The sequence below is a fragment of the Cryptomeria japonica genome, chromosome 1 (assembly GCF_030272615.1).
Source record: "Cryptomeria japonica chromosome 1, Sugi_1.0, whole genome shotgun sequence".
Classification (NCBI taxonomy): domain Eukaryota; kingdom Viridiplantae; phylum Streptophyta; class Pinopsida; order Cupressales; family Cupressaceae; genus Cryptomeria; species Cryptomeria japonica.
Window position 1 is genome coordinate 510,693,956 of NC_081405.1, and position 72,089 is coordinate 510,766,044.

The 72,089-nt window shown below is 36.0% G+C and overlaps 2 protein-coding genes across 13 annotated transcripts; one reads left to right on the top strand and one right to left on the bottom strand.

The window, feature by feature from the left end:
* Positions 1 to 19,072: 19,072 nt before the first annotated feature.
* LOC131045017 (importin subunit alpha-1b) lies at positions 19,073 to 21,558 on the top strand. Of its 12 annotated transcripts, none has more exons than XM_057978522.2 (3): positions 19,073 to 19,348; positions 19,516 to 19,579; positions 19,758 to 21,558. In XM_057978522.2, the coding sequence occupies exon 3, from the start codon at positions 19,915 to 19,917 to the stop codon at positions 21,361 to 21,363; it is 1,449 nt and encodes a 482-aa protein (XP_057834505.2). In that variant the 5' UTR covers positions 19,073 to 19,348; positions 19,516 to 19,579; positions 19,758 to 19,914; the 3' UTR covers positions 21,364 to 21,558. The 12 variants fall into 12 exon arrangements, with proteins under 12 accessions (XP_057834505.2, XP_057834506.2, XP_057834507.2 ...); XM_057978523.2 differs by having other exon boundaries at positions 19,871 to 21,558; XM_057978524.2 differs by having other exon boundaries at positions 19,875 to 21,558.
* A 13,595-nt stretch (positions 21,559 to 35,153) lies between these two features.
* On the bottom strand, positions 35,154 to 55,022 carry LOC131044986 (uncharacterized). Its single transcript, XM_057978487.2, has 6 exons — positions 54,623 to 55,022; positions 36,113 to 36,230; positions 35,926 to 36,001; positions 35,548 to 35,616; positions 35,335 to 35,438; positions 35,154 to 35,241 (listed from the first exon to the last, which is right to left on the bottom strand). Exons 1-6 carry the CDS (start codon positions 55,020 to 55,022, stop codon positions 35,154 to 35,156), a joined length of 855 nt encoding a protein of 284 aa, XP_057834470.2.
* Between the last annotated feature and the right edge of the window lie 17,067 nt (positions 55,023 to 72,089).

A 72,089-nucleotide genomic window follows, 5' to 3' on the forward strand; every position in this document is an offset into this window, starting at 1 on the left:
GACTGAAGCCCTAACCTATCCTCGTGTGTTCAAGCCCCAATGGGTCAAGTTTATTTTGAGCAGAGTTTACGATGATTTCATGTGGCTAGAAGAGCAACCATTTAAAATCACCAAGGAAATCATTCATGTGATCACCGGTTACCCTATCTATGATCATGCACGAGCTCAAAAGATGATATCATAGAAGGAATTGATTAGTTTGACTGGAGTAGAATCTGATTACAGAGGACTAAAATTGAACAATGTCACTGATGCAAAACTTAAGTTTGCCATTAGAGTAATTGGTTACTGTTTCTTCCAATCAGCAAGGGAAAACAGTGTACCCTATGCAACAGTTGACGTAGCTTGTAAAATTGTGAAAAAGGGAACGAAAGTTGACTTATGTGAAGTATTACTGAAGAACTTGTTTGAGAATCTGAGCACAATAAGGAAGCCGAAGAAGAACAACTCGGACAATACTCTAAAATTTGGTTCACTTCTTGTATGCATGTTTTTCTACTTTAAAAAATTCTTTCCATCAATCGGTAAAGTAGTTTGGGAGCTACACCGACCAATCACCCACTAGATTAATGACTTTATCAAGAAGCTAGGTAATAATTTCAATGACATAATGGATGATTATTTTAGTAAATTTCAAGAGAAGATGCACAATAGGTACCGAATTCCACCCCAGCTAGTGGAGAAATATAAAGATGATATATGCTTTGAGGTAGACACTGACTACTATTATGTGAATGCTGTGGAACCAAGAACTCAATCTTTGCCACCTATGGGTTACGAGATTGAATTTGACATCACACAACAACAAATTGATGTATTTCTTACATTACCAAGGCATGCTACCAAGATGAGGTATGGAACCTATGAAGAAGTGAAGGGAAAAGTAAAAATGAGCATTATAGTACCCAAAGCTACAAGGAAAGCAACAAAGATGATAAAGGTTTTAATGGAGAAATTCGGAAAAGATTCTTCCTCTACACCTGTCAAAGGCACTCTTGCCATCACCGAAGAGGAATCAGAAGCTCAAGAGGCAGCTATAACACTAGCACCGAATTGCCTAAGGGTAAAGTGTTAAAAAGAAAGAAACAAGACACTTCAAAGGCCCTACTGACTCCTCCAACAAAGAGACCTAACAATAGAGCATCACCTGCATCACCGAGTAAGAAATAAAAGAGTGTTACTGCTCCCAAGGTAACCAAGACCTACAAGAAATCTACTCGGAGACTCATTTTGGCAAAAGAGTCTAGTGATATAGAATCCGGAGATGCAAACAAATTCCAGATTGTCAAGAGCAAGAAGGTAAATATACATAGTGTTGACAACTTTTGTGCTAATCTGAAAAAATATGGCGGATTTGGTTCATTTAGATATGTCAAGTATGAAACTAGAAATAATGATGAGAAGAGACAAATTGAAGAAGCTGTCATCTGCACACTTCTAAAGTTCTGGTTAGCTCCATTGGAACTAGTAAAGTCACTTCCAAATGAACTTTACTTGCATATTGATAATAGGTGGAAGTATGCAATGGACGCAGAGAAAAAAATTAGAGAAAGAAGTCTAGTCCATCTATTTCCTGATATGTCAATAGCAGAAATAAAGGAACATTTGACAACCTACAATTCAAAATTTCTTGTCAAACAGAGAGCCTTAAAACTGATGAATGGGCTATATATTGACGTATACAATGAGACAAAAGCAAAATGGCAGGAAATCTTCAAAATCAAGGATGCTGGTGAACAATCTACAGTTGAAATCGTTGATGTCACCGAGCACAATCCTGATGTCACCGAGCACGGTCCTGATGTTACCGAACAAGACCCGGCTGACACTATTCAAATAGATGAAGATGTCATGGATATAGAGGAACAAGAGTAGGAAATGATAGAAGGCACTACATATGCAAAACTTGTATCTAGTGAATCTATTTTAGAACAAGTTCAGCCTTATCCACCGATCACTCAACCTATCTCTACCGAAGCTCCTCAAGATACAACACAAGGCACCGAAGGTCACAAGTCTACAACAAGAGAAGATACTACTCTAGAACATACCTCTCAAGCACCTTTGAGCATTGAAAATGTAGCAACTGAGACACCTAGTACCGAGACACCAAAAGAAACCATAGTGGCTACAAGAACCGACCAAAGTGTTGTCTCTACCAAGCAACCTACCGAGGGTCAGCAAGCCTCTCAAGCTATTGTCTTGGTCCAACCGACCAAAGGTAAAGTGAAGAAGGTGAAAAATCATAGTTTCAAAGTTGATTTATCTAAACAAATAGTGTTGCCCAATGTGGATATATCAAAATTAAAGGGGCAAGCACTCATTGATTTTGGTTAACTATGTAAAGCAAAGGCCGAACAAGAAAAATAGTTGGCAATACAAAAGAAGAATAAAGTACTTCAGAAGGTGAAGACACTGCTATCAGATATGCTACCTACAACTATAGTGTCAACCGATGCAGCCATCCACATTCAACTAGATGAACTCCTTAATCAAATAGAAACATCCGGAGTTGATGCATCTGAGTATTTGAGCAAGCTAAAAGACAAGGAGCTTACTGCAAAAATGATAGAAGAGGTACAGAAAGCTCTAGCTATTGGCAAAGTCAAACTTGTCAAATTCATTGCTGAGTTGTCCCCTCAACTCAAGCACAATCTTTATTTATTTCAGACACTTTATACATTTTCTATATTCATTAAAGACATTAAGAATAAAACTGATGCAATTGAGAAAGAGATCAACGATCTCTCAAATAAGTTGACCCCAGAGCCCAATTCAGTTCAGAATTTTTATACCAAGCTTCAACAACTCATGGCTCAACAATTGGAACTAAGAAATGAAGAACATAAGATTAGGATGGATATAATGACACTCCAAACATTATTCCTTCCTCATCTTTCATTAGTTCAAGAATAGATTAACTGAGCCACACGCCTATCTACTACACAAGAGGGAAGCACTCTTGATGGCTTATATCACTATTGGCTGATATTCAAGCACAAAATTCTTTAATGGAAAGTGTAAAGGATGCACTCTCTGTTGCTCTCACTGACACCCGAAAAAAGTACAAATCCATTTTTGACCAGTTACCACCCTCAGATAGAAATTAAAGTTTTTGATGTTTGTCAAAAAGGGGGAGTGATACTATATATTTGGAGTAATACAATTTTGGTGATACAGTTTTGATATAGTATTCAGAGTATTGTATACAAGGGGAGTATACTGAGCAAAGTATGCAAAGTATCCAAGGATAGTAAGCAGAGCACATAAGCACAGAACCGAGCATGCAAAATCAGAGTTATGTACAGTATAATGATAAGGGGAGTATATCTGAATATACTATTTCATTGACTATTGTATATACTGTCAAGTATAGTCATTTTACAAAGTATATAGATTTTTGAGTTATGACTTTGAAATTAGTTTTTGTCAAACATCTCAACTAATGTTAAAAGGGGAGATTGTTACTACTTATCAAGTTGCCATTAGTTTTATATTCAAAGTCATACTATATACTCTAGTCGGTTAACACTACCAAATCATGCAGTCGGTATACACAGGGAAGTTGATATGCATAGTCTAGTCGGTTACAGAAGAAAGCAGTCACAAAACACAGTATACACTGAGCTGTTTACCGAGTATCTTTTTATGTCTACCGAGCAACAAAGATGACACACTGAGTTGATATACACTGAGGGAAACGTGTTACCAGATTTATTGAACCTGGACATGCATATGAAAATGTGTTACAAGATCGAGGCACATCTAACCGTTATCACATTGGAAATTACACTAGAAGATTGTGTATGATTTCGAGATCAATCTAACCAATGAAATATTTTGTATAGTTATTCATTTGATAAATCATGTTTGTAAGATCGAAGCAATGAATTGGATCACCATCTTAAGATATCTATTTATACAACATGAGTTAAGGGTGTGTGCATGAGTGTAAGAAGACTGTTACAGAGACACAAAGGTCACCGAGAAGGTTTTTAGAGAACAGTCAAAGAACAGAGTAAACAGAAGGGTTTACCGAGTTACTATATGGGTTATTGAGGTATGCTATAAGCAAGGAAATCTATTCTGAGCAAATAGAATCTACTATAACATTTCAGATGTAAAGTTGCAGATATTTGTAATGATTTTATTGTAATATTGTGAAGTTGTAAGAGAAACCTTTAACAGGGTAAAAGACTCTAATCAAGTCTATAAATTGTAAAGCCTCTAACCAGGTGCATCATTTAGAATAAGTGTTGTAAAATCCTTTAGCAAGGTAGATCTAACAGATCTTGTTACTCCTAATAGGGTAAGCTATCAAAAATAGCTAATATGTAGCTCTAACTGAGCACTCTTTATTATTGCAGTAGTGAAGTTGTGGGTGCCATCTCCACCATAGTTTTTATCTCTAACCAAGAGTTTCTGCGTAACCAAAATATATATGTTATGGAGTGAATCATGTATGATTGTTATCTATTTGTTTTAACTTTATTTTATGTTAATGCACTATTCTGTTTATGCATAAAAGTAAAGTTATTATTCAAGAAAAGTTTTGGAGTACTGATTCACCCCTCCCCTCTTAGTACATTATCTTTCCATATTGGGCCTAACATTCTATAGGTTTATCAATCTGACCAACATCACCATATACTTTTGTTGCAACTTATTATGATCCTACTATAATTTATTCACTATTGCTTGACTAAACATGGCTATATCCATAGCTGAAGCTATTGCATCAAGAGCTAGAGTGTTTTCTACTCTCCTAAGAACAAGATTAACCCTCAATTTCTCAACACTCTCTACTATATATACCTTATTTGTGCTTGGTGCCAGGGTCCAATTTGCTAGTGTCTCAAATGTTGGGGTAAAACCAAACCCAAAAACTTCTTCAACCTATCCTTCAGTGGAGTAATCCTCTTTATTCTATGTCCTTATTGTTTCAAATGCTAAGGTACGTACTAAATCCCAATCGGACAACAATAACATGTCATTTATCACTATCTATCTTCCTTCTTCTAAAGTTATATTATCAAATTTGAAATCAAATTTAGACACTATTATTTTTGCCAACTCTTGCCATTGTGAGGGATTTACTTTCTTCTCCTCCTCGTCAAGCTTATTTTGATAAGCAACTAGTTTTATTGTTACTACAAAATCCCATAACTCTTGTTTCTTTACAAATTTATCATCCGACAAGAATTTTTGATAGGCTAGGGCCCTTAAAAATTGGTCATTTGATAAGAAGTTTTTATAGGATAGGACCCTTATGTCACCTATATCATGATTAGAAATCTTAAGAAAATTAATGTTCCTATTGTAGGGAATTGAAGGCACAATCATCCCAGTTAGTTTAGATTAAACTTGGGCAACTATAGACTCTTCTTGCACATCCTTTATGTCAATAATATCCATTAGAGCTTTTCCTTTGTCCTTTGAGGTCTTTTTCCTCTTAATTTTCTACACTCTAGGATGGAGAAAGTTTTTCTGAATCTTCACTCCTAGGCTTGACATAAGGCCTCATAAAGTACAATAAATATTTCTCTAAATGGTAAGCCTCTCATCTTTAGGAGCCATTATTTTCTCTGTATTTTTCAACATCTTGATTATGAGGACCTAGTTTTGTTCTTCTACAAATAAGATAGGAAAGTTAAAATATTTCCTCATCTTTTCCTTATTTGCTTTCACAATTTTTAGCCACTTATTCTTCCTATCTCTCACTTCCTCAAATGGTAAGGAATTCCTTATCACATCCTCTTCAAAATACATTTCATGTACGAAAATAGACATCTAGACATTGATCCTAACTGTATTTATAAAGAGTTCAAGATAAAAAATATCCTTATCAACAAAAAAATCCTATAATTATTCAACAAATAATAAATATGATCCAAACCTTCTTTGTTAACCACTTGGAAGTCATGTACCAATTTAGAACAATGGGCAAGAAGGATCCTTTCTTTTGACCCCTCAAATAGATCTTGTCATATTCATTTAATTGCGAAATGATCTCGAAGTAAGCAATCCTTCTAGGAACATAGATTTGTAGCAAATGAGGTCTTCTGTGAAACCCATATATTCTTAAAATAGGTAGATTATTGGTTGAAGAACCAATCTCCCCAATTATACCCAACTCATAACTTTGGGGTTCTCTCATGTGGCCTGTTGAAATCCATTATTTCTTTGGAAATCCTTTCCACATGTTCCCCAAGATATGTTATCAATTTTCTAATGAAAATCTCCTCAAAGATAATAAAATTGGAATTTTCACAATCCCTATCTCATAGATAAGTTCAACACTGCATTGAGAGAGGCCTTTTGTTATTATCAAATCTCTTTAATCTCAATGTTTGATTCTACACCTCTCTACCAACATATTAAAACATGTGGCACATCAAAGAGTACTAGTTAAATTCAAACTCTGTAGTATTAGCCTTAATGGCTATCATTTGCTTGTGCATTTGATTTGCTAGAAATTAAGAAAAATCAAATTCCACATTCATTGTATCATCCTGTATATCCATTCCCATATACATTAAGGGAATCAATATTCTTTTTTTTTCATCTTCATCAACCTTTGACATAATGAATAATGTCTTTATGAAGTAGTCTTCAAAAGTTTCAATGTTAAAGGGCTCTTTCTCAAAAACTCTGACTCCTTTTCTATTAGGACCCTTAACTTTGTGCTTTGGAATTTGTATTGGCCTATACACAATTCTATGAATTTCATATATTATTTTTAAAACTTGAAGGTCTATGGACTTGTTTGCAACTCCACTAAGATCAAATTCCTCAACAACATATGATTTGGCGAATGCAATGATTGGGGCTCCATTTGCTACTAAAACCCTCTTTGGTTGGACATCACATCTCTTTTCCATTGCTCTGACAAATTCTACATCCACGAACACATTAAGAATCACAAACTCTCTCATGTTCAGATACCATCCATTTATTAAGGGGAGCCTTTTTCTATATCACTTCTCAAATAAAGACCAACCAGGAGTTGGTATAATTGCATCCCTAACCCCTTGTGGGGCATTTGAAAACTTCTCATTAGTTTTCTTCTTTTCATTGTTGGGAAAATGGTATCTCAACCTTGCATTTACATGAGGTTACTATTTATAGTAGGTTTTGGTTTGAGCACGAATTGGTGTGAAATTCTCCCAAAAGCTTCAAATTGGCTAGATAAGCATGTTGGTATATTTTTCGTCGCAAGATCACAACTAGTTTTGAAGATATTAAAGTTTCTATTTTCAAAGGGTGTGATGAAAGGTTTAAATTTAATTTTGAGGACTTTAGACCCTTTGAAATACCCTAAAAAGTGGGCATAACCAGCATAGTTGGTTACAAGGTGATAGAGCACTTTTGTGAGCTTTCTGGTGCATCAGATGGTTCGTCAATTAGACACCCAGTTCATAAGTTATGGCCTCTAGAAGTTTGGATTTCTGTAATAGGAAATACAAAATTGCATCGGACACATAAACAAGCTGTAAAAGGGAGGAACACGTGGTCATGTGTGTTTTGATACGTAATAGGGTATCTAGAATGGAGATCAGGTCGACTCTACTTTATTGGGTGGTTTTAGCCCATGGTTTTGTAATACCATTTGACAGTTTCTTATATTGTATCTCTTATATATGAGGTGCGTGAGATAGAGGTTGTGTGTAAGAGTCTTATGGCTATTGAGTTGCCTCTGAGCCTCTGATTAGTGGTACTCCTGTGAAGAGATTTCTCTACAAGTATATTGTAAATGGTTATTGTTTGCTGAATAATATATTGAGCTGATTTTGGAGTGTGGGGTTTTTCTTCCGAAAGGGTTTTCCCCACGTAAATCACTGTGTTGCTGTGTTGTGGTATGCATGATAATATGTTTATTTTTGTTAAGTTTTTGTATCTGTTGTAACGATTTCTTAAAGTTTTGCATTACCCTCCTCTCAAGGTTAGTCTAGGAAGTTGTTTCGCTACTTAACTTCCTTACATTCATTACCCTTTTTCAAGTCAAACAAGATTTTTGACTTCTTTATTGAGCCAAGACATTGAACAAATAAATCTTTCTCAAAACCCCTCTTAGTCTTAGATGTTTCAACCATTTTTGAGTACTCAGGGTTTCATTATATGCTATGGTTTCTTAGAGATCACACAGATTAGCAATTCTTCTTCAAATTATATGTCAATTATGATTCTATAAGAAATTTCAAGACATTTGACCCAGATTTAGAGAAAAATGATTAGAGAATTGGTCACTTTCGCACTTATAGATTCTTCACAATTGAAAAAACCCCAGCTCTTCAAATTCTATTGTAGAGATCTCAATTGACATGAAATTTTCAATTGCAATGGATTATGATTTCCAAAATAGTCCTATTCATGTATTTATTGTGAGAAAAAGGGTAAATAAGTGACCTAACTCCATCAAATCACCATTACTGTGTATAGGCTTGACCAATGCACCAAAACCTAGTTGTTTTAAAGTTTAAATGTCAATTGTTGATGTAGTCAGATCACAACAAGATCTATGGGTGAGACTCAAAAGATCAAATTTAAAAATAAGATTACACACTTTGAAATGGAACAAACCAATCAAATCGCTCCATCTCAGAATGCACTTTTCCAATTGGGGTTGCATGCTATAATAAGACAACAATGCAAGCCAAAATAGGGCCCACACCACAAACCATGCACTCTTGCGCTAAGCCAACTCTTGGCTTACATAAATTGGGACTGCCTTCCACATGTTGTTTGAGTGTAATAGCATGAGGAATATCTTCATGGTCACTCTTGCATTGTGCCTTTGCAATACAATGAGGAATGGGCAAAATTTGCCTTGTTTGATGGATAAGACCTAGTCCCATTGCTTGAAGATCAATAGCTAGTGCATTGATGTGACTTTGATAGATCTAGAGTCTGTGATGACATGACAACCATAGATTTAACTTTAGAAACATAATGCCTACACTTAGGGAATATTAAACGTACTCGACAAGGCAATCACTAGGGGTAAGGGGTCAGTTTCAAACTGGACTAAGGACATAAGGTTATAAATTGAAAGGGGATGACTGACTATAGCAAGTCAATGCAAAATTATAATGTAGGATTGAATAAAGGGCTAAGGGTGTAGGGGTTTAAGCAATACAAGCTTAGACTCAACCTTTTGTAAGGTTTTAGGACTTGAGATTGCCAATTTTTTTTGCATGGCTCCACCACTTGCAAAGAAAAACTGGAACAAACTCAATAACACTATCAACACAACCCAATTTATAGAAACTCCTAGGAGTGTAAAACCACTATGATATCACAAAATAACTGGAAGCAAAACCACTTGAGAATCCCCACGCCAACTTCCTTGGAGTCCTCAATTCCACTCAAAATAGCCTATTATAGATGCTCTTATAGTTGTCATGACATCTCTCCTACATGGGTGTCGAGGGAAGGAACCTGTCATATCTACTATCATAAATGTTGTCATAATAGCTTATAATAGTTGTCATAACTATCATAGTGACTCTCACAACTTATGACAAATGTCATAAACCTAAAAAATGATTGATTCTCACTGCGAGTGCCAAAAGTAACTTCACCATTTTACTATTATTATGATGCCTGCCTAGTTAAAAGTAACCTGGTAACTCCCTGCCAATAAAATAGACAATTATTGAGGCCATTAAAAGCATATTTCATGTACTAGTGAAATATTAATTACCACTGTCAGTGAAACCCTCCATCCCTTATGGGTGAATCACAAACAATATTAGGAACAATTAATTACATGGATTTGCAAGGTTGATGGCACCTTAAAAACCCAACATAATTAATTAATTTTTTTAAATTGACATGTTGTCTAAAGTTGAGCTCAAATTTCAAACATCCATTATTTATATGTATAATTTATAAGAATTTAATAATCAATAAACCCTAAACCTTAATTTAAACATGATAATATATTTACATCATATATGTGATGTTCAATTAATTGTATGGATGTGGAAAGTATGACTTAAGCTCATTGAAAGAAACTTAAGGTTAGATTTAATTAGGCCATTAAGTTTAAGACATGTATTCAATTAGATCTTGGAGAATATTTCCCTCTCATTATTGTTAACTGTAATAATTAACTTGATAGAAACCTATGCCAAATTTAAATTAACCTTAGGTTTCATACTTTTATGTTACCAAGACTTAAGACTTCATTTTAAATCAAATTTGATTCTAATATAGGTTTGCATCCTTTCTTGGATCCTAATTATCCTTTTTAGTTTTATTGGCACTCAAGTGCGGATAGAATTATAAAGCATTAAGGTATTTGTATTAGCACTATACCATGTTATGTTAGGGCATATATCATGATTAACATTGTAGGCAAGAAATCAAATACATTTCCTAACATTGAGAGCGATGGGAGTGGAGAGAAAAGGATTGGGAATTCCAAATTTCAAATTGGGCAATGGCGGATTTCCTGGAAATTGCTGTTCCTCTAGGATCGGATCTAGCAAGCAGATAGGAGGTCAGACATCTCAAGGGTCAGAAGAGGACAAGGAAAAAGAAAAACTGGGAGAAGAAAAAGATTCGATCCTCGGGGACCCACACGATAGAGGAAAAAGGAAAAAATGGTCTTTGCTCTTTGGAGTGAAGCCGCTGGTTAAATCGAGGCTTCCAGAAGTAACAAACATTTCAGACCCTGCCTCTGGTCTGGTCGCTATTTTCGTTCCGGACAAAGTGGTCGATATGACTGTAGCTGGCCTATCTATGACATTAGTGGGACGATTCTCTAGCTTTAGGCCTAACATCGATGATGTTAGGAATTTCATAAGAAGAAAATGGATTGTAAAAGGACAAGTGGAAGTGGCGGCGTTGCCTAGAGGGTTTTTTACCTTCGCTTTCAACTCTGAAGAAGACATGAACAAAGCTCTCTGCAAAGGCCCTTGGATGTTTGGCAAGTCTTCCCCGGCTCTCTAGAAATGGGTTCCGAATCTCGTCTTGGATGAATCCTTCTTCGTTTCTACGCCAGTCTGGACACTCCTCCTGGGTCTTCCGCTGGAATACTGGAACGAGGAAGTTTTCAAGGGCATTGCAAAATCCTTTGGAGAACTCTTGTCGATCGACTCGATGACAGCGGCTAAATCAAGGTTAGTCTTTACTCGCATCTGCATAAATGTTAACCAAATGACAGATATGCCTCAATCAATAGATATCATATCTAAACTAGGAAAACGGTCCCAAGCTATTGAATTTGAATCTCTATCGTTTGCCTATTTCCACTGCAAAAAATCGGGGCATTGGGCAAAATCATGTCCGCTCAAGAAAGGCAAGGAATTCAAGACTAATAGTGTAAAGCGGAAAAATCGAACCCTAGTTGTTCTCCCCTCCCCAACTCCGAGGAGAGAGAAGGGAGAGTCACTAGGGTTGATGGTTTTCACTTAGGAGAGATTTTACATTCAAAAGAGGGGTTGAAACCCACAAGATCCAATCCCACGCAATGCAAGATTGGATTCTAAATGAGTTTCAAGGGTTAAGACATCAAGGATACCCTCTTTTGTAAAGAAATGTGGAAAGGATGATTGAACTAGGAATGCATGTAAAGCAAGAAAGATTCACTTATAAATAGATATAGCGATATGGGATGAAGCTGCGGACCTGGAATTAGCAGTAAAATGTCGAGACGGTGCTGTTCTGTAAATTTGAGCAAAAGTTGACGGGACGATGGCGCCCGGCGTGCACACGGTCCTCCGAAAAATCCGCGAAACGAAGGGGGATCTATTCGTCTCTGCACAAGGATTTCAGATCTTCAATTACAGCTGCGTACCTGCAACCTACACACAGAAAAGAGAGGACGATTGGGGGGTTAGGGATGAGGGGTTTGCCTTTAGGTCAAACCCCGGTTTTGGAATTAACCAAGAAATGAGAATGCTGCAAATGTAAATGTTTGTAATGTAAACAAGTACTGATACCTTGTTGTAAGAATGTTTGTATTCTTACATGCGAAGGTGTAATGTATGTAGTATGTTGTATGTTGTATGTGATCTCCTCTTCAATAGTTGAATCCTTGTCTTGAATGCAACACTTAGCCTTGAATGGAGACTTAGAATGATTAATTGCTTGAAGGAATGCTTGAATGCTTGAATGCTTGAATGTTTGAATATCGCTTCCGCCTTTTTTCCATCTTTTTCAAAATGAGAGAGGAAATGTAGTTTATATACTTGTCAATTAGGGTTGAAAGACTAATTTTCCCGACCTTAGGCCGACCAGGAAATATTATTTTCCAACTTGCAAACTTAAAGACCCGAAGCCCCAAAAGAGACCGGGCCCAAAATAGGGCTAGGGACTAGGGCGCTGGGCGCCATGGTCCCACCTCCAGGGACAGCAGGGTGCAAGGAGGATCAGGCCAGGGTGCTGAAAAATGCAGTTTTTGGTGTCATAAGCAAGTTTCGAGGTCTCCATTTAGGTTTCGTGTTGCATCGCCATCGTGAAGACCCAAATGCGGTCGAAATTGCAAGTGTTGCAATTTTAGGATGCTACAAATAGTAACACTAAGAACAAAAAGATCTGGCAAATGACAAACAAAAAAGCAGATTCATCAACATCCGAGTGTAACCAAAAAAAGGATGCAACGAAACTTATGAATGAAGTCAAGAGGACTAGGAGTAGCAACAATGATAAATAGGATTGTGTTTGCTCCAATGACCCACCAGAGAGCTCTAAAGAAGCAGAGCTAGGAAGTGAGTTGATCAATAAAAAAAACCCAGAAGCTCAGGAGAATAAATCTGTTAGTCAGGGAAAGGAAGAAACCATTCTGGATCAGGAGGATGGATCAGCTAGCTAGGAGAAGGAAGAATCCTATCCAACCTCCTCACTCTCTAAATCAGCCAAGGTAAACTTTAATGAAGCCCAAGACCCTTCTGATACTAAGCCCTTACTGCTTTTAACTAATAGAAGCCCAAGGCCTCTCCTCTGTTAAACCCCTACCCAAAGTGTGCATATGCTGGATGAGACTCTCCAGATACCCAGGTCGAGAGAAGGAAAATCAAACAAGGAGGAACTCAATGGAGGAATCTCAACTAGAAGCAAGATTAAGAAAAAGGCAGATGTTGGAAGTCAGAATAAAAAGCAGGGAAGGCCATCCCTAAAACATTAAAGGGAATAGGAAAGCTGGAAGAACCGTGCTGATGGAACACAGTGTTCCATTGAGTCAGCCCTATCCCCAATTAAAGTATGAAGATTATATCCTGGAACATCATAGGGCTAAACACCCCCCATAAGCAGGATGTGTTACGTAACATCATCAGAGATCATAAACTGGATGTGGTCCTTGTCCAGGAAACCAAGATGTCTAAAGAAAAAGTTGAAAGGATCAAAGTTGAAAATGATCTCTTATCTAAATACCACTCCATCATTTCTAATGAAGAAACTTTCTGGAGACAAAGATCCAGAGCCTTGTTCCTGAAGGAAGGAGATAAAAACACCCCCTTCTTTCACTTAACCGCTCTTAAGCACAGGGCTGCCAACAAAATATCCAGACTAACCTGCAATAAAGGCATCCTAACAGAGGATTGCGACATCAGGAAGGAAGCTCTCGAGCATTTCAGTACCTTGTTGGGGGAAGTGGATAACCTAGATTACAACAAGCAAAATACCCTTTTACAAGCTATCCCTTCTATCTTATCAGAAGCTGACAATCGCCTCTTATCCCGTATTCCTTCTAATCCTGAAATCAGAAAGGTGGTGTTCTCCTTTCAGGGTGATAAATCCCCTGGTCTGGACGGCTTCCCCATGTTTTTCTTCTAGAACTTCTGGCACATTGTGGAGGCTGACATATGCAATGGTGTTAAGGAATTCTTTGGCTCCAGAAGACTTCTTAAGGAACTGAACGCCACCTTCATTGTCCTAATCCCAAAGAACCCCGGAGCTGATTCTCTTAACAAGTTTAGACCCATCAGTTTGTGTAACTTTGTCTACAAGATCCTTTCCAAGGTTTTGACTTCTAGATTGCTGGATGTTCTCCCAAGGATTATCTCTATCCAACAGAATGGCTTTATCCCCAGAAGATAGATTTTGGACTCTATTATCTCTGTTCATGAAAATATCCACTCCCTGAAAGTGGCAAATAACCAGGGTTTCTTCCTTAAGTTAGACATGGCTAAAGCTTTTGATAGAGTGAACTGACAGTTTCTCCTTAGGATCATGAAATCTTTTGGTTTTGGTGACAAAGTTATCCAACTCTGTTCTCAACTCATGGAAACTTCCTCCTTTGCTGTTATTGTTAATGGCTCCCCGTCTAGTTTCTTCAAAAGCTCTAGAGGTCTCAAATAGGGAGACCCCATCTCCCCTATCCTGTTCACCATTCTTGTTGAATGCCTGGGAAGATTCATCCTTAAAAATGTGGAAGAAGGTAATCTTAAGGGTTTGAAACCTTCTTCATCCAATGCTGTCTGTTCCCATGAACAATTCGTTGATGACTCTATCACCATGGGGGAAGCCACCATCTTGGAAGCCGAAAATATGAAGATTATTCTGAATACCTATGAATCTAGCTCTGGTCAAAAAATCAACTGGGATAAAAGCTCTCTGTTTTTCATCAACACCCCGACCCAAAGGCAATTAAGGATTGGTAGGATTCTTGGCTACAGCATATCTGAGTTTCCTTCTACCTATTTGGGGCTTCCTCTATGTCTCAAGCCTGAGGATTCCTTCTGGAATAAGTTAATAGACAGACTTAACTTGAAACTCGCTAGCTGGAAAGGGGCTGTCTTTAGTCAAGCTGGTAAAGTCACTTTGCTCAAAGCCACTCTCCAAAATCTTCTTGTGTATGCTCTTAGCTTGTTCAAAATCTCTTCAAAGTTTGCAGAAGCTATTGAAAGAATCCAAAAAAAGCTCCTTTGGTCGGGTGTGGAAGTTAAAAACAGAATCCCCCTTATTGCCTGGAACAACATTTGTTCCCCTAAGGCCTCAGGTGGGCTGGGCTTAAGGAACATTGGTTCTATGAATAAAGCTTTATTAGCCAAGCAAATATGGAGATTCAAAGGGGAGGAAAGAGAATGTAACTCTATTTGGAAAAACAAATATTTCTATATGCAACCTTCTGAGAAAGAATTCTTTGACAACTCTTTCTTTGTTGATGGATCTGCCATTTGGAATGCCGTGCAATCTGCTAAAGGCTGGGCTGCTGTTGGCAGAACTTAGAACCTTGGGGATGGGAGGAAAATAAGATTTTGGGAAGATAGATGGATCCTGGATAAACTTCTGGAGGAAATTCCTATCCTCAAAGATTGGAAAGACAGTTTCAAATGCAGGTATGGTGAAATGGTAAGAAATTACTGGAGAAATGGGGACTGGATTGACTTTAGCCAGCAGTGTCCGGATCTCAAGTTCCTTCAGATTGCACTCTCTGCTAAAATCCCTAGAGACAACAAAGATGCTCTGGATGGGAAATACTCTGTTTCCTCTGCTGTGGCTATTCACAATGTCCCGGTGGAAGATATTCCCATCTGGGCTAAAGTTTGGAATAAGAAACTAGTTCCCAAAGTCAACATCTTCTTTTGGATTTTCATCCAAAATAAGATATTAACCCTGGATAATCTTCATAAAAGAGGCATTATTTTTCCTAATAGATGTTCTCTTTGTTGCAGGGAAGAAGAGACTGCTTGCCATATTCTCAATCAATGCTCTTTTAGCCAGGATATTTGGAAAATCATCCTTTCTAGGTGGAACTTGAGCTGGGTCTTCCCGAACACTCTTGGTGACACCTGGCTTCAATGGCATTGTCCTAAATCTAATCCTAAAATTGTGGAGACCTGGAGACTTACTCTGCCAATTGTTATTTGGAATATATGGAAAGAGCGGAACAACAGGATTTTCAGAGATAAAAGGGCTATTCCTGAAGTGGTTGCAGATAAAATCTTTAGGAGTATTTTTGAATGCCTCTATTGTATTGATCAGGGACTTGCCACTAAAGATGATTTCAAAGACAGGTGGAACCTTTCTACTACTACCACTAGCAAGGAGAAAGGCAGAGAAGGTCTTGTTTGGTGTTTTCCCTCATAGGGATGGATTAAGGCTAACTTCGATGGGGCTTCTAAAGGGAATCCGAGTAAAGCTCGATATGGGGGCATTGTCAGGAATTTTGCTGGAAGTTGTCTTAAGGCGGTAGCTGGTCCTCTGGGGAATCAAACTAACTATTTTGCTGAAGCCTCTGCTGCTTTGAATACCTTAATTATAGAAAAAAATCTTAATTATGACAAAATATGGCTTGAGGGGGATTCACTTAATATTATTAAGTGCTTAAAGGGGGAATCAGAGCCTTCTTAGTCTATTGAGAACATCATCATGAAAGCTAGAGAGATCATCACCAGTTTCAAAGAAATTATCATACAACATGCCTTCAGAGAGAAAAGCAGTGTTGCTGACTGTTTAGCGAATACTAGAGTTAACTCTGACTCTCAAATGATTTGGCACGAGGATGATCTCAATTTAAATATTAAAGAGATCCTTAGAAAGGACCGTTATACAGGAAGAGAAGGACAATTAAATCATGACAAGTAAAAAGCATCATTTATGCCTTGCTGGAAAGGCCATCATCACTTGGCATTGCGGCAGATCTCCTACTATCTCCAATAAATCGCAGCATGCTTTGTGGGTTACTCAGTGTGAAAACTTGAGCAGCATCGAGAAAGAAGGTCTCAATTTGTAGAGAAACAAAGCAGATAGCCCGCAACTGAAAATGGGAGGAGACCTAAGACGTGAAGAACTTGACAACACGTCGACCTGGAAAGTAATGCCAAAAGTCTGGGTGAAATTGGAGAAGGGCTCTCTTACCAGCTTCATGGAAAAGCTCGAGGACTATGACAAAGGTAGGGTTAACTTAGCCGTTTCCAAGATTTCTAAAAACTGGTCTAATGGCTCTTTTAAACTTTATGGAGTTAAATTTAAGCTGGATGCTGGACTTATTTCAACCGTGACTGGAATGCCCCACTCTGGGCTTAACTTCTTTCGAGACCTCAAGGTCTCCAACAATGTGGTTAACCTGTTCCCGCGGAAAGAGAAAGAGCGGGCCAAAATTGGTAAGGCTACCGGGGGCTACTACGAAGTTGCAAACATCAAGAAGTTGTGGGGCTAGGTCCTGAACGCAATCATGGAGTATATCACGGTTGAAGGCCGTTTCTCTAAGGCCCACACCTACCACTTCGTGCTCTTAAACCATTTCAGACACGACAAAAAGGTGTCTCTGCCCTACTACCTTTTTTGGTCCCTTTCCAGGTCCCTCAACAAACACAGGTTTAACCCTTCCAGCCTGATTCTCCATTGCGGGCTCCTACTGCTCATTTATGAGCATTGCAAAACCCTCGCTCTACAGGAAAATAAGCGGATTTTCGCTTCCCCAGGTAAGAGAAAGATGGAATTGGGAGAAACTAGCAAGGAGAAGGCATCATCCAGCAAGAAAAGGAAAAGTGCCCCCAGGTTGGAAACAGAGGACATTGTCAAGGAAAGCAGTGGTATGGAGACGGACGAATCTAATGGTGAAGACAGCTGGAAAGAAGAGGAGCTGGGCAACGAGGAAGAAAGTGGAGATTTTGAGCCTGGTCAAGATAGCCCTATTCCAAGCGATCACCCTGGTAAGGACAATAGCCATTTGATGGAAGAAATGGCTCCCAAGGATAATGAGGAAACCGAAGTTAATTCTGAGAAGGAAATAAACAAAGACTCTGAGAAGAACCTGACTGAGGACAGGGATAGCAAGGACAAGGAAAGTGCTGGTGAGGGGCTTATCTTGGATAATCTCAAGAAGCTCTTGGAGGCTAGAATGGATTTTGACAGACGGACCTACGAAACCCTGAAAAAACTGGAAAAGAAAGGGATAAATTCGGATAGAAAAAAGGAGGATGAAAATAGAGAGCATATTAATTGGAAGCAGGAAATGGAGAACAAGGTAAATCGCTAGAAGAGGGAAAATAAGTGATGAAAAATCTGATGGGAGTTATCCCAAGTATCCTCTCTGCTGTCACTAAAAACCTGGAGGACATCGCCAAGGTCTTTGACCATACTCCTAAACCGGTTGTGGATCTTGACCTGGAGGAGGAGACCATCCAGACTGGAAGTGGTGATGCTACCCCGACGGGCGGGACTGTGAAGAGAACCAGGGCCAGTATCAAGAAAGCTGTGGCTGCTGCTGCTAAGGATCCACTCAACCTCAAAGACAACATCAAAGAGCTACAAGAAATTAGCAACACCCTGGTTAAAGCCCTGGAAAAAAATTGATTCTTGGATGGCCTGCTGGCTTTTCAGGGCTTTTGAGGGTTTTTTTCGGTTTTCTGCTGACTTTTTCTTTTTGGTTCTGTTCCTCTCCGTTTCTCGTGGCTTTTTTGTTTAAGTCTTGCTTGTAAAGGGTTTCGGGGCCCCTTCAAAACCTGCTTTTTCATTAATAAAAAATGTTGTAGGCATTGCATTCTTTTTAACTCTCTTTAATTTTACATCATCAACAAAGAGGTTTGAATCATTACCAAGGTAAACTTGAAAAACTTACCCTATACATAAAGTGGATCCTAGTGTGATTTTCAACACAACCCCTATTTTAAACATAGGTACAAGTCAAGGTGAGTAGCACGGAGAGGGCACAATAACAAACAAAGAATAATCTTTGCTAGAAGGATGAGGCCGTGAGAAAAAAACTAATCTCAATACATTAAATATCATTATTAATATAGTTTAATCTATATTTTGATTATCATTTCTCAGTAGATTCAAATTCTATCTCATCTATCAAAATATATCAATGAATCAAATAACACAATAAATAATGACAATAAAAATAAATAAATTAATTAATCTCTTTCACTATTTCTTACATACATTTATCTTCAGTCAATTAATTTATCTAACTATATTAATTACTAAATCATTTATTATATTTCAAATTTACTTAAGATATAATTGATTTCCCACACATAATAAATACGTTTTAAATTTTAAATTTGTTTCTTAAAGATCTCCCACAAGTAACGCAATGAAAAATCTCACAAAATTATAAAAAATCCAAATTCCACCTTGTAAATTATATATGACCAACATATTTAGCTTGGAAATTCATGTTTGTGTAGTTTAGTAGCGCGCGATTGATGGCTCTGCAACTTCCATGTAAATTATGTGCATAATTTCTGACAGATTTTTTTACGACTGTAACGGGGATTTGACAATCTCAAGGCTAAGAGGAAGTGAAAATTCGTCTGATTAGTGAAATATATATTTCTTCTTTCCTTGAATCAGAAAATTGTTGCAAAGATCTGTCCAGAAATTTTGGTGGCTTTTAATCTTGTTTGGTAACTTGGTAAAGCTTACAAAGAATGAAAAGACAGACATGGTTAGGGCTTTTAATCTTGTTTTAGAATGAAATAAAGAAAAACAGAGCCAGATTTCATTCATTTGTTTCTTTCAGGGATGAACAAGTTCAAACTTTGTTTCTTGCTCTCTGTTCACCTCTTTACAAGGTCAAGGGAATTGTAACTGAGGTGAATTGTATACCTGCAGCAATTAAGGATTGGAGAGGGCTAAGAGGATCACTGTAAACACACAGGCCCTTTGTATTTTTCAGGTAAGAAAGTATATGAATTCTTGTTATCATTTTAAGAATCAAATTTGCAAATATTTAGGTACCTTTTAAAGGAAAGAACAGACAAATCAATTCTTGGCATAAATTTTTGAAATTCAGTCAGTTCTCGCATAAAGTTTTGAAATTCAGTCAGTTATTGGCATAAATTTTTCAAATTCAGCCAGTTCTTGGCATAAATTTTTGAGATTCAGCCAGTTCTTGGAAGCAGATACTTGAAATTCAGTCAGTTCTGGCACAATTTTTTCTGATCCATTTACACTCGCATAAATTTAGCCAGAATCCGGGCGTTTCTTGATTTGGGTATTCATTCTGCCAAAATGGCGGACCTTAGGTTGGAAGGAGGCGGGAAGCAGATTTCTCTTTCAAGAAATGGAGGAGACTTAATGGAAGGAGAAGATGAAGACAGCCTTGAGGAAGGAGGGTATAGAGAAAAGGATGAGGAAGAAGAAGATGAAGCCAACCTTGATCTAAATTTTTATTTAATTGGAAATCAAGAATCAGTAACAGATGAAGGAAGCAATGATCTCAGATCAGCTATATATGAAGTGAAATGTGGAGACCCAAAAAGGCAGATTTCAGCTCTGCATCAGCTCCGAAAGATTTACAGTTTCCAAGATTGCCTAATCAATGATGAAATTGGGGCCGTGTTGATTAACTACCTGAACAGGAACAAATGGCCAGATCTTCAATACGAGGCAGCTCGTATGTTACGGTATATGGCCAGAGACGAACCCCATCTTTTGGTTGAAAGTGATATAGTGTCTCTGTTTAGCAAGCTTTTGAATTCTCCAAATGAAGAAGTGCAGGAGCAGGGGCTTAGGACAGTAGCCATTATTGCAGACTATGCTTTCCAATCCCGTAACTATGAAATCATCACTGAAGGCCTTATCTTTAATCTGCTGCCTTTCTTCTATCGCCCTAAAGCCCCTTTTCATGTCTTCTGGTTTGCCCTCAAAGCTCTGGTATACATCATTCATTGCAAACCTGAGGAGACACTTATTGCTCTTGCACCCCTGAAAGAGCTTCTTGACACAGGGGAGGACCTTGAAGTTCTAAAACTTGCTTGCAAGGCTATTCTATATTTCTCTGAAGAAAACGATGTTGTTGAATCTATTGTTGGAAATGACATTTGTCCATGCCTTGTTGATCTTCTGTTTCATGATTCTCTAGATATACTGGTTTGTGTCATGGAAACCATGGCCAACATTGCAGATTATAGGAATTTTAAGGAGGTTATCAATGAAAGGGTACTCTACCGTATTGTGGCAATCCTTTCAAGTAGTAACAGTAGAGATTCAGACACAGTGAGGCAGCTTCATATAGAGATTTGTAGGTTTGTTTTCAGTATCACAATCCTCACCCCAAATGACATTGAGCTTACAATTAAGACAGGAGTGATTTCTGCACTTGTGGGGCTCCTTGCAGAGGCAGTAGATAGTGTAAAGGAAGAAGCAACTTCTGCCATTATTAGTGCTATTAGAGGTGGGAGTGAGGAGCAGGTGGAATACCTTGTGGATCTTGATTGTATAAATCTGCTTGTTAATCTGATTTCACCTAGGAAGGAAGTCCTTACAGATTGTTGCAAGAAGGGTCTGGAGAGGATGATGAAGCTCATAAAAGAGAACAGCAAATACCCACATCTATTCAGAATTGCTGATTTCAGGCTTGAAAGTTATTGTTCTGGATTTCCTCCTGCTAAGAAGCCTCGCTTTGCCTTTCATCATGATGAGAAGCCTCGCACTGGCCAGTCAATACAATTTAGATGAGCTTAAAATTGAATGACATCTGTATTTTGAATTCACTTTCTTGGAACACAAAAGTTCGATGGTGTGGAAAAGTTCTAGTGGGGTTTTTTTTGTATATGATAGCTTTCCTCTTCTCTTCAACGAGTCATGCAATTTAAGTGTAGCAGTTGAAGTCTATTTTCTTGTTTTGTGTGACTTAAAATTCAATGAACATTATCTTGATCTGTTAATTGTTAATTCATTGAAATTGGCTACAGAGTCTATGATATGAATTTTAAAAATGAGAGGGGTTAAAATATTTAGCTGTTTCAATAGCTAATAGATTGCTATTATTATGTTTTGTTTTCATCATTAGTTTTGATTTATTAAATTATTTTATTTTGGATTCATTAGAAGAAGAATAATCAAATTTGAGTTGCATCATTTTCAAAACTTGATAATGGTTAAATTAATATTATATTTTTAGTAATGTAAAGATGTGTTTTGGTTTGTAGAGATTTTATAAATTCAAATAAAGAATTGGACCTGAACCTATAATAAATAACTAGTGGTATTAAGAAACATCTTGGAAGGATTGCTAAGTGAGGGTCTTTATCCTATGTCAAACTTTTGGATTTGATTTAATAGTTTTTCTAACAAGATCAAGATACATTAAACAATCATGCAATGTGTCCAGCCATGTGTATGTGAAGTATTAATGCCGTGCTATCTAACCATGTTCCTTGACATGTGCTAGTGTTATAAACCTTAGAAAACATCGTTAATTATTTTGCATGACCCTAGCCTCAATGTAATTTGGACTAGGTGTGGATTTCATGAACAAACCATGTTGAGTGGACCCATGTGTTGTACATTTGCCATATCCCTTTTCTAAAATTAGAAACTTACTAAAAATAGTAAGTCAACAATCGTAAAATAGTAAATCGGGATTAGTTGACAATTTGGGAAATAATAATAAATTTGGTGATTTTGTTGAGATAAGAATATTATTTAAACATCAAATATGTTTTAATTTTAATATTTTCTCTCCTTTTGACACGAGTATTTAAGAAACTTCAAATGGACTTTTTGTTGGCTTTGAGTGGTAATTGATAGTTTTGGTGAAGTTGGCAACTCATTGGGAGTTTGTGGAGGTTAGGAGAACTTCACAAAAGGAGTTACATGCAAGTTTCATATTCATGGGAGTGGGATTTGGGTACCCAAATAAGGAGTTTGAATGTGCTTTTATATATTCATGATTTTGGCTCCAATTTGCATGATTCATTTTATAGATTTTGCTTGTTTTTTTAGTGGTTGATAAACTAGTGGAGAAGGAGTGATAAGAAATAAGTCAGAGTATTAAATATTTTAATCTTTAATTAATTTTTGTCCTCATATAAATGTAATAACCTTTCAATACTGGATTGTCTTTTCGACTTCCAATGAGGACATAAATGTGGTGGTTGTTCAGCTTCTTTGAAAGCTTATAAATAAGCCTAATTCGAATCCAATTGCAAGGAGCTGGAGAGTTATAGAGTTACAAAGTTATAGGCATACGCTCCTTCACAAGATTGCCTAAATTGTACATGCTCGGGCATACAACTCTCTTTTACAGAGTTTGCCCAAATTGGATAGATTCTAGGCATACAACTCTCTTTTACAGAGTTTGCCCAAATGTGATAGATTCAAGGGCACACAACTCTCTTTCATAGAGTTTGCCAAAAATTGTATGGTTCTTACATATTTTCAATGAAATGAAATTTTATATGATTTGTTATGTGTTTACAATTCCACAAATTCTACTTTGGGTATTGTCCTCTGAATTGACAAAATAATTCAGATCAAGGAGACTATAGAATGAGATGTTTGAAGTTTATATGTGATCTAAGATAGAGTCAGAGGATTACTGGGGATCTAGGACGAGAATCAAGGATTACTAGAGTGTAATCTCATTTAGAGGTTATTATTGTGTTGATTTATTAAGGATTTCTTCATTTCTTAGTTTGTATGTGTTGTTGAAGTTCATGGCAGCATAAAGGCCTTGGGTTTTTTGTTTCTTATATGCATTGTTCATGTATTTTGTTAATAAGACCCTCGATATGAAGTTCAGAGAGTTTTGCTAGAAACTAGTGTAGTCTGCAATGCGTTCTTATAGTTTTTTGAGTTTCTTGAATGTTGCAAAATTTTATGGCAACCTTGAGACTATGGGTTTGTTGTATTTAATATTCATTTTGCTGTTAATTATTATATTAAACTCATTTGCGGAGTTAATAGAAGTTACCAATGTAATAGTGTAGTCGACAATGAGTTTTGGCTTCAAATTTGGGATTCATTTTTTATGCAAATATTTTGGATGTAAGATTGTTAGGAAAAATTTATGACAGAAAATATAATGTTATTTCATGATATTTATTTACTATATCCATTGCATATCAATTATAAGAAGCTTGCATGACAGTGTCCATTCCATGAAACTAGTTTGCTTTGAATTTGGGTTATTTGGTAAAGTAAATATGAAGGAGTTATAAAAGATTTAGATCTAATTTAATTCTTTGACAAGGGACATTACAATGGTACTAGATACTTGATTATACCAGCATGAGAGTTTACTAAATCATGTGAGTACTTAGTGAGAGAGAAAATAAGATCTTACTAGCTTGTAGGAAAAGAATATCTTAAAATGGGATAAGAATTTATGTAGTAAAGTGAATGGTTAATGTTTATAGCTTGATGTTATGATGAGTTAAGTAGTGACGTTGGAATATCCTAGGGAATGTGTATCCTTTGATGATCATTTATGTTATGTATGTTATTTTTGCTTACGTAATTATGTTCTTATGATCATGTGTAGTTAATATATGTGTTGTAATTGTTCTTTTTTTAAAAAAAACTCTATTTTCCTTAATTTATCAGTTACTTTCTCCAAGATATTTTGGCAGGCGCACACACACTTTTGTTGGCAATTTTCAAATTCATAGCATATGGGTTTCTCCAAGGTATTTTGGCGTGTGCGCACACACACAATTTTTAGATCCATAGCATATGGGTATATAAATAATCCATATATGTATAATGTACACACACTTACACTTACATTTGTTGGCAATTTTTGGATCCATAGCATATGGGTATATAAATAATCCATATATGTACACACACTTACACTTACACTTACATTTGTTGGCAATTTTTGGATCCATAGCATATGGGTATATAAATAATCCATATATGTATAATGTGTATTGGGAGGTAATCACTGCATTATGTATCATGCTACCACCGACGATGGACGTGCTGGCCACCAGCCGAGCTTCTTGTAACTATTCCCCATTTATGTTCAAGATGTCGGTACTTGGCTAGCTCGGGTTGACAGGTTCATTGTTAACTATATGGCATTTGAAGATGCCGAGGGGGTTGTTGTTCAGTTTTTGAAAGTATTGTGTTGCTTTCTCTGTGCAAACATGAGCATTTGCTCCATGTTACTTTTCTTTTGGGGAGACTATTGTTTCGCTCTTGGCAATACTATTGATCTCTGCGAATGTGAAACTCTTGATTCCAAGGTGGTTGATTATCATCGAGTTGGGACAGATCTTTGAGAGCCATGGTTTGTTTTTGTGAGATTGGTTGTTGTATTGGTAGATGAGTCGAGCCATGGAAGCTTTAAGACAATTACCATCTATCGGTTTCTAGGAAAGAGTTGTCACCTGGCTCTGTTTATGTTGTTTTGTAATGTTACGTATTATTGATGTTGCATTAATCAGTAGAGAAAATCAAGCATGAATATGCTTAGATGTTATTGACCTGTTTGGTCAATATTTGAGATATATATGTATAATGAATTTGATTTACACTGAATGGAGATTCAAATGCAGATTACCTTCAACATACTAGTTCATAGTTTCATTGGGGATAACTCTGTATACTCTGTTAAGCATAGAATCCGATAGATGTGATTGTCTGTATGAATAAGATGGATGTAATTAGTAGAGTTTGAGCCACTGTTCTGAAGTTGTGTTATCTGTTCTAGAAGAAATATTCAAACTATGTAGCTTTGACTACTTTTATTTGTTAATGTTCGAGACAGACTGGGTACATGGGATACTCTGTTTTGTTTATCTTATTGCTTATGTCTAGCCAATGTGATTTGGAGTTAAACTGATTTGTAGCTATAGTAAGGCATTTGTAGTAAGCCAAACTAATTAGTGGAAGAACACCTGATTAGTCATTCAAAATGAAATGAATCCATGATTAAAGTGAATAAATCAGTCCATGTCCAGGAGAGCATAGGGAAGACTTTCCTTGAGCATAGTACTAATAATAACTCTTCGGTTGAGTCAAATGAAGGTCAAATGGACCCACGTGCAAGTTGCAAGTATGCAACCTATACATGTAAACCGAGTAAGGGTGGTGGACATGGAGAACACTCAATGTGCTAATTATGAAAACCTTGGTCAAGGTAGCACAACAGATTGCATGTATATGTCAGTTCATAAGAGTCAGATGCACTACTAGTCAGAGTGTCATACAAGTTAGAAGGTACCTTCAATGTATGGCCAGTCGGTAAGTGTAGATTCTAAACACCAAGCTCAATCTCATAGGCTCATTAGCATTTATTGATCTTTTATCTGCTTCCCTTGTGAAGGGTCGGGCCCTCCTAGTAGGAAGCGACACAGGGAACTTAGGTCCATGGTTGGGAGGAAAAACCCTAGATGACGCTCTTCCTCCCCCTTATATTCTGTGTTGTGCTTCTAGAAATTGAAAGATTAAATTCTGTAATTTCTTCTCTCTCTCTCTCTCTCTCTCTCTCTCTCTCTCTCTCTCTCTAATTACTTTAATTATGAAGATTAAATGATGTTAGTTAACGTTTCCCTTCCGTTGACATAGTTAGTTAACAATGTTAGTTTAAAATGTTTTGATTTCAGCTAAACATGTATTTATTTATGAGTTTAATATCTTGTTGTAGAAAAGTTAATTAAATTCTATTTTAGAAATTTTTGGTTGTTACAAGCCATACTAGACACTGCAATGTGTTTCTATTCATTGCTAAGTGAAGGTTGGGTGCCTCAACGCCCTATCTATATCCACTACTAATTCATATTCTACCTCCCCATGCTTCCATAGTCACATCCTTCCTATCCCCCAACTATCTACTCCCACCCACCCGAACTTTTCTACCTTTTCTTACTTAAATCCACCCACCAACTTTCTATTCTACCCACTTGGTCCCACTAGAATGTGATTTCATTATGATATAAAAAGATTTGTAATGCATATTTTTTTTTTGTTATGGTTCAAATTTGACATTTTTTTAATAATCTTGTGCACATAGATGATGTCCAACTTCACTAATCCACACTTATCTCAAGATATTATAAACAAGTTACTCCTACCTTCAATAGTTGAACAAGATAGAATTTCAACAACCTATTAGGCCCACCTAAGACATTGCACGCTCATAACAATCCAACTAACAATCTTGAATACATATTATGTAGTTCAACACCTTATTATGCTTGATAATGGTAAAGGGATGAATACACTTAAAGATATTACAATAGAAACATCTTTATCAACTCCTCACCTAAGGGAGTAATATATTGAGTGGTGCCATGGAAATCTAATAGGGTTGGAAACCTAAGTACTAGATACTTTCGAGGGTGACATCTCTAGGACTATACCCCACTAATTTAATATATGTGGATACATTAATCATGTTGCTAGGACACACCCAAACACTTAAGAATATTGATTACAATTAAACCATATCTAGCTAACAATAATTATAATTACAACACTTTATTAACAAATAATTGTCACACTTTATTCACAAAAAAATGTCTTGCTCTTTGGGAGATAGCTAAATGCCATCATTTATAGCACTACATTTTACTTGACAATCCCCTTATGCTATTCGATTACAAGGATTGTTCAATTATCATTCTAGATAAAAGGCACTTCAAGGAAAGATAACACACATCTATATTTAACCAATGAAACAGTCACACAACCACATATTTAACCTAAATATTTAGATGTATTTAAAATTCAAGGTTACATTAGTCTTTAATGAGGCGGGGTCTTACACGATCAACTTCCCAAGGGTGGGTGAGAGGAGGAGATAGTTGGTCAAACCTCTCACATCTCTTTATATTCTTCTCTCATTATTAAATAATTATATTAATTATTTAATTAGCTAACTAATTCTCTTATAATTAAATAAATTTTTAAATTTATTTAATTATTCACCTTTCGAAATTTAATTCCTCTAAAATAAATATTATCTTTATTTGATTTATTTATCTCTCTCATGCATAATTAAATAAATTCTTTAATTTATTTAATCTCCCACTTTTCAAAAATCAAATTCTTCTAAAATAAATTAAATATTTATTTATTTCTCTCATGCACATGTTTAAATAATTTTCATTATTTAAATAACTAATTAAGTCCTCATCTTAATCGCCACTCACTTCAAATTCCACTCACAATCACCTTTCTAAAAGATTCATCAATTCACTTAATGACCCAATAAATTTTATTAACAAATCAACCAAATTGGTCAATGAATCAATTAGTTGCTAATCATGAAAGTATTTAGCTCCTACTCAGTCAGTCTCCTCAAATCTCAACCATCAAACATCAATATCTCTTATTAGATTTGAATCATTGATCGATATCCTAAAAATTAGGAAACAACCACAGTCACAGTCACAGCCTTCTAGCTTTTGTGCAAACACATTGCCAAATGAAGTGCTACAATTCTAAGAGCCAATCATACAACACAAAAGTGAGAATGATAATGGATGTCTCATTCAAGGATGCATCTTTGGTTTTATTTTCATGTTAAATTCATTTGTTGCATTTGTTTGTATTCCTTCATTGATGTGATTAGGTTCGTTTGTAATTGATTTGAGTTTTTGTATTTACACTTATAATCTTTTACAATTGTTAATTTTTTGGTCATACACATGCCATTGGCATTTTGTTTGTAATTGACTTGAGTTTTTGTGTTTACTAACAAATATGATCCAATATTAGAAGAGATGGATCATACAACTATTCAATAAAGAGAAAAATTTGTTAATAACAGCTAAGAAAGAGAATATCAATACAATAATAAAATGATTAACTCCCCTTAAGAGTTTTATGAGACATGAAACTTCAAACCATAGGTATTGGGATGCAAATTTATTTTCTAAAGGACACAAAGCTTCTTGGTTGGACTCTAATATAAATAAATGTGATCACCCAAGTATTTCCATGGTTATCTCTAGGAACTTCATCTCAAAGATGGATATGTGTGAGTTTGATCTACATGATCATTTTGCCCAATTGGTTAAAGATTTGATCTTTATTATTTTTCATGATAGAAAAGTTTGCAATGAGATTATTATATTTGATACTAAAATTTATTTGGGATGTAGGGGCATCAAACAACCCGATCAAGTTCCACTAAGTGTTCTAACTATTGAGATTAGCAAAAAACAAAAAAAACCTCGATGGCTACGATTATGAGTTTGGCTATGAATGAAAAAAGGTTTTACAGAGATAGAAAAACAGGGGAGGAAGACATAGCAAATTTTTTTGATAAAGATAAGGAGCACTTAACAGTTAATAAAATGACGGATGGTGGCTACAACAGAAAGGACTTAATGACTCACTGGGCGGATATTACACTTGATGGCAGATATGCCAACATCTTTTCTTATCATTTTACTATTTTAAATCACTTTAGGCATGGCAAATTTATTTTGATTCCATTCTATCTGGTTTCTTCTTTGGAGAATAGTCTTGAAAAACATACTGAGAATCCGAATAATCCGGTCCTCCATGAAGGGATTATTGTACTCATTATGGAGTATGCCAAAGTCCATGAAGTTGTGCCCTCTCTCTTTGAGAAAGGCCAAATCCCTATCACTAATGTTCAAGATGTCTTTGACACAGATATGGAGATGGAGGATAGTGGGACAGCCAAACCTCTTGTTGACCCTGATTACAAGCCGGTTGAAGAGGGTGAGATGTTGGTCAATCCTGGAACCCATAACAAAAAGAACCCTCCTAGATGGGCTACAAGTAAATATAAATCGACTAGCAAGATGGTCTCTCAAACACTGAGCCTTATTCTAAAAAGAAGAAATTGGTTGCTAAAGACTATGGTCCCAAGACCTTTGACTAGGAAATCAAATTGGACATTCCTCTTCATGTCTTGAAGGAGAAGCAAGGGACTCTGCCTAAAGATGTGGATAGTGGATTATAGAAGGAAAGTACTCTAATGAACCTAGTAATGGAAGCGACTAGAAGCCAGGAGAACTACTGGAAGTGGGTGGGGAAGGAGATTGATACCCTCAAAGAGGGGATTAAGGAGATAATTGATATCATCCTTGATTCGCTTGAGCCTAACAAAATGGAGAAGCTCATGATCATGACCCAGAAGCATTCCCATGATGTGGAAGCTATGAAATGTAATCATGAGAAAAGAATTGAGAAAGTTGAGTAGTCTATGGAGGAGATCAAGAATAACCTTAAGAATCTGGTTGATATAAGCATGGAGGCCATGAGAAATAGTATGGAAGGGCTGGAAAAGATCAATGCCATGGTGGTGGAGTACATATCCAACCCTATTGACAGTGACTATCCTGGTGACATTAACAAAAAGAAAGAATTGGGCGGTGAAGGCTTTGATGTGGGTGGCAATAAAACTACGGGCCCTAGTTCTAGGACCAGAAGTAGGAGCAACAATAAGGGTACCTCCAGGTTCATTATGGACGACTTGGAGGAAATCAACAAGGTTTCCATCCAGAAGAACAAGGAGCCAGTGCACTCGCTTAACTGAGTGATTGTCTATGCTTTGTTTTGTTGTTTGTTGTTTCTTTTTTCTTTTGAGCTTGGTTTGGGGTGTTCCCATGTTTTGTTGTTGGTTTCTATTTGGTTGGCTGATGGCCAGTTTCTATAAAACTCTTGGTTTTGGGTCCATTTAAAACCCGTTTATCTTTATCAAAAACAATAACAAAAGCAAAAACAAGGGGTGAGCAGTTTAAATTTTTAAAGATCAAAAGAAAATAAAGAAATCCAAACTAGAGTCATCGGGTCCAGGGTATTTGGGATGCTCATTTCCCATTTTTCATCTGAGGTACATAAATCCTTATAATAAGATACATCAAAAACAAAAAATTCAAGTTAATCCAACCTTTTGACAGAAACCTACTTGCTGAATTTTGCACCCATGGGAGTAACACCAAAGAAGCAAAAGTAGCACAAGTAATTGAGCATGTATGAATTGTACTTTTTCTCCTAAAATAGTACAAATAAAAAGTTATTGTTTGAAACATAAAATATCAATTTTGTGTGTTTATATATTAATAATTACAATACATTGCACCAATAATTATTGACTTTTGTTCATATGCATATGGGTCGTGGAGCCTTCCATAAGGAGAATCAGTCATATTTAAACAAATTAATTATTAGAATTTAATAAATTTATAACAATCGTATTTTTGTGTGCAATTTTTTTTTTGTCTATGTAGTCAAAGAAAGCACATTGACTAGACATTTTTTGCATTTATTAAATAAATTGAATATCAACAAACTTATATTTTGATTATAATTTATTGAAAGAATATAATTTCTTCAAATTTCTATATGAGGCCACGAACATGAAGAGATTCATATTGTCATTTGAAAACTTGTCAAATTATAATGTAAAGATTCCATGCAGTTGATAGCGTTGTGTGAGTTACATTACAAGTTAGTTACATAAAAAATATAGAAGGCTTTTAAAAATATTCCACATGATTGATAGTGTAGTGTAAAACACATTACATGTTTATTACATTTTTCAGTAAATGGACACATTCCAAAGAATGTAGTATTTAGAATAGTGGTCTAATTTCTTGATGTTTCGATGTTTGTCTATGTCGATGTTCTTGAAGTTGTATTTTTTAATGTTTGAGATATTTAAAAAGTTAAGAATAGATCTTGGTAGTTGGTCCACCTAGTGTAAGATTCAGAGCAATTCAACAAATGTATACGATTGTGAGCATATTGATTCTCTAATCCTTTTGTATGAAATTGTTTTGGAAGCCATAGTATGATGTTAGAGATGGGATAAGTCTAATTTCAAGGTGTTGAAGATGGGTGGTTACCTTAATCATCTTCTCCCTCACATTGGTGAATTCATAGGTTGGGAGTTCATAAGAAAAGTCTAGTCCATATGGACAATAAAGCTCATCACAATCTAGCATATAAATGGATCTATTATCTAGTGTCTTCTCCCATCTTTGAATCCTCGATTTTAGGTTTCGCCCATATTTGACACTTAATACTTCTTCCATCACAAAATTGTATTAGTATCAAGTTCGAATATTATGAACTTAAATGAAAATTCAATTTTTATTTTAATTCTATATATAATTAATTAATATTTATTTTTAATTAAAAATCAATATTATTATTCTAAAACTTTAAATTAAATAGTTTCTTAAAATGTGATTTTTCCTTTATCAAATGAGAGGGTCAAGGAGAAATAGCAAATTGGAAACCTATAATCTGAACTATAAATGTGAAACCTTCACATATAAAGCCTAATATATAAATACATCAAAATACTTAAATCCAAACCAATAGATACAGTAAACCATATATATACCACAAATCCTAAATTTCAAACGTTATATTAATTATAAATTTAAATATATTTGTATTATTCAGTATTATAATATAATATCTATTTTTATGTTATTTATTGACTTTTATTTCATGACTTATTAAATGTATGTCCTTTGTATTTATGATCTAAGCATCCAATACTAATAAATTTCTAAAATCAATTTAAGATGTCTATCCTCTCAATTCAAAGAAGAAGAAAATAATGAATATTGTCAACTGAAAAAGAATTTTGACTTTCTTAAAATGGAGACTGTGTTTAACCTTTATTATATATTCCAAACAAGTAATCAAATGAACAATGCAATTTAACAATCTATTTTGTTTTATTTATATTTGAAGATAGTTCACAAATATTACAATAGCTTCTTATGAACAACAATATTATTTAGTCAAAATGAAAGAGTAAGAATCATCATTAAGGCCAACACATTAACAATAAAAAACCAAAAATCACTTTAAAACTCAACATTATATACCACTTTTGATAATTCCACCCATGAGAATTTGAGAGAGATGATTCAAGCTCAGAATAATGGGTTGTTGGGTAAGTGTGCTACCACAAAACAATCTTTTCATGTGTAAAAACCTCTTATTGCTTTCAAATGGTATGTTAATATACTTAATGAATTTGTTCCAAAGGAGTTCAAAAACTGTTGAAAATGCAAGTAGCAGGTATAAAACGGTGACAGACCCACTGAGATGCATGCAAAACGTAGGTATAGATAATTATAAATATTAATTTTTAGACTCTGAGAAATTATATCTATGACATAATGTACACCACACAAAGTGTAGATTGGACCACTGTAATAACCTATTGAAAAACGTGTTGGAAAAGTGCCTCGAATTCACTTGACGTTGTGCTAGTTTCTGTTCGGGCTGATCAGAGTAAGCTATGCCGATGAAATCGACTAGCGCTATTAGGGATCAGGGTGACACTGATACCCGATGAGTCCGCCTTCGTTGGTATCGAGGATTGGGGTAGCCAGTTTGGTTGTCTTGCTGATGACCCGATGGAGTCAGCTTCGGCGATCGGGGTATCATCGGAGATCGGGAGAACCTATTGGGTGCTACACCGATGGACCGATGGATCCATCTTCTTGGTCATCGGAGATCGGGGTAACTTGCAAGCAGTCTCGTCGATGGTTGATGCTTTACCGATGAAGTAGCCTTTCAGTGTCATTCGAGATTAGAGTAGCTTTTGCTGATGGAGCCGCCTTGTTCTATCGATGGGTGTCCACACGGGTCAAAGGTCAAAAGGGATTCTTGCGGACAGTTAAGATATTCGTGTTTAGGTATATGAATACTATTTGACACATCCTCAAGACGAATGTGGGATAATGGACGAGTCGTGAATACAAGACGGTCGACAGTTAGACTTCATGGTGGTTGGAGCGACTAATTGTTGTGTGAACTGCATTCGACAGATGTAATACATGTAGCTAGAGGAAACCAAAACGCAATGTTGGTTAAGTGGATGGATGTTACATGGTGTTGGATTTCCGAATGATAGACCGTTGGACTCCATAACGGTTATGCTTAACTGATACGTTGTAATCGATGACTGATATATATGTTGCCAGAGATGTAACCAACATATGGAGATGTAGAGAGGTTACTGTGTGATGTATGGCGTGGAGTCCTGTATGTTGGAAGCCTGAGTGTTCTGCACAGGTGATGACTGTGATCCGAACATAGATTCTGAGAGCAAATGCCTGTGAAGAGGATCTGTAACTTTATTGTAACCTTCCGTTAACTGTGAATAAAGTGATCTCTCTTTGGTGGTGGGTTTTTTACCTATAAGGGGTTTCCCATGTAAATCTGGTGTTAACTCTCTATTGTGTTTTCTGTGTGATTAGTTTTTCATTAGTCTATGTATATCTTAATGTTCTACAAAAGAATTTAAAGACATACTTACTTGATTCCGCTTAGAATTGGTGTTAGGGGAGCATTTTCCACATTGTGTTTTCCTTACAAAACGTGTCTCTAAGTCTTTTTCTCCTACCTTAAAGTCCAGTGCATGTTATTTTTTTCTTTCAAAATTCTGAATCATCTTCGTGAAAAGCAATGCAACTCATCAATAGCATAATTTTGGTTTGGGCAGCAAGAAATTGGAAGCAATGAAAATTATAGTCTACTAGAGAAGGTTGGGACTAAACATTCTAGGGAAACTTCAGTTGAATTCAATCAGCAGCATTCTATTTTAACTAAATATATACAGACAATTCTCAATCACAAGATCCTTGCAAAGTGCTTCTCTAAGTCAGATGGCCTCGGTTTTTCTCCTTTCGATTCCTTTCAAAAGAATCCTCTTTAAATTATTTTGACACACGAGGATTATTCATGGAAGGAAAACCCTATTTGTGGAAAATTCGCCTCCTAAACTTTAACAATAAAAACATCCATTGTGGGAACCGTCTTATCCAGAACAGGACGCCAGGTTTGATGAAGAAACCCCACTTACAAAAACATAGCACGCGTAAAACAATATGTGATGCTGGAGAATAACGGTTCATATACTTCTGCGATATCAAAATTAATAGAAGAAAAACTTGAGATAGTGTTCAAAAGGTTGTTTTTTATTGGTTAAAACATTGAGCTTTCATTGTGAAGATCAAAGTTCAAATTCTATGTGAAGATCAAAGTTCAAATTCTAAAGAGACATTTAATATGGAATTCAAAGTTGTGACTCTTAGTCTTCCATAATTGACTTTTAGGTGGTTTCTAATAAATAGAATCTAATTGTCTTAATATCATGTAATGATTTCAAATTGATGTTTATATGAACAAAATATTTATAAACGATCTGAAATATAATAAAAAAACTTGAAATAGACATGATTTATTACATCTGTGAAAGCAAGAATCCATGATTGTATCAGCAAATACAAACTCCCATGCCACAATACGTACAAACTTCAACAATGAAAAATCTTAAGTGAAACAAACATTGAATAATCTTAAGAGAAACAGTGTTGGGGCACCATCTAGGCAAAACAGAACCTTAGATTTGACAAAGAAACCCCATTTGCAGAAAATTCACCTCCTAAACTGTAACAATGAAAAAACTTAAGAGAATCCTTTGTGGAACTCGGCCTAGCCAGAACAGGACGGGGAGGACGCCAGATTTGATCAAGAAACCCCACTTGCAAAACACAGCACGCCTAAAGCAAAGGACCACTAAAGAGTTGACGCACTCCGAAAGACGCAGAGCATCCTAACAGCCCCACCAATGCCAGAAAGTTGAATTTCCTACATACACGGCAAATTTTAGATTTGACTTATGCATAAATTCTATAGAAAGATTTAGAAAACCTAAGGATGAAATAAACAAAAAAAAAGTACCCATATGTGAGTCTCCTCTTTGGATCACCAGTTGCGTAGCCTGTGAAATACAAAAACCTTGCCATGCAATATATGACGCCCAAAACAGTCGCCACTATTGGGTGCTGTGATACCATAATCGCCATGTTAATTCAAGCAGCACGGTCAATTAGAACCTAAAAAAGCTATCATCTAAATAGAAGAGTGGGAAAAGATTCTAGTTATATTTGATACCTGCAAACCTCCAAATGTGAGAAGCACAAAGAACATGGGCATGACCTCCAAGGAGTTCTGGTGCCCTCTCTGTTAATACAATATTGTTAGACACCTTTGTCAATATATTGTTGGTGAAGTTAAAAAATTCTGAATGGATTTTGTAGGAATCAAATTTTGACTGCAAGATTTTGATATCATAAGTGATGAGACCAGCGTCATGTCTTGGACAAATTTGATGGAATAGATATCCCTCAGTCTTTGACTCTTAGTTAAAGAAATTTCAACCTAAGACTCATGCTCTAATATCAGATAACTAAAATAATTCTATAAGTTTGATATAAAACCCTCCAACTGAAATCGAAAAAACATAGACACAATGACTAAAGAGTATCTAACCTGGATGCAGTTGAATAATTTGCCATCCTTGTTCTTATTTTCATCTGCATACATAGTTGGATATGGAACATTGTATCTGCAACAAAATAACACACAACCAATTTGAATATTCTCTTCAAAGAATCTTACAATCATGGTACTGATACTTGTAAAAGTTCACAGAAGTACCATGGTAGTAAATACTAACCTTTTTCTAGCCATTCCAACCTGCATGGCCATCCAGACATTGAGCATGCTATATGCTACGGCCACCAAAGCTATCAATCCAAATGCAGGAGGAAACATTATCGCGATAGTTAAGCCTCCTAAGGTTAGCAGTTGCTCTAGTTATTAAAGCCAATGCCTGATATTCCCTTAGCCCTGTGTATCATTTTTGCTAGTATTGCAGTTTATATAATAATAATAGTATCTAGTGAAGCAATTATCCAAAGCACAGATGGTTGACTATTATCAGGTTCATCTGTGCTTTGGAATTTTTGTTTATTGTTGGTTGGTGGGTGGGGTAGGTAGTAGGTTAGTGGGTGGGGTAGTACGTTGTTGGGTGTTGTCACAAAGTTTAATAACTATTTAGTTTATTATTGTAGCATTAAAAATGTATTTTTCATTTTTAGTTTTATATTTGATTTTGAATAATAATAATGGTAGTTGTCTTATATTTACTTACAAAATTATTTGAGAAATTTAAACATAATTACACTAAAACTAGGGTTTTCATTTGGCTATAGGTCAACTTGCATCTATTAATAGTCTATCATAGCTTATCTCTCAATAATACCACCAGACATACATCAATTGCCTTGTAGTCTTACTCATTACAACTCACAAAAATAACTATAGAGACTTATACTTCATGGACCAAAACACATCCATCGTACACCATTGAACAACAACAGAAAAAATATATTTTATTACATAAAACATTTCCTTTCTATACATGTAGGGACTTGAAATTCCTCTAAATATGTGATTCCTACTTAAGATTCTTATTTTGACAAAAAATTATTATTTGTTTTATTACTATAGTATTAAAAAATGCATTTTTATGTATTTCTCATTTAGTTTTACATTTAATTTGGGGCAATGTTGATGGTAGTTATGTCACATTTGACTCATGGAGCCACTCAAGAACCTTGCAAATATTTAAATAAACAACAACTAGGGTTTTAATAATTTGATTATATCTCAATCTACATCAATCAATATCCCATGATAGCTTGTCTCTCAATAATATCACCCAACCTACATCAATTACCTACCAGCCTTACTCACTACAACTCACACGCATAGCTCTGCGAAGACCTAATACTCATGCACAAAAACATATCCATTATACACCATTGAGAAACAAGACAAACACCATATTTTATAAAATTTAATTATTTCCTTTTTGTACATTTAAGGAGATGAACTTCTCCTTTTCATCCCACACACTCTTGGCTCCTTAGTTGTGGTTCATAAAGAGGATTATCAACCTTAAACATTTCTTCATGAGTAGGATTTTCATTAGATTGAATGAAAGGGACATCCTCATATAGGGGATTGTTAATAATAGTGAGCCCTTGTAACCTAAGAGAATTCTATTGTTACAAAGTATCCTTACAAGGGGTGTGCATTTTAGGAGAAGGATCGATGACATTGCTATGAAGGGAATTATTGAAATAAGTGTTGACAGTCTCTTCTTGCACAAAAATATTATCATGAATAGGATCAATGTTAGAAGAGGGATTACCACTAGTCATTAATGTTTTATCCCTAGAAAAAAGAGTATTTAAAGAAGGTGAAGTGTTAGTAGGAAAGATAGGCATCATATCATCCTCTATTATGACAAGATCTATATGGGATAGGCAATCACTAGGAGAATGATCACCATCACTATTCAAAGCTTCATGCTTGGGAGGGAGATCTTTGAAAGAAATATTAGCACTCTCTTCTTGAACTAGGGTATCCTCATGAGTAGAGCCAAGTTGGGTGGGAGGAAGATGCTTCATCTTTAGAGGAAAATTGGTTGAAATAAATAGAAGGTGAGGTGTCAATCATATTACCCTCTTTTATCATAGTATCATCTTCTTTGACCAAGGCACTCTCATAGGGGAGGGATAAATTAAGGGAATAATCAACACCATCTTCTAATGGTTCATCCCATATAGGGAGATCATTGAGAGAAGTGCTAAAAATATCTCCTTACACTATGGTGTCCTCATGGGTAGAGACAATTTTGGTAGAGGGAATAACACTATTTATTAATACTTCATCTTTGGAAGGGAGAGCATTAATACATGTGTTATTTAAATCATCCTCTTTCCTCAAAATATCCTCAGTAGGATCTTCAAGAGAGGGTGAAGAGTCATAAGGCGGTCTAAAAAACTATCATGACACAAAGACAAGCCAACCAAAGGCTGACGTGCATGGAATGGGGTTTGGGGCACATTTGGCATGAAAATGTCCTTTTTTTTTACAAAATGTAATGAAAGAAATAATGCAAGCAAAGAAAGTAAACTAAATGTTTAAGCAATAAAGAAGTAATGTGATTAACTAAGTGCAAACATAAAAGTGCATGAGCTATATGTTTAAGAAATGAGCACACAATGCATATAACAATATTTTTGAGATTTTTTATGTTTTTGATAGAAAAGAAACATCTAATAACAAGATCTAATCAGAAAATGAAGATCTAAGAAGGTTGGATTCACGCTAGGTTTACCAAAATGTGATGGTGAAAAATGGGATTGGGTAAACTAGGACTTAATCCCACTTTCCTCCACACATTGGAATATGAGAGCTCCTAAGGAAGTGATTCACTTTGACTAACTCTTGTAAAAGAGAGTCAAGGAATACTCTTAGGGTTTCTATTCCTTTGCTGCTATGAAAGAGGAAATGAGCTAAATATGCAATGATGATAAAGTAAGCTAAAAGGGTCAAGGAAATGACTATATAAAATGCAATAAAAGAAAGATGGAGAACTAAAACTGAGACACAAAGTACAAAGCCGGAAAGGGAATTCTGATATGCATCTTTCATAGAAATATAAGCTTGATTTAGCTAGACTAGGGCACTGGGCGCTTTGGTCCTAGTAGCTGAATTGACCTGAAAATATGGAATTTGGAAAGTGACAACCTAAGAAGCAAATTTTCTTTAGACATCTCAAAAATGTGGGGGACCAGAATATTGGGCACCCTGGTACTAGACCAAAGCATTGGGCACTCTGGTCCTATGGATCTTAGACTTGGTTCTGGATCTAGGACTGTGACTGTGAATTCTATCCTTCTGAAAGATCGCAGCTTTGTTGGATTCCTGTACCTACACTTGGAACTTGAAAAATGGTGTTTTGGGTGGCTATATAGGGTTTTGCCTTAGTCAAACCCCTTGTTTTGGTGATTTCCACTCCATAAATAAACAATAATGTATTGAAAATGTGTGTGATAGAATCTCATGTGTTTACAAGATCCTAAATGAACTAAATGCAAAAATTAGAGTTCTACCCTATGCTTTGAGTATAACCCTAAATGAAATTAAGATGCTTCAAATCACAAATGCAATAATGGATCTAAAGCGATAATGTAGATCTAGAAATAAGTGTTGTGATACTCATATAAAGACATGAAAATAACATGAAACCATACCAAACCCTAAGAGAGAGGTACAAGCCAATCAATAGTCGATGATCTCCTATTATTCTCCATTATCTTCAAAGCTTTAATTGATGATGAAAATGGTTGATGTAGACTTAATTAATTCTTCATTTCCTAATTGAAGACTTCACATAACCTACAATTTCACTTTATAAGAGACTCCTTCAATTGCTAGTAGATGGATCCTTCAAATGAGGAAAGGAAAGGTTATATATATGAAACCCTAACATTGTTTTATATCAAAGGCTGACCTAGAATTGATGTATTTTCACATGAATTTGGATTTAAACATTATAATACCACTAAAACATGATCCCAAAATTCAAGGAGAAAAAGTTGGGACCGGTGTGATTCACATCGGTCCTATCAACTTTTTTCCAAATTTCTAGGGATGCAAGGTCTCATGATTATAAGGTGATCCCCAAGTTGGTGTGACAATGGTGTTTAGATATGTGAAATCAAGCCTTGAAGGTTGAAATAGGACCTAATTAGGGCTTTGATGAATTAACTGATTAAAAGGATGAAATAAAAAGGGTCACACTTAAGATTAAGGGCTCAATTTTATGATGTGTGAAGTGATAAAAAGAGTAATTTAAATTTAATTATATTGATTAATTAAATTCCTTAAGGGAATTTAAAATGCAAAATGCAACACACTAAGGCAGGTGCTAACCTAATTGTGAAACTATACCACCCAATTAAGGGTGTACAATTTATGATGCTACATAGACTCTAGTTCTGTATGTTGCAATTTCCCTATCTTTTTTTCTTTTCCTTTTGTCTACAAGTTAAGAATTATTGTGGTGCACTTCTTCTTAGAAGGAGCACAAACATCCTACATCACCAAATTTATTCTTTTACTCCAACTCTAATTTGAATATTCAATCCATCCCAACATATTTATCTTCCCCTAGGTTGTAGTGTTAACATTGCTGCATAACTGTTCATTGTCCTCATGTAATTCTATCAATTATTTTGATAGTCTTATGCTACATCATACTTATAATTTTGTTGATCCAATGATTTGTATCCTTCCTTGCTAGATATAGTACATTGTCACAAATATTTGTGTGACACAAACTACATGCTCCACTTTGTGTACCATAGATTTTTCCTATGACAAAGATAAATCCCTTTACTGATGAGCTCTATTGTAGAACTTTTATTTGAAAATTTTGTTCTCCAACAGTTGAAATTAGACACAACTGACACATGCAGCTACAACTGATTGTAGTTTTAATATAAACTTAAATGGCAATCTTCATCTGCATGTAACCACTATCAAACCCTAATCACTTCCAAGGCATCAACTTTTGTAACTTCAAGCAACCAACTCTTTTCATTTGAGACTGTAATATGAAAATTAGTGCCGAGATATTGAATAGTAATTGTTTTCTTCGTATACTATCCTTACACTTATTCTTCTAAAATATTCAAGGGTGAAGGATATTATCATGTTTAGCCCCCCCTAATGATCTGCATCTCCTTAAGATCTAGGGGATATTGTTTGTGCATAGAGTGCACAATGTATACTCATAATTTAACTCTTCTTATTTTACTCATCATCTAGGTTCTATTTCCTTCTCCAAACTTGCTTGATCTCTTTCTTCTTCTCAGTTGCAACTCTTGGAGCAACATTTATCTTCATCTTTTGTTTTGAAAACCTTTGTTCTATAATATTTTACAATGTGACCAAAATTAATGTTGCAATTGTAGCATACCATGTTCTAATTAAACATAGGAGTGAAGAAATTTCTACCAAATTGATTTGGTCTCCTTATATACTTATTACTTCTATAATACTATGCTTTGTGACCAAAGTTATTACATCTATGGAATACGGTCTTGTGATCAACAAGAGGAACAAAATAATTTCTTGGCAGTCCAAAAACACTTCTCATTTTGTTCCATGCATGATCATGCCTTGTATAAGTTTTACATTCTCTTTCTAGGTGACCAATGTTGTTACATTTGTGACAGACTACATTCATATTTCTAGAAAATGTAGCTTGACCCCTCTTAGACCCTTTTTTACATTCACTTGCTTTATGCATATAACCTTTGCATGAATAATAATAACAAAAGAAGGAAAGATTGTACCTCATTGAATGATTTTGTTGAATAGGTGGAGATATTGTGGTCCTATTGACTTTGTTTCTTCTTTCTCTATTGAAGACCTTGGACTATCCACTATCGGTAGTTTTATTATTTGATTTCTTCTCATCTTCATTCTTAGCGGAAATAACATGATAACTTAGATTTATCTTCTTTCTAGGAGTTTCTCTGACCTTAAAGCACTTCCCTTTTCCATTCATACTTGTTGACATAAAAACTATCATGTTTTGACACCTCTCCTACCGTGGAGCTTTGCCCTATCTCATATCATAAACCAGTAGGATCCTTGGAATGCTTTTTCTTGTTTAGCATGTCATTTAGTGCATTTGTGTTTCTTTCATACTTCATACTCAGCTTGATATCTTCCTTTCATCTCTCAAGCTCTTTCTTAAGATTTTCCACTTCATCTTCTAGCTTCTAGCACTCTGTCCCTTTTGCATAAATCTCTAACTTAAGCACCCCACTATTCCTTTTGGCTTCTTGTAATTGAGTTGTCAAGGTAGTGATGTTCTTATCTGATGTTCAAGTTTCTTGCTTAGTATGTTTTTTTTAATTTTATGGCCTCTTTCTTGTATTTAGCATTCTCTTTCTTTAGTCTAGTGATTTATTCAAGAGAACATGTTATCTCTCCTTCAAGGTCAACCTCAAAATCACCTTCATCTTCCTCATCATTGTCAAAAATTTCTAATTTTTGGGTTGAGCATCAATATCACACCTTGATGTTTTCTCCTCATTTGGGACCTCTTGTGCCATGAATAGATGTTTCTTTTTCATCTTTATTGTAGCTACTATTTGATCTACTTTCATCATATCTATATCTAACCCGATCCTTTCTTTATCTTTCTCACAAAATTTTCTTTAGCAGTACCAGACACTTCTTCTTAGATGTTTCTCAACTTGTCCCATATATCCTTTGCAAAATTATAGTTCATGACTTTCAAAGCCTCGGTATTCCGACAACTCACTAAGAATAGCATTCTTGGCTTTATTATTATAATCATATTTCCTTTTAGCATTAGCATTAGTAGGAGTAGGAGGAGTGGTATAATAATTTTTGACAACTATCCAGACATCACAACCTAAGGAGGAAAAATAGGTTTCCATTCTTATGCTCTAGAAGGCATAGTTAATACCATCAAACATTGGTACTTTAAAAGAGGATTCTTGCATATCCATTTGTGTTTACTGACCATAATCTACCCAAATGGGAGAAACTTTATCTAATAGGGAACCTAGGGCTCTCGTAGTAATTGAAGGAACATAAATATACCACTGATTGGGGGGGGTGAATTAGTGGTAATTAACATTTTCTTTCTAAGAAACCAGATATAAATAACAAAAATGCAGAGAGATCAAGACACAATTACATAGAAGTCATACACATAAGATCATATATAGGAGGAAAATCAATGGTGGGGAAAAAGCTTGGTGATAAATGCTGAAAGAGTTTACTGCTCTAATCCATCCTCACAATATAAACAATTTGGTTACAACTTTTATGGGCACTGACCCAAAGGAGAACCAAACCGTAAGATTTATTGGAACCAACCCAAAGGAGGATGAACCCTTGAGATTTATGGCTACTAACCCAAAAGAGAACCAACACCTATTCTGAGCACTAACTTAGATGAATTACAATGGATTTTAGTTACAATTGAAGTACCAAGTGTTGCAAATGAGATTTTGTAACTGTGTATTGTCTTTTGTACCTTTTCCTCCACTCTTTTCTCTCTATTCTACTCTTCTCTTCTGTGTGTGTGTTCTCTCCTCCCTTTTTATTACACACACACGTACTATTTTGCACCCTTTCTCAGATATGCATCCAAAGCTCTATGTAATCTCTTTCTCTATTATTCACTTCTTCACTCTACTTTGCACTCTTCTCCAACAATAACCTACTATTAGCTATTTTTGATAGTTTCATTTTCTACCACATGAATCTCCCGCAATACCCAAATTAATTACTTTTTTGGGATACACAAATTTTTGATCTCTTTTACACCAACCTTGCTAACTGTTGGTTTTCTTATTTTACTCAGAAAATCTTGTGTCATACATCTTAATTTACTTTTCTTGAGCTACAAAAAGATTTGATCTTTTATCTACCTTGTAGACTATTTACCATCACATTGAATGCACCCTTTCCATCTTTGAGGTATTATTCTCTTTGTTAAGATTACTATTTGTAGTAACTTACCTATACACTTTCTTTGATTACCCACCAATTGAAGATATCGAACCTTCTCAAGCTACACAATTGATCTTCCATCTGCCTTGCAGCCATCAACATTAAATGAATTCACCTTCTTTAGTTTCCTTCTTTAAATTTAAATGCTAAGTAATTATATTTGATCGAGTTCCCAATGGTCATTTTTCCAGCTTTTCTCTATCAGTATTAATTCTCTTTTCATTAGCTGGTCAAGCAGGAAGGACACATGACAGTTGGTCACATTATCACAACCCATCTTAGATGATGTCACCTCTTTATGTTATGGAGCAAAATGATTGACATGTGGCAAGATATTGCTACTTTGCAAGCTAATCCTTTCACTATCATCTCCAAGCCATGAGGTTGCACTTTTCTTCATTCCTTATGGCTCCATGGGCCCTAACACAATATATGGCAGCTGATAGCATCATTGCAAACTGACATTTTACTACATCATCAAATATTGTGAACCTGTGATTTCTTCATTTCTTCTATCTCCATGGGTCCTCGACTCAACACATGGCAGAGTCTCACCACATCATAGGATAAACTTCCAATGTTATCTCCAAGCTACGAAGACACAGAGTGACATCTTCTATGATCATTCAGAGTTAAATTGCAAGATCACAACCTTGCCTAACAACATGTGTTAACTGTTGTGAACCTATGCCCAAGCACTTAATGTCATCTTTAATAGTCCATCTTGGCATCATAGCTTATCCTAGTGGTCAACCTTGACAATTATGAACCTACGCCTAATCATCCATCGCAACTTCACAACCTCTACTGGTGGTTTATCTTGACCATTGCGATCTTTCACTTGATGGTCCATGTCAACTCTCTGTCTACATTGGGTCATCCACATCATGAGATACATCACCTTGTCTACTTAGACACCTCGATGCATGCACCAGGTTGGGTAGAAAAAGCATGTGAGCTATTTGTCACTTAACCTATACTTGTCGGTCAATATAAAGACTCGATCCCACCATAACACAACCAATATGGGATAAATGATTAAGACCAAATTATGCACCCACAAGTTTGCCCATTTGAATGCATGATCTCTATGTTTAGCTAACCTGATTGCCTTCATCCTCTTTTTTGTGATTCTTCTCTATTCGAATATAAAGTTCAATAAATGGCCTTATTTGCTTAATACTATTGGCAATTTGGAGGAAATGATTGTGTTGTATTTATGTTTTGTCATTAATGGCAACATCGGTTAGTTTGGTTGTTTATCAGTTTTTGGTTGGTTCCGGTAGAGTGGTTGGATTATGATAATGATCTAGTATGATTTGGTGTTTGGAATTGATTTGGATATATCATTCATGCTATTTAGATGTGTATCATGATCAGTTGGTTCAGGATTTGATGACTCAGATACTATCCTTTGTTCTAGTAAGCCTTTTGGTCACCGGTAAGGGTTTTGCTAGCAGAGTTTTGTTGAAGATATTTTGATGCACGTGATAAGTGGTGTTGGTGCAACTTCTAGATGTCTTTCGAGATGCTTTTGGTTATCTTGTTCGCGTTCCTATTGATTGGTGGTGTTGGATTTGGTTTATGGCGACCTATTTTGGGCCCGATGTTATCTAGGTTATGGATCGGTTTATGTAACATGTTGGAGGATGTTCCTAATGCATTACCGGCGAGATTTATTGATTGTTTTATATTTTTTTTAACCTAAGCCAACTTGGTTGATCATTGGATTACGGGTTTATGTTATGAATTTATTGTATTATCTTTTAGGTGGCCAACCTAATTGTTTAGGTCCCAGGTTGGTATAAATATGATGTAAGATCTCTTTATAGATCATGGGATTATGGTTATGGGATGGTAATGTGATTACGTGTGTGTGAATAATGCTATAATCATATGTAGGAGTTTTGGTTGATCATAGGTGATCGAATTGGGTTGGTGAGAGAGGTTTAAGACCTCTGGTACTGAGCTTAACCGAAACTGTACTCAGGCATAGGAGATGTTATCTTTGCAGTTCACTCTTCTTTCTGGATTGTAGTCTGGATTTATTTTGTAGTTAGTGAGGCTCCTTTTGTGATGAGTAGTGTGATCTAGGCTATTGTACTTCCTGCATGTGTAGGCCCTTCATTTTGTAATCATATACTTACTATAGAAGTATTATTTGACTGTGGGTGGGATTCCCACCATGGTTTTTCCCTTTACCAAGTTTTCCACGTACAAATATTGGTGTCATGTGTTCTAGATGGATGGTAATTGTTCTATGATTTATGTTTATGTTTAATTGCTATATCAGTTATTTTGGTATTTGGTTTATGCATTCCGGTATTGGGTTTATTTGTTTTGGTAATAAGGATTTGATTGCTTAAAGTTGTGTAATTTGTTGACAACTAATTCACTCCCCCTCTCAGTTGTCCTCTGGTTATCTGAGTTGTCTAACAATTGGTATCAGAGCTTGGTCCTCTCTGCAAAAGCTTAACCACTTGAGGAAGATCCTATGACATCTAGCAGTTCCAGTTCATCAAATACATCTGCAACTATTTTCTAGAGAGAAATCCCTAGGCTTGATGGAACAAATTACAAGGTATGGAAGATTCAGATGGAGACTCATCTGAGATGTCTTGGAAAGGAAATTTGGGAGAGCACTGAGAAAGGTGTTAGATATTTTAATTTGGCATATAGCAATCCTCCTTGGGTAGGATTGGATAAGGAGCTTGAGAATGATTGTAGAGCTAGAGAAGCCCTTTTGTGTGCACTTTCTGATCAACAACTAATGTGACTAACTGATAAATCGACTGCAAAGGATATATGGGATAAATTGGAGACTCTGAATGAAGGTGACCCTACTGTTAAAATTGCTAAACTTGATGGTTATTGGGTGAGGTATGAGAACCTAAAGATGGAAGAACATGGAAGGATTACTGCTTTTATGGAGAGAGTTAATGAAATTTTTATGGGAATTCAATGTTGTGGTGGATCTCTGAGCGAATATGAAATAGTTTCTAAAGTATTGAGAGATTTTCCACTGACTTATAAGATCAAGGCTACTGCAATTAATGAGATGAGAACTATGACAAACACCTTTGTTAATAGGGATAGCTTGGTTGGGAAGTTATATGCTTTTGAACTTGAGGAATTTGGCCCTTCTGGAGCTGTAAAATCTGAACCTGCTTTTCATGCATATACATCATCTACTAACAAGAGTGATTGAAAATATTTATATGCAAAGGAATTAGAGGATATGAAGAAATAAGATAAAGATTTTGAGCAACCTGAAGCCTTATTTTCTAGAAGAGTACCTAAAGGTTCGACATGAAGTAAGTATAAAAGAAAACCACCTTTTAAATGCTTTGCATGTAATAAGATAGGTCATTTTGCATCTAGATGTCCTAGAAAAGGAATTCAAGATTTGAAGAAAGAGCTAGAAGATTTTTTAGGCCTAACCATGATTATAGAAACAAGCATAAGTACAGGAGGAACAAAGACAAATATTTCTACTTTGTTGATGAGGAAGGTGTGACTAATTCTGATGATGAACTGACACAAGATTTAGCTAATGGATCCAGAAATGGAAAGGAATGGGTATTTTTGGCTATCAAGGAAGATGATCTGGTACTTGAAGAGAAGGCCCTTGCTGATAAAATTGAATAAAAGAATGAATGGTTGATTGATAGTGGATGTTCACATCATATGACTGGAGATAAAAGGAAGTTCTTATCTTTGCAAGAATTTGATGGTGGTCTGGTTAGATTTGGAGATGACAAATCATGCATGATCAAGGGAAGAGGAACAATATCATTGGATGGTAAGCATAACATTGAGAATGCTTATTATGTTGGAGTTTTAAGGCATAATATTTTGAGTATAAGACAATTAGTGGATAAGGGACTTCAGTTACAGTTCAAGGATGAAAAATGCAAGATTATCAACAGATCTAGATTGGAGATTGCAACCGGTACACAGACTAAAGGTAACATTTTTCATTTGAATTCTGGTGAGAAGACATGTTTGATTGCATAAATTTATGAGAGTTGGCTATGGCATACGAGGTTGCGTCATGTGAATTTTGATTGCATTGTGAAGATCAGTTCTACTAAGGCAGTTAGAGATATACCTAAGATTGTAAAGGCCTATAATCCGATATGTGAGGAATGTCCAACGAGAAGTCAAACCAGAACTTATGAGAGAGAACTGGCAATGGAAATGATCATAATTGAACCGATAGAACCTACACTGGAATAAAATGTTGAACCAGTTACTCTAGAAGTTTCAAAAAATTCAACAGTAACTGAAGATCAGGATAGGAACATAAAATTAGAATACTCCTAAGTATGTAAGGTTGAATCATTAAGAAGATCAGATCATTGGAGACAAAAGAAAGGAGTGATAAAATGAAGAAGGTTGGCAGCTGGTGAGGTATGTTTAATTTCTCAAGTTGAACCGACATAAGTAATTAAAGATGGTAAAGATGAATGTTGGATGAAAGCTATGGAAGAAGAATTAGATCAAATAGAAAGGAATAAGACATGGACTTTAGTTCCCCAACCTAAAAGTAAGAATGTTATTGGAACTAAATGGGTTTTTAGGAATAAATTGAATTAAGAAGCATAATTTGTGAGAAATAAAGTTAGATTGGTTTGTAAAGGAAGGATATTCTTAGAAGGAAGGCATTGATTATGGTGAAACCTTTGCACCAGTAGCTAGGATTGAAGATGTGAGATTATTTCTTACTTATGCTACACATAAGAACTACAAGGTTTATCGGATGGATGTTAAGTGTGCATTTCTAAATGGAGATCTTGAAGAGGAAGTTTATATTGAGCAACCGGATGGATTTTCACTTTCAGATGACAAAAACATGGTTTGCAGGTTAAAGAAAGCTTTATATGGATTGAAACAAGCCCCTAGAGCTTGGTATGCAAGACTAGATAAATATCTTTTGAAGCTTGATTTCACTAAAGGCAATGCTGACAATAATTTATATTATAAGATCACTGATGATGACATATTGATTATTGAAGTCTTTGTTGATGATATCATTTTTGGAGGTGAAGATAAGTTGTGTAGGGAATTCTCTAACAATATGAAGAATGAATTTGAGTGGTCTATGATTGGGGAGATGAGATTTTTCTTAGGTTTGTAGATTACTCAAACTGATAAAGGTATTTTCATCTGTCAAATGAAGTTTGCTAGAGAGATGTTGAAGAAATTTGGGTTGGAAAAATTCTAAAGTGGTTGGTACTCCGATGGTTACAAGTGAGAAATTGACAAAGAAAGATGCATCTGCACCAGTGAATCCTACATGATACAAGTCTATGATTGGAGGTTTTTTATATCTGACTCAAACTAGACTGGATATAATGAATGCAGTTTATATTGTATCAAGATATTAGAGTGATCCTAGAGAAAATCATGAGAGTGCGGTGAAAAGGATTTTTAGGTATTTGTAGGGAACAATTGAATATGGTCTGTGGTATCCTAAAAATGATGACTTTACATTATATGCATATACAAATGGAGATTGGGTTGGAGATGTTGATGATGAGAAGAGAACATCTGATGGAGCTTTCTTTCTTGGAAAGAAACTTGTTTCATGGATCAACAAAAAGCAGTCATGTACCTCTTTATCTACTATTGAAGCTGAGTATGTTGTTGCTGCTACTATCTGTACACAAGTTCTATGGATGAAGCAAATGTTGAAGGATATAAAGGTGGATTATAATGAACCGGTAGTTATTCACTATGATAACTCTGCTGCTATTGATATATCAAAGAATCCGGTATTTTATTCTTAGACAAAGCACATATCTATCAAGTATAACTTTTTAAAGGAGAAGGTGGAAGCAAATGAAGTCATACTAGTTTATGTGAACACTAAAGAGCAAGTTGCAGACATCTTCACTAAAACTTTGCCTAAAGAATCATTTGAGTACTTTAGAGATAGTTTGGGTGTTTCTTCCTCTCTAGTAGAGACCCGAGTGATGCTGATTGGAATCAGTTCGGTATGCATTATCAGAACTATTAATCACTCTAGATTAATGTGGTGGTGCTACTACTCAGGGCGAGTAATCAACTTTAAGAATCAGAGGATTTATGACTTTTCTTTGATATTTATGTTAGATCTTTGGCATTGATGTCAAAGAGGGAGAGTTATTCTTGTGCAAAACATAAGGGAGAGATATATTCATTAGAGGATTTTGGTTCAGAACTTCATTGCTATATCATTTTGTGGGAGATTGTTGGTTGTCTTCCATAGGGGAGACTTGTTTGGTATTTCTTGGCACTTGGATGTTTTTCACATCTAGTATTGCCATCAATGCCAAAGGGGGACATTGTTGGTAATTTGGAGGAATTGATTATGTGTTGCATTGATGTTTTGTCACTGATGGAAACACCGACTGTTTTGGTTGTTTATCAGTTTCCAATTGGTTCTGATAGAGTGGTTGGATTATGATATTGATCTAGTATGCTCCAGTATGCTTTGGTGTGTGGAATTGATTTGGATTTGTTATTCATCCTATTCAGATGCGTATCATGATCAATTGGTTTGAGATTTGATGACTCAGATGCTATCATTTGCTCTACTAAGCCTTTTGGTCACCGATAAGGGTTTTACCGGTAGAGCTTTTTTGAAGATCTTTTGATGCACGTGATAAGTGGTGTTGGTGTGGATTCTAGATGGATTTTGGGATGCTTTTGATTATCTTGTTTGTGTCCCTGTTAATCGATGGTGTTGGATTTGGTTTATGGTGACCTATTTTGGGTCCGTTGTTATCTAGGTTATGGACTGGTTTATGTAACATGTTGGAGGATGTTCTTGATGCGTCACCAGTGGGGTTTATTGATTGGTTTATATTTTTTTTGGTCTAAGACAACTTGGTTGATCATTGGATTGTGGGTTTATGTTATGAATTTATTGTATTATCTTTTAGGTGGCTGACCTAATTGTTTAGATCCCAGGTTGGTATAAATATGATGTGGGATCTCTTTGTAGATCATGGGATTATGGTTATGGGATGGTAATACGATTACTATTAGCATTCAGTTGTCATTGATGTCAACCGATATTGTAGGTTGGCAAACAATAGAGGTATGTCATCTAGTATAAAGAAGAGTGAACCGGTATGGTGAAAGACAAATAAGGTACTAAGAATATTAACATGAAGGCTTGTCAACTAGTATGGTGGAAGATAAGTAGTTATTGAGACTATCAATGACTTCACTGGTATGAGGTGAGATGCATGTGTGTGTTAGCACGTTGAGTTATAACCAGTAGAACATAAACCACTCTGGAGGTTGGCTGCCTATTTATGATGAAGAGGCAGAATGTTAAAATGATCAAAAACCACCAAAGGTGAGGATGTGCTATCGATGTAGTGTGCATCACCAATTAGTAGGAGGAGTAGTAATCACTAGTAAGGGCTTCTACCAGTATGAGTTTGGTGATTGTTCAAGTGTAAACCGACCTTGTGTCGGTGAACTGGGTGTATGACCGATGTGATGCCATGTGGAGATGAGGCGACAAGTATGCAAAGGTCGGTGAAGTTTCCATCGACATGGTTGTTGAAATAGCTAAGTTGACATTAATGAAACGACCAAAAATCACGAGATGATAACTGACTAATGTGACTCGAGGAAGAAAGAATGACAAAGAAAGATCAGGGAGTAGTTGGCCCCTAGATCAAAGAAAAGAAATCAGATTGCAAGATGACCTCGAGAAGGAAATAGTTGGACTGTAAATGAGTTGACAGATTTCAAGGTAGAAAATCATGGATGAGATTGCTATCTTTAGCAAATATGCATTGGATAATGGAAAACCTGTATAGATGCATTCCTCAAGTACAGGTGATCAATCATAGGCATATTGGATTGGATCTCATATAAATTTTGTTGGGTGAAGGAAACCCTAACCGCCCTAAGTTTGAATTGATTCTTGGCGGGAAAGCTCAAGTTTAAATATGATGACTTGAGACTGTGATTGTTGCTGCTGTAGAGTGAAGGTAAGTGTGAAATCAATGTTTGAGAGCCGAAGTGATAAACACTTGAAGTGTTTACGAGTGAAGATCAAACCAATCAGGAGAAGTAGAACAAACTGGTGTAAGGAACAAACTAGTGGAGTGAGAATAGAACACAAAGGTGACAAGCCAGCAAAAGCGATACCTGATAAAGAGTGATCAAGTGTGAGATGAGGAGTGAAGACATTGTGAGAGGGGATTTAGAAAAGTTATCAACAAAGTCAAGTTACAGAGTGGGTGGAGAGAATACAGACTGGTAAGGTTGAAACCGACAGAGGAGAATGTTGTAAGGTTGTAAAACTTCATTTGCAATAGTGATTTCATTTGTATATCTGAGTTTTATATTATTTTCACTAAGTTGGAGCTTAGTGCAGGGGTTGTAGCTCCTTTAGGTTGTAGCCTATAAATTGTGTAGGGGTTGCTGCTCCTTTGAGTTGGTGTTCATAAATCAGGGGTTGGTGCTCCTTGGGTTGGTGCCCTAAATATTATAATTAGAGATTTATTGTGAGGCTGGATTGGAGAAGAAGATCTCCAATAACTTTCCCACATTGGGTTTTCCTCGTATACATCTGGTGTTGTGTGATGCATTCATGTGCATGTGTTATGTCAATGTTTAGCAAGTCCATTCACACACCTTATTTACACTGTTTGAGCTACTGGTTAGCACTCAGTCTATGTTATATGCTGCCAGTATCTTCTTGTTGAGGAAAAAGTGTTTAAATCACTGATTCACCCCACTCTCAGTGATCCATTGTGTCCAATAATTACCTATGTGCAAATAATGCTGTAATCATATGCAAGAATTTTGGTTGATCATAGGTGATCGAATTGGGTTGGTAAGAGAGGTTTAAGACCTCCGGTACTGAGCTTAACCAGAATTGTACTCAGGCATAGGAGATGCTATCTTTGTAGCTCACTCTTGTTTCCGGATTGTAGTCTGGATTTATTTTGTAGTCATTGAGGCTCCTTTTGTGATGAGAAGTGCGCTCTAGTCTATTGGCCTTCTTGCATGTGTAAGCCCCTCATTTTGTAAACATACTTACTGCAGAAGTATTATCTAACTATGGGTAGGCTTCCCACCATCGTTTTTTCCTTTACTAGGTTTTCCACGTACAAATCTTGGTGTCATATGTTCTGGATGGATGATAACTATTTCATGATTTATGTTTATGTTTAATTGCTATATTATTTATTCTAGTATTTGGTTTATGCTTTCCGGTATTGGGTTTATGTGTTTCGGTAATAAGGTTTTAAATGCTTAAAGTTGTGTAATCTATTGACAACTGATTCACCCCCTCTCTTAGTTGTCCTCTGGTTATCTAAGATGTCTAAATAAATACAACCTTCAAGCTTTATCCAATTTTCTCAAACCCTTCTCTCAGCTCAATGCCTTTTCTTCGCTATGACAGTCAGATCTACACTAAGTTGATATCAATGATAATCCAATGCCAACATAACTTCCATCAGTCAATCAAAGTTTAACGTGCCCACATTTTATGTAGTGTGCCCATTATCCGATGAAATTATCCATGTTGTCCCTCCTAGACATATGGAAGTCCCTCAATTAGAGCTTTATAATGGCAAAAGTGATTCTTTGACTCATGTGAAAACATTTCAAACTTTGTGTAGTGATTTTGATCATGATCAAAGACTTTTGGATAAATTTTTTACTCAAACCTTTATGGATGAAGCATTGCAATGGTATTGTTCTTTGCCTCCTTATTCTATTATATCATTTCAACAATTGGCTAGTTCTTTCATTCAACAATTTCACAATAATAATGGTCCTAAGATTACTTTGACTGATTTGATTCATTGTAAGAAAGATGCTAATGAAAAAGTGACTGATTTTATTGGTAGATATAAACATTTGTATTCTCAAATTGCTTATCCTATGCCTAATCAAGATTTCAAAGAATTTTTATTTCTAATTTATAAAAAGACATTAGGGATGAGCTTATCTTTTCTGAGTTTACTTCCTTTATCTAGTTGTGCACAGTGCTTCATAACTATCAGCTTCAAGTGAGTCAATTTGAATAATCCTCTTCACTGGCTCTAAATGATAAGAATGAAAGTGCTCAACAATATTTTGCAAAGTTTAAACCGAACAAGGGATCCATCAAGTTCAATGACAACATCAATACCCAAGTGGTAGTCATGACCTATCCAAATACTTTAGAAAATAATTTACTCATTTTCCTAAGTATTTTCATAGCATAATGACATGATTGTTAAACAAAAATGTGTTGAAGCTTCCTCCCATAAAACTAGTTGATACCTCCAAACCTTTTCCACCTTATCATGATCCCAAAGCTTTTTGCCAATATCATTGCCAACCCGGTCATGACACTAAAACATGTTATTCCTTAAGGAGTAGGATTCAAGACTTTATTGAAAACATTACCATATCTATAGCTTGTATGAATGGAAAAGGAAACAAATCTGTAGCCCTCCTAATCAAAATCTCCAAATCTTTAATAATCCTTTGCCTTCCCATTCTACTAATATTTTTGATTAAGCAAAAATAGGTTTTGAAGGGACCCAAAACCCCTTACATCAGAATCCAAAGATAGAGCATTAAAGAAAATAGATCGAGACTAATAACATATAAACAAAATAGGATGCTATAAAAAAGGATAGTAGAGACACAATAGCCAAAGAAAAGAAGAACAAAAATCCAGCGAGGTGCTGGCAAGCATAACAACAAAAAGATACCAAGGCCAGTTACATAAAAATATTGAGGCCATCAGTACCCTCTTTCTCTAGCATCATCATGGTCTTTGCAACTTCCTTGAGGTCGAGAAGATCCTGAGGGAAAGGTACCTTCATAGCTTTGGTGCTTTGTTTGGTCCTCCTCATAGTGCAAGGGAAATCCTTAGAGCTAGAAACTCCAACACCCGTCTCCAGATCCACAAATTTCCTATCATTATGCATCTTCTCCAATCTATCCAACATCACTGACATGTTGGTAGTAGACACTCTCAACATATCCACACTATTCTCCATTATCTTGTTGAATGCAACCTCAATTTTTTGCATTTTCAGGTTGATCTCCCCAAACTTTTCATCATATCTTTTCTTAAAAAGCTCAATAGCCTCTCCATTTTTCTTAAGGTACTCCAACATTATTCCTTTTTCATCTTCTTTCCACATGGCACACTCATTGTTCTTAGAAGCACAATCCTTCCCCTTATCCTTAATTTTCACCTAACCCTCTTTCTCCACAACCCCTTCAACCCCTTCCAACTTAGCTAAGGTAGATATCTGCTTAATATGTAGAATCTTAATTTCATGGAACACCTAATGTTGGAAGTGATACAGATCAACCGAGGTGCTTCTATTAGTGCCCAAATATTGAGCATCAGTTTAGGCTTGTCTTGTAAATCCTGGGAGTCCAAGTCCATCGGTTTCGAGTACTGGTTATTAGAGATTTGAGGAGACAACTCACCCCCCACATCAAAATTAGATAAAATTATCTTCTTAATCTTCCCCTTGGGCTTCACCTTGAGGAGGATGGGCCTAGTTCCAGGGGTTATAACTAGAAGTATCCTCCCCCAATGAAACATCATTATTCTTCTTGAGGATTCTAACCCTCTTCTTAGGGGGCGTAGAAATGAGAACCTTAACTTCAGACTCAGAGTCATAAGAGCTATCACTAGGGGTGTAATCCTCATCTTTATCTTCCATACTGGCCTTCACCTTATTAACCATAGCTTCAAAATGCTCATAAATTAAAATGATTAATCCCTGATGAGCCAAAGATATCGACTTAGGGTTCTTAATGTGGTCAGCCAAAAAATCATTTGGGGATGAAACCAGATAATAAGGAAAGGAAACCTTATTCCCATATCTAAAATGATTGAGAAACACAAAATGGTAGCTATAGACTTTAGTAAACCTCCCATCAACCGTAACAAATTCCATTATCACTTTCAACATTTTACGCCAGAAAATTTTTACCTGGTTGGGAGCGAAGTAAGTTCTGTCCTTCTTGACAAGCCTCTCCTTTTCATCATCATCCTTAGGAAGCATTTTCACTACATTGTCAGAAAATTTTCTGTCCCTAAAGATTTTGGCCCCCTCCATCGACATCCCTGTGACCTCCGTAACCAGATTATCATCCAACTTCACCATCTTCCCAAATAGAGTGACTTTCTTTTTGTTCCATCCCTTAAAAAAGATTTTGGAAACATGGTCCTTTTTGCTATGTAATTTCTCCATATACCCTGTAAGCCCACCTTTCTGCAATCTCCTCCACACTTTCTATTCCTTCTTCCAACCTTCACAACTTGTCAGCTCATTCCTGTTAATATTGCCCCCCATAATTTCTGCAGTCCAATCAACCCCTCCTTCACCTGAGAAAAAAAAATCTCTACAATACCAACAGAGAAACACAGAGCTAAGGCATAGAATGTAAATAGTCACCCACAAAGCGTGCGGGGTGGTCCACCTCATATAATATAGAAACTTACCACCAGCTCGACAATAATTTATTTTACAACTTGATCTAAGGGCCATCATGAGATAATAAGGGAATAAACTTTCCATTAATGTGATCAAAAAATAATTTCTCCTTAGCCTCCAAAGACATATTGCTTTCACCTTGCCACTTTAAAGGGGTCGATAACTTAACTCCTATGCTGGCAAAAGTGTCCGCCACCATATTTGCTTCCCTATAGGTGTGGGTTATGAAACACCTATCCAAACCTTTAATAATTTAAGGGCCCTTATAATAATGTTCTTAATTTTCCAAGAGGGCTTAGCCAAACCTTTTAGACAATTGATAACATTTAAGGAGTCCCCCTCTATCCAAACTTTTTTCAATTACAAATTGTCAATAATTGTAAGGCTTTCCATAGCTGCCATAGCTTCAGCTATGTGATTGGTTTGAGAACCCAGAGGAAGGACCACTGCAATCAAATAATGCTCATTTGAATCTTTGACTACTCCCCCCCCTCATAGCGGGCCTGATGTTCCCCTTAGCTGCCCCATCGGAATTAAATTTCACCCATCCCTCCGGAGGGTAATGTCAGACATCATCTTCTCTAGATTTCTTTGCTTTGAACTTGTTAATATCATCCTCTAACCCCCACTTCGTAGAGATCCTCTTATCCTCCTCAAAAATAGAAGTGGAAGGAAGGTAGCAGATGCCACTGCCAATTAACTTCATATTCTCTCTGATGGACCTACACACCTTGTCAAAAACAATCTCAACTATGCAAGATGACTCCCTAAAAATTATGTTATTCCTTTCCTTCCAAACATGCCAGGAGACATACGAAAACAACAGAGACAAAAGGATTTTGATAAAAGAGTTGGAAGAAGGAGACCTCCATTGAGAAAAGAAATCTTCTACCTTATTTGAAAAGACCCAAGAAATCTTCCACTTATGCAAAATGATACCCCATATCTCCACCATGAAGGGGAAGTGAAGCACAAGGTGAGAGACATATTCTTCAACATTGAGACATAAGTGACATCTATTCAGAATCAAGAATCCTCTTTTACTTAAATTGTCAGCAGTAAGGATTTTATTTTGGAGCAAAATACAGAAGAAAATATTAACTTTAGGGGTGAGGTTTTTGATCCAAGCCTTAGCCCAAAAAGGAGGATGGGGAAGGGGAGGAACCATCTTTCAAACAACAGAGGCCATAGAGAAGGAACCATCCCGGGTCAACCTCCAAATGAAAATATCTTCAACTAGAGAATTAAAAAACAAGGACAACAAGGCTTGCTGGATTGGAGAAAAGACAACATTAATTTCCTCCAATTTAACCCAAGAAGAGTTCTGCCAATAGTTAGAGACAAAGAAGCCAAATATAGCCTTGTAAATATTGATAAAGGGCAAAAGATGTGGGCACGAGAAGAGGGGTTCATCAAAAAGCCATACATCTTCCCAAAATTTGATGCTAGAACCCTTGTCTAGAACTCAACCAACTCCAACTTCAGCCACCTTTTTAACCTTGAGAATGCTATTCTAGATGAAGGAACCACAAGGAATATCATAGGAATGAAAGAAGGACACCATATTAGGGACACCGTTAAGGTATTTTCTGAACCACACTGAATTCCATTCCTTCCTTTCGCCATAAGTCCTCTAGATCTGTTTAGCTAACAAGGCATGGTTAAAGTCTTTTATAGACCTTAAGCCAAGACCCCAAAAGGCCTTAGGTAAGAAATCCTTATCCCAAAAACCAAAGGCATCCTTCTTCTATCTTCAACTCCAGACCACATAAATATTTTCTATATCTTCTCAATAGTTTCAACAAATTTGGAGGTGATCATAAATAAGCTCAACTCATAAACTGGTAGATTTTGAAGCGAACATTTTAGCAACTGCAATTTCCTAGCTTGACTAACCAAATCACCTTTCTATCCTTCTAGTTTCTTATTGAACCTATCCACAATGGAGCTCCAAAATATTTTAGGAGGGGAGGATCCCAATGGCAGGCCTAAGTAAATTGAAGGAAAAGAATCCACATCACATCTAATGATGTCAACGACTTTTCTCTACCTCCGAGGAGGAGTATTGATTGAGAAGATAGACGTCTTTTTCCAATTGATAATCTGGCAAGAAGCTTGGGTATAGATTTGCAAAGTACCTTTGAATGATCTAGCTTCATGGATAGTAGCAGACCCAAGGAGGATGGTATCATCCAAAAATTTCTAGTGTGAATAAATGAGATTGGAAGATGAAGGCCTCACTCCTTGTATATCCCTAGTAATGATCAGTCTTTTAAGATATCTGCTTAAGATTTCAGCCAAGATAGTAAAAAAGATGGGGGAGATGGGATCCCATTGTCTTAATCCTCTCGAAGGCTTGAAGAATCTAGAGGGGGAACCATTAATGATAATAGAGAAGGTAGGAGTAGAGATAAGTTGCCAAATAATATAGGAAACTCTATCATCAAAACCATAAGCTTGGAGGATTCTTCTCAGAAAACACCAATTAACTCTGTCATAGGCTTTAGCAAGATCAATCTTAATAAGAAACCCATCTTTCTTAGAGACATTTAGAGAATGAATATTCTCATGAATCATGATAATGGAATCCAGGATTTGCCTGCCCAGAACAAAGCCATTCTGCTACGGGGATATAAGGGAGGGAAGGACAACCAACAACCTAGAAGTGACAACGTTGGATATAATATTGTATAGAGAGTTACAAAGGCTAATAGGTCTAAATTTGTCCAAATAATCCGCCCTAGGAAGTTTAGGAATAAGAACCAGAAGAATTGAGTTGACCTTCTTGAGGAGAGATTTAGACCAAAAGATTTCCTTAACAACATTAACAATATACTTCTCAACTATGTGCCAAAAGGAAACTAGGGGCTTTGTCTCCCTGAAAGGAAAAGACAACCTTTTTGATCTCTGCCATAGTAGGAATAACTGATATACATTTATTTTGATCGGGCCCAATAACTTTCAAAATATTTTCCAGCAGAGAATCCTGACTTTTCAGACAGAGATTAGACTCAGTAGTAAAAAGATCAACAAAAAAGAGAACAACCTCAATAACTATCTCCTCTTTTTTAATGATATTGCCATCTCTCACCAACTGGGATATTCTATTTGCAGCTTTATGTTTCATAGTAGACATATGAAAGTATTTAGTGTTTTTATCCCCCGCAGAAAGCTATAGAGCTCTCAACCTTTATCTCCAAAATTCTTCCTCACTGGTAATGATACTATAATATCTAGCAAGGATTTCATTTTATTTAGCTCTTGAAATAGACTTGAATCCCTCTTTTTGAATACTATCTTGAACCTATTTTAACTCCATTTGTAAATCAGATTTAGTAGCAAAAATGTCTCCAAAGACCTCTTTAATCCAAGTTTAGACATTGTCCTTGACAAATCTTAAATTTTTAATAACTTTAAACATCGCAGTGCCCTCCACACTGATATTCCACCATCTAAAAATATTTTCCTCCAAGGAAGGGTGTGATAACCATATTTTCTCAAATCTGAAAGGAAAGTTGCGTTTCTTAATGAGAGCATCAACAGTGAAGGATATGGGGAAATAATCCGACCCGACTCTATTGATAGAAGATAAAGAACAATGGTATTTAGAGAGCCATTCATTAGAAATTAGAGATCTGTCCAACCTTACCTGGATCAATTCATCACCATCCCTCCCGATAGACCATGTATAGGAAGCCACTTGTAGCTCCACATCAAAAAGAGCCAAATTATTGATAAATTCCATAAGATCAACTCTGTTGTCCAAATCTTCTTGAGATCCCCCAAACTTTTTTGATTCCTAGGGAGGGGTGTTAAAATCTCCCATAATCAACCAACTGTCATGAGCAAAAACTCCTCTTCTCTTCAATATTCCTCCAAAACTTATACCTAGCCACCTTAGTATTAGGGGCGTAAATATTAGATAAAACCCAAGATAATGTTGGCAATTAATGCTGTATTGGTTAGGTTTCACTATTTTGTTATTGGCAACATAATTTTGGGTTCCGCCTTCATATGGTGTACCAACAGGCACTTCACAGACTCTATACCGGCACTGGCACCAACACCGATAGGATAGAAGATTTCTTTGGTCACAGACAATGCAAGCTGACATGGTATAGTAAAGGTCATCGGTATTGGAGGCCGACACATCTTGGATCTAGCATCAGCAACTTGTTTTAATTTTTATTCATTTATGTTATATGTTTGACATGTACTCTGATATTGTATATATCCTTGTAAGACAAAATAAGGCATACATATGTATAGATTATATAGGGAAGATTGATTAGATCATTTTGATATGATAGGATGGATATGTAGATGTAATATGATGTGAAATATATTAGAGAGACTATGTATGTGAGGAATTCATTATAAGGGTTATTCCAGTGTAGAGGTTTAGGGTTTTAACCGGAACAGACAGAGCTTAAATTGGAACTATGTTTTGGCATAAAAGATGCTATCCTAGCAGTTCACTATTCTCTGGATTGTTGTCTGGTATGTTATGTAGTCAATGAGGCTCCTATTGTGATTGAGTAGTGTGCTCTAGGTTGTAAGCCTTCCTGCAAGTGCATGCCCATCATATATTGTAATATCTCTTCATATAGCCAGTTGATTGATATTGTGGGTCACAAATCCCACCATGGTTTTTCCTCTTTGAGGTTTTCCACATATAAATCTACGTGTTATGATTCTCATTTATATGTTTGGCTTATTGGTTGCATTACTTCTTTCAATTTTGTTTATACCGGTATACCAGTTGGTGTATGAATGTTTTGTTAAGGCTAAAATATTTTATTCCGGTATAACACTGATTCACCCCCCCTCTCAGTGTTATTGGTTTCCAACAAATAAATCATCCCTTATATGATTTAATCTTACAGAGATCAAGTTACCATAAACTTCAATAACTTCACCATCAATACTTTTCTTGTTCCAGAAGATAGCAACACCACCAGAAGCACTATCAGAGTTGCTACCAACAGATCCTCCAAATTTGAAAAGGTTAACTTTTTCAACTTTTTCCTTACTCATCTTAGTTTCTTGAATTAAAACAACATTCAGTTTATGGTCTCTTACCAGATTTTGGAGAATATCCTATTTATGGTGGCCGTTAAGGCCCCTTATGTTCAAAGAAATAATCTTCATTTTTTGCTTGGAGAATAGGTATCCCAGATAGTTTGCTAGCTCCCATCAGCAATGTTTTGTTTACTTTCAAATTCTCTATGACACTTAGCTAATTTCCTACCTAGTGGGGATTTAGAATGTCATAATTAGCTTTAGCCCTAGTTCTAGTATGCACCCCACTATTAGGCCCCATTTTCTTATTTTTCATTCTTCCAATCGAAGTAAAAGATTCTTCATCTTCTTCTCCTTTGCCTGTAAGTTTTTATCCTCTTGATTTTGGCAGATCCCCCCACCATAACCTGACGTATGGGGATTCTCCATAAGGGCATTAGGGCCCTTCAATTTGACTAAATCTTGAGATTCCAAACCATCTGACCCATTGGGAGCAAACACAGTTTCAAGGACCTCAGACGTCCCACTATCCAACAATGGATCTTCTCCACTATCTGTCACAACCTCAATTTCTCCTTCTTCAAGCTTTTTAACCTTTTTATTACCCTCACGTTCAAGATTTGGAAGAGGACTCAAACCTTGAGGAAGGACATAGCAGTCATCTCTATTAGGGCCAACTCCCCCAATCCTTTGATCAAATGATATGTGCATTTGGGTATAAGTGTGTTCTTGTTTGTCTACAGAAGGGGCATGCTCATTCATCACAGAGTTTTCCAACTTACCCTCAACAGGGCTATTAGAGGGTGGAGCTGGATTCTCCTTATTCTGTTGCATCATTCCTTGAGAGTTATCATCACCTTTATTGTGTTTCTTCCTCCAGAATTGTTTATGACTTAGGTGGGTTCTTTTGAATGCTAGGACAAGCCCTAGCCCAATGTCATGCTTTTTTGTAATGGAAGCAAACAAAGGCTAAGGATTCATACTCAATATTTTGCACCCATTTCTCCAGCTTGGAGAAAATATCAATCGATGATAGTAGATCAGTGTTTTGATAGACATTAACATAGATCCCGACATAAACCAACCCTTTTCTAGTTGCAGTCATTGATACTATAGCAAGAAGATCACCAAAGGAACTGGCAATGCCCTTGAAGACATCTTCAAACCAAAACTCCATCGGCAAACTAGGCAACCTAACCCAGATAGGAGACAAATCAAAGGATTCATTTAACTCCTGATTAGGAGACCATATTATTAAGGAAAGCAAAGATCTCCCACCATTTAAGGACCTCTGTATATAATACCTTCTAGATCTTCTGAACATGAAAATTTGAAGGCAAAAAACCCTTTAGGCATCACAGTGATTTCCACTTGACCTTTCAATTGTTGTTTCATTTTGGTGAAATATCTCACCACGTCAATGTTAGGTTTTGGACCAATAAATTTTCCAACTAGAGTGAAGGCCATTAGTAAAATATTATGATTAATGACAACATCAGGAGTGGAGATAGAAAACTTACCTGTTATCTTGTCTGATAAGTCTGAAACATTAGGAAAGGAATATTTCCTAGTGGGTTTCAAACTAAGTATTCCTGCCCTCAAACCAACTATTCTGGCCTAGGATCTAAGGGATCCTTCTGAACAACATTCTTTTCCTTCTCAGATCCCTCTTTCAAGATTCCCTCCTGATTTGAGACTCCTTTCACGTGACCCCCTATCTCCAAGGTCAAAAGGAGGGTCCCTAGATGGGCCCCCATCCTTTTTGTTGTCTTCATCTACTTTCGCATCGACATCTTTATTAGAATCCTTTTGGCCATGCAGCGAAAGTGCAAAGAAACCAACACAGTTACTAGAACTAGCTTTCTTGTCTAGCTCCATTCGAAAACTACTAATGTTGTTGAGCCTAAGCATCTTGCATTTTCTCCCAATGTCCTTGGCCTTGAGTCTAATAATATGGTGAATCTTATTGACAAGCCTATACCTCATAAGGACCTATACATTACCTTTGATCCTAGTTAGACTATTGATGTATCTGATGACCCACTATATATCACTATGAAGATCAAAGGCAAACTCTCATGAGGGGTGCTCATTGATCTAACTTGTATGGTGAATGTGATCACTGAAGAATATCGTTATACTTTACAATTGCATCAAGTAACATATGATAAATCTGATGTAGTGGTTAAGGTGTATGATCATTTCTCTTTCCCTACTATTGGTTCTATTACCCTTCCAATTGAGGTTGGTACTAAGTTCTTAAATGTCATTTTTTCTATCATTCCTATATGAGATTAATTTTGTGTGACATTGCAACACCCTTGGCTCTCTTCCATGAAATTGATCTCTTCTATTGTTCATAAATGCTTGAAATTCGCTTATAATGACAAAATCATAACAATAAATAATAGCATATACATCAATCAATGGTGAGGTGTGGATATGTCAACCTTGATTACTTTTGGCCTAACAAATTTGAACCTCTTAAGCCTCAAAGTGATGTTTTTTTCTATCTTGTCAAAAGTGGAAGAATGAGATGATCTTATCTTTGAGTAAGCCTAGAGAACCTAGACCTATTCCTCCTCATAATGGAATTGCTCTCCTTCCTACACCTTTTATTTCTCCTTTATGTGTTGTGGTCCCACGTCCTACATCTTACAAAGGGAATCACCTGACATCTCCTATCGTTCAACCTAGTAGACTTTCTCCCATTCCCCCTTCTTTAAAGGAAGAGAAGAAGCCTATGTCCATTGATCCTAAACCTTCACAAATGTCAACCAAAACTAAAAGAAACTATTATGTGAGAGAATGTTGATGGATATGTCATGCTAAGGCTCGTGAAATTTCTTCTCAACCCATTTCCACACCAACCTTTGCCTAACCCTAGGGAGAAAGATAAACCTAAATCTTCAAGATTAAAAATGCTTAAGAAAAATGATGGTTCATGTTCTATTCATGTTAAAGATCCTATTTTTATTAATCCTGATGAAGAGATGGATGAAAATGATGTCCATGCTAACAATTTTGAAGACAATTATTCCAATGATGAATATAAACTTGTTGATGTTGACAACGATTTATCTAAATAATTTTTAAAAACATTAATCATAGCTCCAAGTAATAGACAAATTGAATCATGATTAAATAATAGTCCTTGTTTGGAACTTGTGGTAGCTCCATCTACCCTGCTTGAAGTTTCTCTTGTTGCATATTGTCCACCTTCCCAAAACAATATTTAGAAAGAATAGGAGGCAGATGATTTGCTTGATTATCTTCATTTGTGTCATAGATTATCTCTCTCTCCTCTCTTGCTTGTTTGTAATCTTCTTCTATTTGTTCCTCAATTCTTATATTTTTTGTCCCTAGTGTTTTCTCCTTGAGGATGATGCAAAGCATTGAGATCTATTTTTCTCTCTTCCATGTTGACTCAAAAGACATATGTGCCCTTCTTCCATTGTCGTTCTACTTCCTTTGAGGGATGAAGTCGACTCAATGCAAAAGTATATTTTATGATATACATTATTTATCATAAGAGCATACTGACCCCAAAGTTAAGTATAACCCTTATGTGTTTTATGTTATGTGATCATTATCCTTTGATTTGTCCTTTCTTGTGGGCATATCATTGTATTAACATGCTTGTATTTTGGATGCATGCTACCTTAAAGAAATTGATCCCAATAAGGCATATATAATCACTTTAAGGTGGGGGCATACACTCTATGAGTAATACTTCACTCTTTGGATATTTTGATACTCAAGTTACTTTGCAACCTTAGCCTTTTGCTTTGTCATTTTGGTATTTTTCTTTTCATGACTCATAGTAAGTGAAACTTACTAGGTTGATAGTCGTGGTTCTTTATCTCTCTCTTTCTCTTATGATGTCCCTATTATCTTCATGTTGAATTGGTAAAATCCTAAAGTCCATTGGGGTATTAGTGTGTCTTATCTCTTTGATATCTTGATGAAAGTTTTCAATGCGAACCTATAAACTTTATTGAGAGTATGCTTAGTTTCATACTCCTGCTAAAGTGGGGGCTCAATGTAGCATCCTAAATATTACTTCCTTACAATTTTGTCCTCCTTTGGTCCCTCACCTTGGCATTCATGTCCTAAGGCCTGATTAGAGCCCTAATTCTGCTCACACCATGCAAATAGCTCATTTTTTCCAACATGCACACTATCTCCCCCTTATTTCTCAGTCTCTAATTGGTTAGGACTAGGGCACTATCACCTTGGTCCTCAGGGACTAGAGTGCCCAATTCTCTAGTCCTCCCAATCATGGCCCATTTTGGGGCCTCACAACGGTCATTCAATTTGAGGAGGAATCTTGATCTTCTATCGGCTCATGTTGGAAAATTAAGTTTCTTTTTTACAAGAATGTATAAAAGGAGGTCCACCACTCTCGTTTTGAGATCCACATTCAATTAATTCAATCTGACATCAATCAATCAAGCTTTGAAATTGAAGTGAGCAAGCAATTAGTCTTATTTCAATCATTAGAGCAGAAGTAAGGTCAAGATTCAAGAATTGAATCTAACATTCATGTTCTATGTTCATGAAGACTTTATAATACCCTAATTCCTTGTGGAGACAAACAAAACTCCATAAAAAGGTATATCATTAGTGTTGAGACATTATTCAAAATTTCTCTCAAAAGGAAATCATTTCCATTACTGCAATTCAATTACATTTCATTTCTATTTCATGGTTAATTCTACAACCGAGATTTTACCTAAGGAAAAGCCCTATTACCAGCTAATTTATCTTCTCTACTATATGCAAGAACATGTGCAGAGTTGCAATTCTTAGAATTAGCATTATTGATAGAAATGAACATGTTCCCATTTGGACGATGAAAAGTGTAGAGCACTAGAGCAACGTGCATTCTACTCTCAAAATTTAAAGAGTTCCTTCTAGAAATAGATCTAAACACTTTTACATTACTTAGATTCAGGTTCGTGGCTAAATCTGACAACTATAACTCACTGCTTATGCATTTTACTTATATTCTAGCACTTTTACTGTAATTTCAACAATTTAATAATTCAACTTAAAAGAGGATAACCAATCCCCCAAGGTGAATCTAATAAGACTTATCAACCATGTCCTTGCTAATTTGAGGCTAGATTTATTAGGTTCACCCCTCTTTTAATGTGTTGGTCGCTACTAAAAATTAGAGGTCTTCTTCCTTCATTGGGTAGATGTTATGTCCCAGAGGAAACTGAGAGGGGGGAGGTGAATCAGTTGTCTAATAAACTCAAAACAAAAAACAACTTAACCAACTTAATGCTTAATATCGGTAAACCAGTCGTTTATACTGGTAGATAGTTTATCAGTTAATTGCAATATCGGTAAGGATTAATGCATGAAACAAAAAGATAAAGTCATCCACAACACATAACACCAATATTTGTACGTGGAAACCCTGTAAGGGGAAAAACCATAGTGAGAAACCTTACCCACAATCAGATGATACTACTGCAGATAGTAAGTGTATACAAATGGGGTCTGCACATGCAGAAAGGTCAAGTGCCTAGAGCTCACTACTCAAACAAAAAATAGGAGTCACACTGACTACAATTGGATGGTTAAATCCAATAATGATGTACTACTCAAAATAACATCTTCATATGCTGGATTCAGTACCGGTGTAGTTCTGATATGCTTTCACAAAAACCTTGCTTCACCTTCAAATGATGTCTGTATAGTTCTTCTTATTCTCACATATACCTTCACACAATCCTTTTTTGCTTTTTCTTTCACATCCGATCTTACAAATAAGATCTTACATTTATATCATAACCGAGGACCAATTCTAGTAGGTCGGCTCTAAAGGATATTACAATAAAATCAATTTACAAATAAATTAATGCCCGATGCAATAACCAATTCAACATGTCAGCTTAATGCATTTACAACAATAATAAATCATCTCCATAGTGTACCATGCTGATCTGGAAAAGATAAACCTGCTGGTGTATAACCTGGACCTATTTGTCGGTAACAGCAAATATGCTAATTCGAATATGCCAATAAACAAATCTTCAAGACAGAGTGTCCAAATGATGTCTTCGACATAACCAAGTGTTTTCCATGCCATTCCAAGTGCCGATGATCATTATATCCTACCGGTGTACCAGATACTGATGACTATACATGAGTCATTTGCTTGTCGGTGAATGTTGCTGATTCTCCAAAGTGCCAGAGTTGATAAGGTTTAGTAGGTGTTGACATCTATGACAAAACCATACCAAAATACCAATAGTAGAAACCCTATTTTTTTTAGCATTACATATGGATACAATAACTGTGATACCAGTTAATTAAAAAACAAGGAGCATGTTCATCAATATGATAAAAAATAGATATATACAATTCATTATCTATAAGAAACCCCTCAATATACCCCATAAATTTCTTGAAATGGTTTTCATGTAACCAAGGAGAATCAGATCATTATTGTAACAAATCTTATTAAGTCACCTCAAATTTGAAATTTTGACAGTTTTTAATAGGGAAGATTGAAAAAAGAGTGAAGAAAGAAAATGCAAATTTATTGTGTTAAAAAGATATTTTGGAAGAAAACTTGAAGAAAGTTTAATTCAGAATTGATAAACGAGATAAAAGAGTTGAAAATAATAAATTTGAAAAAGAATTAGAAAACACATTAATAATCTCACCAAAACAAAAATATTAGATAAACAACATGATCAAAATTTAACTCACAAATTACCATGAAAAAAAGCTTAGTTTTTATAAAATATTGATAACCACAAAACAAAAAATCAACTATAAACTCACTTTTACAACACATTTATATTGGATTGATTCAAATAATAAATGGATCCCATCCATAATAATAACATGAATTAATATTTTATTCATATGGAAAAATCTAGTTCAAAATCATCTTGACTCACATGACCAAATTCACTTCAACCATCACATTACATGCAAGAACTTACATAGGATAGAAGTTCTTGTGGATATCATGCTACACCTCATAAACTTCAATACCTCCTTTGTTTTGCTTAATATTTTATTTTTTCAATTTATTTCCCTCACCATGTATCCTCTTAACTTTGGCATCCCATTCTCTGGTCTATCTAATGTATTAAATCTATCCTTTTACTCTGATAATTCTATACTATAAAATTTGTATCTTAACCTGTAAAATAGAATATAGAGATAGCTAGAAAAAAGAAGCAAAACTTGCAAATTAAAAATAGAGAAGAAATAGAGCTACAATTGTTTGGTTTTTGTATTAACCATTAATAAATATGTATGGATTAAAAAACATATATAATTATAGGAGTAGAAATTGTAGTGGAAGAGGCAGAGTTAAAACTAAACACTTCTCTTTTGTTAGCTTAAATGCAAACAGGCATGCAACATCATTTTCTCTATAATGCATACCTAAGACAAGAAGATAACAAGTTAAATTTGTGCTAACAACCATCTTAAGTATAACTAAAGAAGCTAAACCTAATGTAAGGAAAGAGGAAAGAGGAAAAACTCAGTGGGAATAAAACCACCCCTTAAAATTTACACTAACTCTACATGGTACCTACTATGTGTCCTTGAACCCAAATGGGTCTCACAGAAATCGAAAAAGAAGAGATGATATATCCCTCCACAATGTGTAGTCAATGGTAGATGCTTGAAATTGGATGTAGAAGATGGTCCACAATTGTTGAACAACATTCATCCACTTAGGAAGAAACAAAACCAAATACAAATGTAGGAATGCTTCCATTCTAGATAGGAATTGGTTGGTAGAGAAATCCAAATGTATGATGATGTCTCTAAAAATTGCTCAGTATCTCCATGTACATGTTGAAAGTTATCATAATCAAATTAGGCATTGTAAGCCACACTACTAAAGATGACAATCTAGAATTTGATGAAGGTCGATGTAGATCATAGTCCAAAGTCAAAGATGACCCCTCCAAATGTTGTGTGAGACATGGACCAGCTCTGATACCATGTGTGATTTTGCCAAGATCAAGAGGCAATGGAAAACAAAAATAAGAGAGACAAAATATTTGATAGAAATAAACTATATTCTATCAAGATGAAAATACTGATCAACTCGATCATCAATCGATACATAAAATGAATATGAGCCTGCTTATATAGGCAAGGCTATACGGATATGTGAGCACACAAACATGACATGTGGCTCAATAAGAAACAAGGGTAGGTAGGAAATAGGTGTGGGTAGGTAGGAGAAACAATATAATAGTCCACATGAGGTGGATCACCCACTGAATGTGGAGTGTAACAAAAAGATCAACACCATAAAAGGTGGAAATTCTCCTACACACACTATCCCAATGTGACACAAACACCCAAGTGTCTCATACCCAAACTACTATGAAATGCATTTCCTAAGTAAACTTAAGTAAGGTGTAATAATATCCAAGATGAATAATTATTTACACCAACACCCCCCCTTAAGTGCAACTTAGGGGAATGCACTTAAGTCTACAATGCAACTAAGCAATGCAAGATGGGTCCTGGCTACTAGGCCATGTTAGATACCCATGTACAAATGCAAATACATGAAAACCAATGCAAGGAAATCTCTCACAAAGAGGGGAAAGAGAGAAAAACCCAATGGGAAAAAACTCTCCCCCAAAAGAGAGATGAAAACTAGATACAAAGAACTCTCATACAATTATGTGAAGGACAAAACCCCATGTGAGGAAAAAGTCCCCCCCATATGAGAGAAGAAGAAGAGAGACTAGGAAGCCCCCCCTCATTATGGAATTTGCACCAATGATAGAAGCTCAAAGATGAATGAAGAAACTGCTCCATGAACGTCAAACAACATTCCTCCCCTTAGGAAGAAACAAAACCAAAAGTGTATCCATGAAGTCTCCCCAACCATGAAGGGTAGATGAAGCAAAAATACTCATGATGAAAGGAATCTCTGAAAACTGCTCAAGTATCCCCATGTCGATGCTGAAAGGTTCCCCCTCCAAAGGTGGTAAACTGTGCCACACTGCTGAAAAAGGCACTCTAAGATCTAGTGGAGATGAATGTAGAACAATATCCAAAGACTCATGTCTCCTCAAAAGATAAAGAGACCTCCTCCAAGTGTTGTATAAAAGTATCCACAATCATGTCAACCTCTAAATATTGATCATGTAGAGAATGCACAAGAGGGTCAGAGTGATCCCTTACAATAATCGAAGAAGGATCATCTTCATCAAAGAGAAGATGAATATCATCAATGGTGTCTCCCAAATCTGCAATGTAGGAGTCCACAAACAAACTTGCAATGCTTGTCAAGTAGGCATCCCAATCAACTGAAGCTAGAAGGCATGAAATATCCTGCTACACTAAATCATAAGACAAAACTATCGCACTAGTTGCATCATCAGGTGAAATAGGTGGTGTGATATCAATAGAAGGAGATGAAATGCAAGGCTCAAGAACGGGGTCACATGTGAGAATCCCCAAGTTCAAATGCCCAAAGTTCTTCTCAAAATCTGAGTCATCAACATAGGAAGAACCAACCTTATCAATAGGACCAAAATCTGAAAAAGAGTACAACCGAGATGCATGATCAACCACCCTAGTCGCAATGATAGCTCCACTCTCCAAGTCTCTAATGATAACTGAATCAGGTGTGAACTCCATAGTTTTCCTAGCTGGCCCATGTGTGATTTGATAGATGGAAAGAAGATTATTTGTCAAGTGGGGTACACACAACACATCATTGAAGGAGTTATCCCCAATGGCAATAGATCCTTTCCCAATCACATCCATGTATGTATGATTGCCCATCAAAATCTGCAGCATGTGGCAAGGCTCAAATGTAGAAAACATAGACTGCGAAGATGCCATATGATGAGAAGCCCCTAAATCTAGAAGCCATCTCCCTGAATCATGACTTGTAGTAGCAAAAAGAGCTTGTCCCTTTCTTTTATCTGTCCCAAAAGAGTGATCCTTTCCTTTATCCTTGGAAGAAGAAGCCGATGTAGACATTCTAGAAGGTAGGTTGATTCTATTCTTCTCAAGAAGATTCTTTAACTCATCAATATCCTTCTTATAATATTGATGTTCATCATGTCCTGACTTCTTGCAATATCCACAAAAATGATTGTCCTTATATGATTTCCTCTTAGGTGAGAATGGTGAATCACCTTGTTGTGGAGAGGAAGATTGTGCTCCATCTTGTTGTGGTTTAGACTTAGGTTGCTTTTGATTCTTGCCTTTTCCTTGATTACTTTGATTCCCTTTGTTAGCCATCAAAGCTTGTGACTTTGAAGATTTGAGATTCCCTATCGTGGTCAACTTAGATTGCTCAAGTATCAACATCTCCATGAATGAATGAAATGAGGGAGAAGTGTATGAGGAACCTTGAGCTAAGCTATGGGTATGAAAGCTAGATACAAAGGCTGCATACTCTGAAGGAAGCTTTTCCAACAAGTTATAAACCAATTGAGCATCCTTTTTGTCAATTTCACAATCCTTTAGCTTTTCTCTTAGCTCAGTTTCTTTTGTGATATAATCTTGGATTGTATCAAAATCCTTGGGATCCAAAGTTGTGAGTTCACTATCAAGCTTGTAGCCCTTAATCTCATCAACTTGACCATACAATTTCTTAAAAATATCCCAAGCCTCTTTAATTGTTGTACACTTATCAATGTGAAAAATGAGGTCATCTGATACATACTTTCTATGAGTTCCAAGTGTCATAGCATTCTTAGTAAGCCATTC

What these genes read in the sequence shown, in the direction of transcription:
- LOC131045017 (XM_059219232.1), top strand. Translation starts at nt 19,915, where the DNA reads ATGGCGGACCTTAGGTTGGAAGGAGGCGGGAAGCAGATTTCTCTTTCA.
- LOC131044986 (XM_057978487.2), bottom strand. Translation starts at nt 55,022, where the DNA reads ATGTGGAAAGAAGATGAAAAAGGAATAATGTTGGAGTACCTTAAGAAA. An exon ending in GATGATGCTAGAGAAAGAGG is followed by an intron (nt 36,231 to 54,622) that starts GTACTGATGGCC and finishes TGCTAACCTTAG; the next exon opens with GAGGCTTAACTATCGCGATA. An exon ending in GTTGGAATGGCTAGAAAAAG is followed by an intron (nt 36,002 to 36,112) that starts GTTAGTATTTAC and finishes ATTTTGTTGCAG; the next exon opens with ATACAATGTTCCATATCCAA.